A 72089-nucleotide genomic window follows, 5' to 3' on the forward strand; every position below is an offset into this window, starting at 1 on the left:
CTAAAACATTTTGAAACCTAAAATTCAACAATCAAAATCGAAAATAATTGAAATAAAATCTAATAGAATGAAATAAATCAAATTGTAAAACACTTACTTGGCGAATATTGAAATGGAGAAGATTCAAATAAATAAACTTGAAGAAGGTGAAAACATTGCAGAGAAAAAATGGAAGAGAGAAGCTAAAAGCAAATACTCTATCAAGGAGATGTACTCTAACCTATGTGATGCCCAACCTAAAGTGCACTGGCACAAACAGGTGTGAAATAGACTCTCTGTGCCTAAACACAGGTTTATCCTGTGGCTCTCTTTGTTGGACAGATTGAAGACAATGGCTAGACTTTTCACCGTGGGGGTCTGCCTGGATAACTTATGTCCAATTTGTGGTATGCATGAGGAAACTGCAATACACTTGTTCTACAATTGTAGATTCAGCTCTGACAGCAAGGCCTATATCTTGCAGTGGTTAAACATCAGTTATAGGGGAGACTCTCTGGTTGCTCTCCTTAGGTGGATCAAGAGGAACTGTAAGGGGGATTTTAGAAGGAAGGTTAGCTACACTGCAATAGCTGCTCTCACATATCATGTCTGGAAAGCAAGGAATAGTGCAGTATGGGATCACCTTGTCCCTTCTGTTTATCAAACTATGAATCTGATCAAGCAAGAAGTCACATTGAGAATCACTAACATCATTAGTGAGAAAGTCAAGCCTCATGATAGGAACTGGTTCTTTGCTTTGTAAAGTTCATTTTGCTTTGTTTGTTTCAGACTGGTTGTAGTCTGCTTAGTTTGCTTTGGTGTGTTTTGGTTCCTTTCTGCCTTCCTTCACCCTTAGCCAGGTTGTAATCTTATTTTGTGGTTAATATATAAATCCCTCTCTTGCTTGCCAAAAAAACGGAAGAGAGAGAAAACGGAAGGAAAAGAGAGAGAAAATATCTGAAAATTGGGAAAGAAAGGGGAGGTCATTCAAAGCATGTAAAATTACTATTTTACCCTTATTTTTTATTTTTTCGGGTGAAGTGTGGGACGTTGGATTGATTGATCTGAGGACTGAGATTAGTTCTCAGTTCTCATCTTAACAGGTGGTTCTCATCTTAACAGGTGGTTCTCACCATGTCCTATTGGTGTTTTGCATTATCAACATATGTCCCCATAGGCCATGCAAAATAAAAATAAAAATAAACAGGATGCACGTGGCCACAAGCTAAACAGAAACATCCATCACAAGAATCATAATGGTGTCATAAAAACCTTAGCCATGTATATGCAGGTTAGCATAAAACTAGTTCTTATCATCAACTTAATAATAATACTTAGAAAGAGTAACAAATCCATCACTAGAAACAAATGAAACACATATACGGGTTATACACCAGTATCTTGTATAGTTTTATATGTAGAGTAGAGTTTTTGACACAACCCCTATTAGCTATATATTACTGGAAATTACTTGTTTTACATAATGGCACTTACAAACAAACATACTTACTTGATTGGTGCTTCCAATAAAGAGATGTCAGTGCATCTCACATGTCGGTTATCATGAAGTTTGCATGTGCCTAGTAGTCATCCCTTTCATTTGTTTAAGTAGAATGTCGTCATCCATAAGCACGATATATATAGAGTGTTAGAAACAAAAATAAAGATATGTAGTCATTATTTGGGCTCGATAATAATTACAAATAGACCCTTTCATAATAAAGGAAATAAAATAAAATATTCCTAGTTAAATAATTCTGGATCATAATATTGGAAATCATGATAATTAAAGATAGAATTTCGCAACACCACACCCAAGATAATCACAAAATAAAAATTTAAGCTATTGAAAAACCAAATATAAGTTATATATACTTGGAGAAACAAATAAAATGATGGAGAAACAACAGCATAATTATTTTTTTGGTAAGTAAGTGATGTTTTATTACTCAACCCGTCAGACTTCCAGACTTCCCCCCAACATCATATACACTATTCTCAAATCTCCTCTGAAAATCTTAAACAAATTATCTGCGAAACATAAATGATTCAGCTCATATTCCTTTTGATTAGAATGAGTTTCCTATGATCAGACCATGCGTTGGAAACTATATCATATTTCTTTGGATTTATTTTATTAAGAGGCACTTCTCATGTGTTTTTGATCCATATCGATCATGCTACATAATCTGTATCTCTTTAACTAAATTTAACTTGTGCAATTGTATCTATGTTATCAGTAAGTCATAAATTGATTAACGGGTGTTGCTATAATGTCATCTCCTTCATTGGAACTTGTCTTTGACACTTGAGTACATAATCCTTGATTTGGGCCAATGTTCTCCTTTAGTTCTTTTATTTTATTGTTATGCAAATATTTTATAAAGCACATAGGCATCACCGTGTAAAATGTCCCTTGTCCTGAAACTTAGAACCAACACTTATTATATACTTTGATGTGTAAGGGAATTGAGCGAGGGGTGTAAAAAGGAGAGTGTATCGGGAATGGATGGATTTTGCGATGTTAATTTTCTTTCTCCGTTAACCCCGGCAGAAGAGACAGATCGATCTGACTAATTTGGTAATGTTTTTGGGTGCAATGGAGGCAAAAATAAAGATAGAGTACTTTTTCCTCCGTACATTGAAAGGTTAGTTACGTTCACTTCATGAACTTTCTTAATACTTTTTTGTTTGGGTGCAATTTGGTAATGTTTTTGGGTGCAATGGAGGCAAAAATAAAGATCAAGTACTTTTTGCTCCGTACATTGAAAGGTTAGTTACGTTCACTTCATGAACTTTCTTAATACTTTTTTGTTTGTTATTGGTTTCATTATTAAATTTTATATAGACGACATTGGATGTTAGCTGTCATTAGCCCGTGGAAAGGAAGAGTGTTTTGGCTAGTTGATCCAACAGGACAGGAAATTGAAATTCTAGAATTTGATTAGGGGATCGTTTTGGCGTATGTATCTTTCATTATTCCAATTATAAATAATACTTGCTCATATTCTTTGTATCTAATTTGTCAAATTCTTCAGGGGGATGAAAAACTTTTCCTTGTTCATCGAAAGGATATCAAAATGAAAAAAGAATATCTAACAATTGCGTGGATTCAACCACAAGTATGCAATTCATACCTTAAACTTAGTTCTTAATACAATATGATATATTTTCCTTAAAACAGTTAAATATTTTCTAAATTATTGGTTTTAAATTTATTATGAAATAGTGTCATCGTCAAGCTTAAGGAACCAATGATTCTGGATAATATGTACACTACAAGAAAATCATACAAATGTAGACGGATTTGTTTCGATGCTTTTGGAAAGCGTCGCTGTAAATTTGGGGGCAAAATTTTTTATTTTACATATTTGGACGATTTTATCCGTCGAAGCATATATAGACCCACAAAAGTGTCACTATGTTGCAAAATAAACAGGTGCAGTTCACTTGTGCTTCCAATGCCCCGCTAATTAGAAGTTAGATCGAGCATGGTTCAGTTACATCTTAAACCTTTAACAATGTTTCTCTGCCGTGTTGTGTTGCTGCTAACAAGCATGGTAGTGCCACATACACAATAGTGGCGATTTATTTTCTCTTTTCATCCCTCAAGAAAAAATATGGAAAAAAAATACTATTTGAACGCATTTGAATCTACGTATGGTCCTTCCTCTGTGAGGTTCATCGTCATCAAGAAATTTATTTGGCTCAGAAAATGTGGGATTGATGTGTCAGCAAATTTCATGCTTCTGCTCTCTATCCCCTGTCTTAGAACTAATAATCCTTGACAGAATTTACTTCGCATGTACTTGATTAGTTTATATCTTTTAACATATACCTATTCTAATCTTTTTATGTCTTGTATGTAGTACTTTCCTCAAGTTACTGCTACTTATTCTCAAGCGGTGATTGACGAGACACGGGATACTTTGGTTACATATTTTTTAAAGAAAAAACAAGTTATTAATGATATGATTGATGAAGATGAAGAAAATGATCTTTTGGACGTTGATCATGAGTGATCTTTGTATCTAGTGCATATTGAAACTTTCTAACAAATGTTTTGGGAATCTGGTAGCAAGTTAATACATTTGAAGTAATTTTTTGTATTTGGACTTGCAATTGGAGTTTGGATAATGTTATATTACAGTAGTTATATTTAATTTATTTCTTTGGAGAACAAGAAGTTGGTACATTGGTCGATTTGGAGAATTTTTATGCATATATATAGAGTTGATGGATTATTACCATACCATTGAGCCAATTTGGATATTGGATGGAATCTAACAGGTACCATCTAATTTTTAAATATATTAGCTGTTAATAATTTATTGGTTGTAGCAGCCATTTAAAATTTATAAAAAAAAATTAAAAAATCAAAGAAACCAGATATTTAATAAATCTGGTTTCTTAGACTGCACACGTTCAAAAATGAGGAAAATCAAAGAAATCGTAGATGCTTAAAATACAGTTTCTTAAATAAAATCAAAAGAACCGCACTTTTTATAACAAAGTGGTTTCCTAGTACAATCAAAGAAACCGCATATTTCATCAATTCGGTATCTTATTCTTTGTATTTAAATTCACAGAACAGGATCTAAGAAACCAGTTTTCTATCAAAATCGGTTTCTTAGACATATCAAGGACACCACAAAATAAAAACACTGAAATATTATTTAAATTCTATTTTTATTAAGTCAAGCTAGTAACTTATTTTAGTGAAATCAGTAGTTAAATTTATTTTCCTTCATGAAAATAAAAAATAATTTCTTAGCGAATAATTGGGTTATCAAACTTTATTTATTAAAACATGAGTATTATTATGTGAAGAATCTGAACATTAAAATTTAGGCACAACTTACCCAAAGCCCAACGTTTTTAGAATTGGGCCAGCTTTTAATTAATATGGATTGGAAACCAAATTTTAAATTAGAACTTGGTTCCTGGGATGTGAGAACACGAGCAGGGGAAGCAGGGGAAATGCGAAGAGGAAGGAGAGGAGGAAGGGAGATGGCGGCTGAGGCCTTGGCGGAACGGCGGCGCAAAAGAGCGTCGGTAAGCGACGGTGATGGTGGTTGAGGTGCGACAACGAAAGGGGAGGGAGGCCGAGTGAAATGAAAAGGAGAAGCAGGGGTTGCACAGAGGAGAAGGAAGGTAGAGCGCGGGAGAATGGCAATGATGGTGGCTGGGCGCGAAGGAGAGAAAGGGCAGGGGAGGTGAGTGAAACCGAGAAGAAGAGAAGTTTGAGCGAGGGGTGTTCTGGGTCGGTTCTGGGAGGAAAGGGAAACGGTTCGCTGTGGAATATGGAGGCGGAGATGGGTTTAGGAGATGGTAAGGGTGGCTGGGAGTGGTGGCGCGACATCGGTGGTGCAGCAAAGGGGAGAAAGATGGAGCAGCGGAGTGCGAGACTACGAAGAGGAGAGAGACAATAAGGGAGGTTTTGGGTCGAATTTTGTCGGAGATGAAGGCGGAGGTGAGATGGGCGGTGATGGTAGTGGCGTTAAGCATGTTGGGTTATGACAAATATAAAACATATATTTCATGCGGAAAAACCATAAAGTCAGGAATCCAAATTAATTGCCACATAGTCAATTAGCATAATTTAGGATACATACATGTGACACGTGCCTTCCCTAACTGCTCCCGAACCAAACAAGAACAAGTTTAGGACTCCAAGTGTCGCTCCTCAGTAGATAGTCCACAACACGTTCGGATCCGCCTTAGATTCAATTAACTAGAATATTATCTAAGGTTTTATGTTATTCGAAAGCTTAATTATATTTTAGACAAATTATTAAGTTATTCCTTAAACTTAAACTATATGAATACTAATTGATTGTGATGTATAAATTGTTATTATGAATCATCTATTTATAGGGAGGAAATATCGGACTTAAATTTCCACTAGGATTTAATTTACTAATTCAATTAGAATTCTAGTTAAATTAATCTATTAGAATTTAATGCTTAATCAAACATATAATTCTTGTGGATTCAGGAAAACAATTAATCGAACAATCGTAAACGACTAAGGATTCGTAGCATTGCACAAACCACACACACGAAGCCCATAAGGCCACGGTGCGCGGCTCGGCCCAAGCAGGCTGGCAGCACGCGGCCCATCGTGGGCGCTACTACTGGCCTTGCTCGCTTTGCTCGGCTAGGCCTGCCTTGCTTGGTGCTCGGCTGGGCCTGCCTTGCTCGCTTGGGCCTGCTGCGCGGGCTTCATTAGGCGCGGGCCTGGCTTCGTGCTGGGCCTTGCGTCTAGCAAGCTCATCCGATGATTATTTCGTACGTCGCGCTTCTGGTTCGTTTTCCGATTCCGGAATTCATTTCCGATTCGAACAATATTTAATATTTCCGACTCCGGAATTTATTTCCGATTCGAACAAATATTTAATATTTCCGATTCCGACAATATTTCGATTCCGGTAATATTTCCGTTTCCGGCAATATTTCTAATTCCGGCAATATTTCTATTTCCAATAATATTTTCCGATACGTACCATGTTTCCGTTTCTAGCAACATCTACGACTTGGATAATATTTCATATTTCTGTTATGATCCATATATCCGTTTCCGGCAAATATCATCGTTTCCGGAGTATTCATATTTTGCCTTTTGACGATTTCAGCTCCCACTGGAACCAAGATCCGTCGATTCTGAATATTCATAAATAGAGTATTTAATTCACTTAAATACTACTTTTCCTCCTTCTCTCTAGACATGGCAACCTAGGGTGTACGTTAAGGTTTCTGCTAACGTGCGCCACTCACCATGACAAGGAAGAAGAAGACGCAGAGAAATGAGATTAGAGAGGTGAATGAGGAGGCTTCATCTATACTTCTCTCTGAAGTTTTGAGGCCAAAAAATCAAAATCAAATGCGTAATATGATAGCCAGTTCATCGATGGAAAACTCAACAGATCTCATGAGGAGTAAGGCGGTGCCGCCTCACCCAAGCAACGGACCTCCGTCACCGGAATTGATGGAGGTTATCCAGGCCTATCACGACGCAGTTACTCGACCATTGCCTAACCCAGCATTGGAGGATCTCAAAACTCCAACTTTTGAGGAGAAAGCAAAGACACCAAAATTTGTCCAAAATGAGGGCTTGTTAAGCTCTAAGATGACTGAACTTATGCAGAGTGTCAATGGTGTGTTGGAGATGATGAGATCTGGGCGGGGTGTAAAGGAGAATTCCATACCTGGGAATGCAATTGAAACAGAGCAAGTGAACTTGCAAGGAGAGAAGTAGGTGGGGGAGAATGCTACGGCTCGACAACTTAATATGAACCCGGAAACTCCATGGCTGAACCTTTTTCAAGGTAATCAAATGACGGGGAAAGGTACATCTCTCTCATTTATTGCTCCTACAGTATCAGATGGCTGTCCTGTTGCTATGTTAGACATTATTGATGTGAGGAAAATGGTTGCAATATGGGAAGCTGCTTTAATCATGTATGTAGTAGGGGATAAACCAACAATTGGGGTTGTTATTCGATTTATCGCCAATGATTGGAAGCATGTTGCTAAACCCAGTGTCTTTTTACATGATGAAGGCTATTTTGTAATAAAATTTAGCTCAAAAAAAGACAGAGATGATGTTTTGAAAGCTGGACCTTATACTTTCATGGAAGACCAATGATAACAAAGCCATGGTCATCTGGATTTAATTTCCAAGATGAAATCCTTCGTATAGTTCCTGTGTGGGTGAGATTCCCCAATCTCCCTTTATGTTGTTGGGGGAGTGATTCCCTAAGTAGAATTGGTAGCTTGATTGGGGTACCACTGTTTGCTGATGATTGCACCTCAAAGCAATTAAGGATTTTATTTGCTAGACTCTTGATTGAGGTTGATGTAACTAAGGATCTCCCTAAGGAAGTGCTGATTCAGGACCACTCAAGAGTGACCATCAAACAGAAGGTGGAGTATGATTGGCTCCCACCTTTTTGTAAAGCTTGTAACACTGTTGGCCATGACTGTAGTGTTAAGAAGAGTGTTGGTGCACGCTTCCAACCTGCTCCCACTGGTCCAGCACAATAGAAAATCCAGAAAGTATGGAGGCCTAAGAAAGTAGTTGTGAAGGAAGTAGTAGAACCCCCTACAACTGAGGTGGTGCAGGAAATGGAAATCCCATCTATAGCTGAAGAGGTGGTGCCTACTGGAGATGTTTATACTCCAAAAACAGATCACACAACTGCTCTAGATGATGGTTGGAGAGTGGTTTCAAGGAGGAAAAGGGAGGCTAAAACTCAAAATATCTTTCTTGGCCTGGCCCAAGTTCATGCAGCTGTTGCAGATATTTCAGAGGAAGAGGGTGAAGGAGAGGGAGAGGATGAGGAGTTTCCTCCATGAATATTTGCTCTTGAAATATTAGGGGTCTAAATGACCCTTCAAAGGTAGGGGAGGTGAAAAGGTTTGTTGTTGACAACAAGATTGTAGTATTTGCTTTGCTGGAAACAAGAGTGAAGAATAATAATCATCTAAAGATTCAGAGGAAGTTTGGCCCAACTTGGAGATGGGAAATGAACTATTCTGCTTCTCCAAGGGGAAGGATATGGGTGGGATGGAAACACCAGGTGGTGACAGTTCACTTAACAAAATGCACTGAGCAACTGATACATGGTGATGTTTTAGCCAAATCTGGGAATTTTCAAACTGCATTTACTGCAGTGTATGGTTTGCACTCAGTAGAAACTAGGAGACCTTTGTGGACTGATTTGATTCACCTGAGTACAGTTATTGTTAGTCCTTGGCTAATAATGGGAGATTTCAATGCAGTACTTTACTCATGGGATAGAATCCTGTCCATGATGCTGAAACCAAAGATTTTGAGGGGTGTATTGATATTGCTGATCTAGCTGAAATCAAGAGCTGTGGGAACTTCTTTTGTTGGAGCAATAAGGGGCAAGGGAATGCTAGAATTTCTTCTAGAATTGACAGAGCTCTAGGGAATATTGACTGGCATAATAAATATGTTGATGCAGTGGTTGATTTTATGAACCCTGGGTTGTCAGATCACTCACCATTGTTGTTGAATTGCAGAGTGGAGTGGGCAGCTGGAGAAAGGCCTTTCAAATTTTTCAACTATATGGCCACTCATGTGGATTTTCTGAAAATTGTCCAAGATGGTTGGGCTCAGAGATGCACTGGATCACTCATGTTTTCTTTGTGGCAGAAATTGAAAGTGGTCAAAGGTGGATTGAAGACCCTACACCAGAAGGAGTTTGCTAGACTAGATGAAAAAATTGATTTGCTCAGGCAAGAACTTGATGAGGTGCAAAGTGAATTGGCCAATGATAGCACAGACACTGAATTACAGCACAAAGAATCGGCTTGTAATGGGTTACTGAAGAAATTTTTGAAAATTTAGGAGAGTGCCTACTGGCAAAAGTCTAGAATTCAGTGGATCAAAGAGGGGGATGCAAACACTAAATTCTTTTTTAGTGCCATGAAAGAGAGAATTTCAAGGAACAGCATTGATGTACTATACAATGATGCTGGAGATAAACTGGTTACCACAGATGATATCAAAGCAGAAATTAAGGGGTTTTATGTGAAGCTTATTGGTACTGCAGCTCCTCATCTCACTGGTATTGATATTGAGCTTGTTAGAGAGGGCAAGCAACTTTCTCCTCTAGTTGCAGAAAATTTGATTCAGCCTGTTACCAACAAAGACATTGATGAAGCTCTTAAAGGCATTGATGTGAACAAAGCCCCAGGCATTGATGGTCTAAATGGTCTTTTTTTCAGGAAAGCTTGGGATATAGTGAAGGAGGAAGTGTATGCAGCTGTTAAAAATTTCTTTCAGACAGGGCATATGCTGAGGCAAGTGAATAATATTGTGGTTACCTTGGTACCAAAGATTCAGAATGCAACTCAGGTTAAAGATTACAGGCCCATTTCCTGTTGTACTATGATCTACAAGCTGATATAAAAAATGATGACAAATAGAATGCAACCAGTCATTGGAGAAATAGTGGGTTCAGCACAATCTGGGTTTATTCCAGGGAGAGTCATTTCCGATAACATCCTAATGGCTACTGAGTTGGTAAAATGCTATTCCAGGAAACATGTGTCCCCTAGATGTATGATAAAAGTAGACCTTAAAAAGGCCTATGATTCCTGGAATGGCCTTTCTTGAAGAGTATGTTGCAAGACCTGGGCTTTCCTGATAAGTTTGTAAAGTGGATTATGGCTTGCCTATGCTCAGTGTCTTATTCTATTCTGGTGAATGGGTTTCCTTCCAAGCCAATTCCTGCTCAGAAGGGGTTGAGACAGGGTGATCCAATGTCACCATTCCTGTTTGCAATAGGAATGGAATACCTGTCTAGATGCTTGTCCCCCCTCAACAATTCAAAAGGATTCAGATTTCACCCAAGATGTAAAAGAATAGAGCTGACTCACTTGATGTTTGCAGATGACTTACTAATGTTTGCTAGGGGAGATGATGCTTCTGTTTCTCTCCTTTTTGAGGCTTTCTCTAAATTTTCTGCTGCTTCCGGTTTGGAAGCTAATATGATGAAGAGTGAACTGTATTTGGCTGGTGTGCCTGATTCTGTAGCTCAAAGTATCCTAGCTAAGATTGGCATCCCTAGAGGTTCTTTCCCCTTTAAGTACCTTGGTGTCCCCCTCTCAACTAGGAAATTGAGCTTTACAGACTGTAAGCCTCTGATTGAGAAGACTGTAGCAAGGGTCAGAAGTTGGTCTGCAAAACTACTCAGTTATGCTGGAAGGTTGCAACTGGTTAGATCAGTTTTATTTGGCATCCAGTTGTACTGGTGTCAGATATTCATTATGCCTAAGAAGGTGTTGAAAGAGATTCAAAGAATTTGTAGGTGTTTCTTATGGACTGGAGCTGAAGGGAACTCAAGGAAAGCACTAGTTGCTTGGGATCAGTTGTGCTTGCCTAAAGTTTGTGGGGGTTGGAACCTTAAAGACTTACCTATGTGGAACGAGTCAGCTGTTGCAAAACACTGCTGGGCTTTGTCCTTGAAAGATGATAAGTTGTGGGTGAAATGGATCCACACATACTATGTGAAGCATAATGATTTCTGGACCATGCCAATTCCCAATGGCCTTTCTTGGTCATTAAAGAAGATTTGGCAACAAAGGGAGACTCTGAGTAGTTCTAATGATATGCAGAAGTTTGTAATTTCAGGGAAATTTAAGATTCAGAGGCTGTATAATCATTTGAGGCAACAAGGGGAATCTGTGAGATGGAAGAGAATTGTTTGTAACAGCCATGCTAGCCCTAAAAGTGCGTTTATTGTGTGGTTGGCCCTGCAGGATAGACTTGCAACTAAAGATAGGCTGAGACGATGGAATATTATTGCAGATAGTGTTTGTAGCCTATGTCACAACACTGATGAAAGTAGAGATCACCTTTTCTTTGAGTGTAGTTATTCTGCTGACATATGGAGCCAGGTTCTGTAGAGAAGTGGAATACATAGAGCTTCTGTAACTTGGAATGAAGAGGTGCAGTGGGTTCAGAAAGCAAGCAGGAGTACTAGAAGCAAAGCTAGATTGTGTAATAGTCTGTTCTTTGAAACTGTGTACTCTATCTGGTTAGCTAGGAATTCTAAAATTTTCTCTAACCAGTTTGAAAGTAGCTTATGTATTGTAAACAGAATTTTGTTTAGGGTAGCTTGTAATAGCTAGTTGTTGCTTTGCCTGTTGTGGCTGTGGCTTGGTTGTTCTGGAGTTAGGGTCTTTTTGCCCTCTTGGTAATTAATAAAATCTTATTACTTGCCAAAAAAAAAAAATTACTTAAATACTTGTTCCGTTCACGTACTATTTGTGTGACCCTACGGGTTCAGTCAAGAGTAAGTTGTGGATTAATATTATTAATTCCACTCGAACTGAAGCGACCTACTAGGCATTCGGCTCACTTGATCTCACTGAATTATTAACATGCATAATTAAATAATACTGAACCGCATTTATTAGACTTAGCATTGAATGCATACTTGGACCAAGGGCATTATTTCCTTCAGTCTCCCACTTGTCCTTAGGGACAAGTGTGCATTGCCTAATTCCTTTGTCGCTTGACGCTTGCTCATGAACATAAGGTAAGAGTAGTCATTCTTATTATGTCCAGAGGTATTTCTCGGTTTAAGAGTTCAACTGATCAAATAAACCGATAATCATAGCCTATGATTCATCTGAGCACGGCCATGCACTTTTTCACTTTCTAGCTCTCCGAGTGACCTTGTACAACTTTCAGCATCTCATCCCGATTTATGGGAGGACAATCCCAATCTTGTGATCTTGAGGTTAGACTTCGTTTGATAGGTGATTACCAGAGTGTTGCCGTTATAGCCTCCTTTTACGGTGCGACGGTTCAAAACGTCAAAGTAACCAGTTCTCAAACAAGTAATCTCAAATCACTCAGGTATTGAGGATCAGTGTCTGATAAGGTAATGAAATTTACGTATGACAGATTTTCATCTCTTACAGTAAAGTTTCATAGGACTGTCCGATACTAGTCTTCTCAAAGTAAGTATCTATGCAAATGATTGGGACATTGCCATGTCCACATAGTTCAAGAAACAGAACTACTAGTCATCTTGCATTCTAGTCTTCTAGCGATTTCTATGCGTCCACCTTTATAGAGAACTTCCGACCAGGGATCATTTTCAACTTTGGACATTCAAGTTCACTTGATAGACATTTCTTAGTCACAAGACTGGTCCTAACAGTCTATCTTGAATATATCTTCAAATTGAAAGGACTCATCATTTAATACTAAACCAAGATTAAATGGAATATAAAAAAAAATTTCATATATGATAAATGTTCAACCCCAATGTTTTACAACCACAGGCCTCAAACCCATCTTTAAAACAGTTCATGGAATTCAAAGCTATGCTTGATTTCCAGTGCTACAATGTGAGTGTTTCTTCTCACTTGTCGCATAGGTTTAGTTATCATGCTTTGCCAATCTTAATATCCTTTTCATCGAATGTTCTTCGAGATAGGATGATAAGATCTTTTGAGTATGTTTATTTTGTGATCTAGTCTTTCTTGCTACAATAGTGGTTCTACACATTTCGCAATGAAGAACCATCAAGTCAGCAGACATGTGATTCACCCAAGTTCAATGAAGAACTCTTAACGTAAACAACCCTGTTTTATTGCTTCTTAGACAATAAATACTTTTACTTCAACTGTATAGGTTGCTAGTGATGCTTTGTTTGGATTTACTTATCCAAGCAGTTCACAGAAATGTGGAAGACTTTCCATCTGTATCTCAGAACATAGAAATTAATGTTTAATTTCCCACGCAAGAACTCATGGTCTCCAATCCATGTTGTCATTTCAAAACACGATGCTCTATAGCTCGTCCTTGCTAATGGTTAACTCGAAAGGGATCTTGCTTGATCCTTTGCCAGTGTTTATGCGTGTAGCATCAATATTTAGCATATCTTCATTTCCTTGAATCAAGAACTGTTCCTATGTGTCTTTTCAAGTACCATAAGTTTTTCTTGATCTCAATCTAGTTGATCTTTACTTAGACCAATAGAGATTGGTATATGTTCGTCATGCCTAAAGTCAAACGATACATTCTTGGCGATCCTCATATTATATCGTACATGATAAATTATTTTGCAGAATAATTCCCAATTGAATTCTATTCATGTAACTTTAGCTCATTCAGTTTTAGTAGATATTGAATCCAGCTAAATTCTTTGACATATAATATAGGTGAAGAATCTCATTTAGATCCTTTGATGTTTAACTTAGTAAATGCTTATACATAGTTCAAACATTCATCACTTAGATTTATTCATATGGGTCGAATATCTCCAATGGAGTCTTTCGTGTTTGATTTAGTAAATGCCATTACTTAATCTAAAACGATATCATAAGATCTTTGTAAATAGATCTTAATACCCAGTATGTACTTTGTTTCGCCTTGGTCCATCATTGATGATTAATTTCAAATCTAAGTCATTAGCATTTGAATGTTGTTTCACAATAGAGAGATATGTGTGTGATACACATAGGACCAATTAAGTTTTACGTACTCCCACTAAACTTCTTATATATCTATAAGAATTATGTACATTTTATGGTGTAGCGCACGATAAGGTACTCTGCTATCGTACACCCACCATTGAAAATGGCGAGGAAGAAGAAGAATCAGAAACAAGAAGTTCGTGAGATCAATGAGGAGGCCTCGGCGCTTCTTCATACTGCCTCTTTGCGCCCAATGAACCAGCATCAGTTGAGAAACACCATACCCAGCAATGGAGATGAAGTTCGAATGCCGCCGATAATCAGAACGTCATTCCCGTCGCATCCTTCTGCTGGACCACCTTCACCACACACTCAGGAAGCTATTGCGGCGTACCATGCTGCCATCAACTACTCTCCTTCGTACCAATCGGAAACCAGGGGTTTTCACTCCGAGATTGTGGGAGGTATGGAAGAAGGACAGGGGGGTGGGAGATTGGGTGGCTCTGCTCTGGAAAGGGTGAAGGAGATGGTGAGAAACGTTAATGTTGTACTGGGTTTGACAAATGGTACGGAAACCCTCGCAAGCAAAGGGGATCTTGAACCCTCTGAAACAAAGCATGGTGGTAACTCTGGAGACCTTGGAGAAGAAGGAACTAGACCTCCATTAGAACAACATCACACCAGTGTTCACCCGAAATCACCTTGGGTGAACTTATTTCGAGGACCTCAACTCACTGGCAAAGGTAACTACCTCTCCTTTATTGCTCCCACAATTTTGGAAGGTACTCCTGTTGCTATGCTTGACAAGGTTGATATGAGTAAAATGGCTGCTATTTGGGATTGTGCTTTGATCATGTATGTTGTTGGTGATAAACCCTCCATTGGGGCAGTAATTAGGTATATTGATAAGGAATGGGGTCATGTTGGTAAGCCTAATGTGTTTCTACATGACGAGGGCTATTTTGTGGTTAAATTCTGCTCAAAAAGGGATAGAGATGAGGTACTGGTTGCTGGACCTCACACATTCTTTGGTAGACCTATGATCACTAAACCATGGTCATCAGATTTTAATTTCCAAGAGGAAATTCTCAGGGTAATTCCAGTTTGGGTGAAGTTCCCTAACTTGCCTCTGTGTTGTTGGGGCATGGATTCTCTCAGTAGGATTGGGAGCCTTGTTGGGGTTCCTTTATTTGCTGATGAGTGTACCTCTAAGTAGTTGAGGATTTCTTTTGCTAGACTCTTAATTGAAGTTGATGTTACTAAAAGTGTCACCAAGGTTGTTCAAATACAAGACTCTTGTGGTAGAACTTTTAGTCAGAAAGTGGAGTATGAATGGCTTCCCCCTTTTTGTAAGGAATGTAAAATAATTGGGCATGATTGTTCAGTTAAAAAGGGTCAAACAAGATATCAACCTATTACTCATGTTCAACCAGTGCAGAAAAAGGTGACTAAGGTCTGGAAACCAAAGAAGGTGGTGAATGCTGCTGTTTCTGTACCTGAACCTGTTGTTTCTGAAGAGATCAATCCAAGTTTGATTGCTAATACCCCTTTGCACCAGGCACAGGTGAGTGAGGTTCAAGATGATGGATGGAGAGTAGTATCCAGGAGAAGGAGAGAGTCTAAACACTATGATCATCCTTTGGGATTGGCTCAGGTTCCAAAAGTAGTTGATGTAGTGGAGGGATTTTCTATAGAGGAGGAGGGTGAGGATGCAGAGGTTGAGGAAGGAGATAGGTATCCACCATGATTGTTTGCACTTGGAATGTTAGGGGTCTAAATGATCCTAATAAAGTGGTGGAGGTTAGGAGATCGCTGGAAACCAATAAGATCAGTGTTATTGCTCTGTTAGAAACTAGAGTGAGGTAAAATAAAGCTAGCAAGATTCAGAATAAGCTAGGTAGTTGCTGGAAGTGGGAAATGAACTATTCCTATTTTCCTAAGGGTAGAATCTGGACTGGGTGGAGGCATAGTGAGGTTACCTTTACTATGGGCTTAAAAACTGACCAAGTTATTCATGGTGATTTAGCTGCAAAGGATGGGAATTTTACTGCTCAGTTCACTGCTGTGTATGGCTTGCATACAATTGATCATAACAGACCACTTTAGACCACCTTGACTCAAATTGGACCAAGTGTGATATACCCTTGGTTTGTCATGGGTGATTTCAATTCAGTGCTGCATGCAGGTGATAGAATCCATGGTAGCCAAGTTTCTGATGCAGAAACAAGAGATTTTGATGCTTGTATTGATGCAACAGGGCTGATAGAGCGCAAGAGTTGTGGAAATTTCTTCTCCTGGAACAATAAAGGGCAAGGTGATTTGAGAATACATTCCAGAATTGATTGGGCCTTTGGGTGTGGTAACTGGCATACTAGTTATCCAGATGTATGTGTGGACTATCTGAACCCAGGTTTATCAGACCACTCCCCTCTTCTGCTGGATTGTAAAGTGGTGAGACAGAGGGGAAGTAGACCATTTAAGTTCTTCAATTACATGGCTGAGCACCCTAAGTCCCATCAGATTGTGCAAGAAGGATGGGGATCTGTTGTAAATGGAACTGCTATGTTTCAAGTGTGGCACAAACTGAAAGTCATCAAGCAGGGTCTGAAAACTTTGCATAGAGAAGAATTTGCTAGGCTGGAGGAGAGAATTGATGGTATTAGGAGGGAGCTGGATGACACTCAATCTCAGTTAGCTGCTTCCCCTAGTGATATTGACCTTCAACTGACTGAAAAAGAGTGCACTGGTAAGCTTAAAAAGTTTCTGAGTATTCATGAAAGAGCTCTCAAACAGAAATCAAGAATCCAGTGGTTGAAAACTGGTGATTCAAATACAAAGTTCTTCTTCATAGCAGTAAAGGAGATATATGCTAGGAACAGTATTGATGTTCTTTATGATGCTAATAGGAGGAAGCTTACCACTGCTGCAGAGATTAAAGATGAGATCAAAGCTTTCTATCATGGTCTTATTGGTTCTGCTGCAGACACTTTGGAGGGTATTGATGTTACAGTTGTGAGACAAGGTAAACAACTTTCTGCAGCTTCAGCTCAATCTTTAGTTCTTCCTGTCTCAACTGCTGAGATTGATATGGCACTGAAAGGGATTGGCAACAATATAGCTCCTGGTTTAGATGGGTTTAACAGTTTCTTTTTCAAAGAAGCTTGGAGCATCATTAAAGATGACATTTATGTGGCTGTTCAGGATTTCTTCTCCACAGGGAAACTTCTGAAATAAACAAACAGCACTGTTGTTACTCTAATCCCAAAAATTCACAATGCTACCAGTATCAAAGACTTCAGGCATATAGCATGTTGCTCCATTGTTTACAAGTTGATTTCAAAAATCTTAACTCACAGAATGCAGTCAATAATTGGTGAAGTGGTGAATGATTCACAGGCTGGCTTCATTCCTGGTAGGAATATTGCTGATAATATCCTACTGGTTTCTGAGCTGGTGAAATGTTATTCAAGGAACGATTAGCATACTACAAGACATAGTGAATTTTCCTAAACTCATGAGGTGTTGAAAATCACTACCTGCCTGGATTAACCAACAACAAACCTTCTATTAATGTGTAATGTAAACTGGAAATTTAAAACTATCATGCATTATCAGTGGATGAACGGGATTTGTTCAGCCTATGCATTATCAGTAGATACAAAGGATTTGATCGTTGTTGTTTATTTTGGTGGGATTTCTAGCTGATTTAGCAATTTTATTGTACCTTTTTTTAGAGAAAATGTTGCAGGCCTTCTGTTTCCAGGAAGTGATTTTTAGGAGATGATTAAAAGGTATTATTACAGGGCATATAAATGTAAATGAGTTGCAGGGAGTTGAAGGGGTTCATGCAAGGTGAAAACTCTTTGGTTGATCAAGGCCTATTGGTTTCCTAGAAACTAGAGCCTTAGGGGAGAATCTTAAACTTTCCACTTTGATACCCTGAGGTTTTGCACTCTTTCACTTTGGTGCCCGACTGCCTGTATTTTCACTATTTTTCATTTGGTGCCCTGGCGTTTACATTTTTTAACTTGAGTGCCGCATAGTTAACTCAGTTAAGAGCTCTCTTTAAGTAATCCCCTTTCCTAAAGATTCTTGTTAATTTTTGTTTGGAACATAGAAAAAATCATGTCCTCTACTTTATTTTAATGTCAATCAAATTCTTTACATATTTGGTTTACCCTGCTATAAACCTACAGGTTAAGAAAATCAAAAAGATTGTTTAGTTTATTTAATATTGTAGTGTATTATACCCAACAAATGCTTACTCAAAGGTTTTGCAAGACTACTAAGACAAGAAATGATATTAGTAATGTATTTTGTGCTTGGATCAATTATTTTACATTAATAAGTACGATGGAGAATTTTGAAATCAAGATAAGGGCTAAAGTTGTGTCTAGTCAGTAATCATTTTTCATAGCACTTCATTATCAAGCACCAGCGGAAGGTCCTCGTCATCATTAAGTTTAAAATTCTGCCAAAGGTACAAAATTTTAAGGTTTGAGGAAAGAATAGAAGAAAATGTCGTGGCTGAAACTCTTTCTATGAGAATGGGTTTAAAAATGGAAAAAGATAGGGGTGGAATCGGGTGAAATCAGGTTTCCCATTCACCAACTCAGGTCATTACATGTATGCAAGAAGAAAGGGGAAGGGTAGAATGAAAATATGGGCATCAAAGGGGGAAACGCAAAGGAAGTCAGATAGAGAGTACCTAAAAACACCAACAGGAGGATACATAATGGAGATAGCTTAACTATGTAGCCAAGGCAAAGCTGAAACAGCAGCAAGGCAATGTTACAAGCAACCATATTTCAAAAAAGTATAATAACAGAGTTGTAAGCAATCATATTACAAAAATAAAATAATATAAAATAGATGAAGCAAACTCGGGAAATGAACCTCCTTTTTCCTCTTCTAAGCCTTAGTCTCAAAATAATTGGGGTTGGCTAACATGAACATCGATTCATGTCCATAAGATGTGACTATATATAAACCTGAAAAACGGGGTAGTTACACATTCCATATAATGAGCATTCAGAGTTTTCAGCAGTGGTATAAAGTTACTATTGTTATTAAATGTTAATAGACAACTTCAAAATGCAGTCTTATGTGTTAATTATATGGCTGAAGCATCCACTGAAAGAAATTGTAACAGAACTTTCACATTAAATAGGAAACAGCAAAATGCAGTCTTATAGTATTCCTTCTGCCTCATTTCTTTTGTCAATAAATCTATCTTCTCCACCCACTTAAATCAGCAGAATAAAACTTTATAGATTACTTTATATACTAAGAATATGGGATGCAGAAAGTACTACAATGCCTCTCGATCATCATAATTCCCAAGCAAGTAGGCAATACACATTGTCAAGTATGCAGATTTTAAGTGCAAAAACAAGTCATCATATGCAAGATATGAATGCATTGTTAGTGACAAATGAAAAAAAACGAGTCACTGAAAGTTTTCATTACGAAATAGATACCTGTAACGTTGCTGCAACCTCAGTGTCCAAGGAAAGTTTCCTTTGTGGCTCCTGTACAGTGAATAGTTTGTTTATTTTTTTTTACAAAGATGGCTTTCTCAACAAAATTCATTTCAGGTGGGAAAACCACCATCAACATGAATTGACAAAAAAATTAAAAGACTTTAGAACTTCCAAGCAAATAACAAATCAAAATAGTAGGCATCAACTATTTACCAATATCAAAATAGTGGCGGTGCAAAGATACTCACGGTCTTCTAAATAGTAGATGCATCAACTTTCTGAACACAAATTTACCAATATCAATTATTTTGTCATAAACATTCTATCAATTCTACCCATAGTGTTGTGGGATCTTTTTCAGTGCTGACGTGTCACGCGTTCCTCGGAGGTATCAAGTATGACCTGGCACGAATTTCTGGCAACCTGCAAAACAAGAATATTCCCGTAGGAATATTCCATCCGATGCTTAAGTAAGTATAACCTAGAGAGAGAAGTAATTTATAGAGAGAAGGCAGAGCAATGATAGTTTTTGGTTGGTGGGAATGAATTGATTGCCCCTTACCTTGGGATCTGAGCCTTTTATAAGGCTAGGGTTTCTCGGGAAGTGATCCCTCAACCCTATCTGCGGGATGCGTGCCCCCCTGGGGATTTGGGACACATGTCCCTTAGCCGTCAATCATGGGCCTTTTATAAACTGGGCCAGAGATCATGGGCTTCCCCACTTAGGGTCGTGCCTTTATGTTTGTTTGAACACCTAAGGTCCAAGCCTACTTCCTGGGCTTGAGCCATGGGTCAGTTAAGCTGGCCTGATAGGATATTATGGTTTCTTTGGGCCTCGTGGTGGAGGCAATTATTAAGCCCACATCATTTGCCCCTCATGAGGAGTGAAAACAGACGTTAGTTTTTACTGCTCTTGGAGTGTTCAATGGGATGACGACGCGTGGCAGGGGTAATCATTTCTTACCCCTCTATAAATAAGTGGCCATTTTGAGTGACTTTCCCCGTCATTTCTAGTGATTATTTGAGAGCTATAAGAGAAGGCGGTTTCCGACGTCCTACATCCACCGAAATCCACTGTAGCGCCGCCACAATCTTCAAAGCCCTGTTCTTGCAGTTCTTCATCAAGTTTCTTCAAAAATTTTCTTTGATCTATCATGTAATGCTTTATTTTGGGAAAATTTGTTTGTTGATTTTGATCCTTCCCAATTCTCTTTTCTTAACTATGTAAGGGTTACGTCAAACTGAGGGCGTCAACCTGTCCTTTTGACGCCTTCTCTTTTCAAGTAATGCCCCTCGTCTTGAGCCAAGTCTTCAGCCTGTGCAGGATTTAATGACGCGAATAGAAGACGAAGAACAATTCGAAGGGGAATCTTCTTCTCCCATGGAGGAGGACGTCCCCTTAAACGAGCGCGCCGATGTCGCGCCGGCGAGCACGTCAGGTGGGGAGGAAGGTCACCTTCACCCAAGCGCAATCTTCCCACTTCAGCCGTGGCTGACTTTCCTCACCATTCAGGGGAGGGATTATGGAAAGTCTCTGAATCTAGGTTCGGAGTATAAGTTTCGTATGCCGGCTGGTATGGACTGCACCAGCTTTGGACTAGTGGAAGGGGAATTCGCCGTGTATAGCTCCTTTCTGAAGCTTGGCATGAGATTCCCTCCTCACCCCTTTGTGGTGGAATTGCTGGACGCCTTCAACATTGGCCTGAACCAGATGTCCCCCAACTCTTGGGCTACTGTGTTCGGCTATATCTCCTGTTGTGAGCTAGAAGGTATTACTCCCTCCTTCCCGGCGTTCCTGAGGATCGCCTCCATGTCCCAAGTTTCCAAAGCTGCCGCGGGTTGGCTAATTCTTACGTACAAGGGAGCTTATCGGACGGTGATGGGCAAGGCGTCCAAATGGCATCACTGGAGAAAAAAGTGGGTGGTTATCAAAACCACCAATTTGGAAATGTGCGAGCGGATGAGACGTTGGACTGTTAAGCCCAACTTGGTTGGAAAGGGCAGCTCTTTCCCACCGGTCTCCGCCGCTCTCTGGGAACGGATCTCGTCTTTGTTCAAGGCCAAGCCGCTCATAGTTAAGGACAAGACGGCCTACATACCCGAGGGGTGATTGCCTCATCTGGATCAACTGGCCGATCCCGTTTTCCTCTCGGCTGTGGGCTTGTGTCCGTATATGCCGAGAGGTAATGTATCTATACCTCAAATCTTTCACTGTTTCATGAAAACTACTTTACTAATGTCTTTATTTGTTTTTTCAGACGAGGCCATGGATAAGCTAGACGATGCCTCCAAAGGCCAAGTGGATATGTCGTCCTGGCTGGCAAAGGTACTGGACGCCAGCACCTTTAAGGCTTGGCAGCGTCAGCAGGCGGCCGAGTAAGCCGTCCCAGAGCAAATGGCTCCCCCTCCTGTTGCGGAGGAGAAGGTATTGTTCAAGCCTTCCTATGTAATTCCCATTATAGTTTGCAACTTATATATTTTCGTTTCTTTAGAATGCGAGGAAAGCGGTCACGGACGCGGCACCCTCTTCCAAGCGCAGGGATGGCGGCACAGGGAAACCCGTCTTCAAGTCAACGACTTCGAAGGCTCCTAAGGTGTTTGCCGTCCCTAAGACTGCATCCGCTTCTCCTAGCTTTCGGAAAGCTGGAGCGACGGTCGACCCTCTTGCGGGGATTGTTGAAGTCGTCCGCCGGAATATTCCTCTGAAGGCGGCGGAAAGAGCTAGGAATTCTGGGGGTAAGTTTTACTCCAATATCGTAACCACCTGCCGTTCCTCGTCTAGCAGTTCTATAGTCTCTCCTAGGGATTCTAAGGCCGTTGTTTTTCCCATAGAAATACTCGACCCTCAGAAAGACATTGATGCTGAATTGGATCAGATCCCTTCTTCAGGCGGGTTCAACTCTCATGACCGAAGGAGGATAATGACGTTGATGCGCAATGCCATTCCTCCCAAGTATGTTGAGACCCTTCCTAAGGCGGCCGAGAATATGCTTGCCGCTATGCAGTCCTCGACACTGGATGTGAGTTTCATTATGCCTTTATTATTTACATATTCTTGTTTCTCTTGTGTTTTACTCTTGCTGTTTTTGTGCAGATGTTCATTCTGCTGGACTCGCTAAAGAAGTGGCGCACTGCTTTGGTGCACGAAGAGGCTCGACACCGTCTTCTGGCTAGTCAGTGTGGCGATCAGCATTTTGCTGAGCTGGAGAAACTTCGTTTTGACAGGCGGGAGGAGATTGACGCTGTGACCAACTCCTTGGCCTCCCAACGTGCTGAGAACGCGGGTCGTCTCCTGCAAATTGATCAGAACTTTTCTCAAATGGAGGACCTTTCTGAGAAAATTATGGACAAGGAAGCTGAGTTTTCTCATCTTGAGACTCAGTTTAAGGAGTTGGAGGTCCAGCTGGAGGCGGCTCGCAAGGAGGTTGCTTCGCAAAGAGTGTTCTCGACAAGTCGGCCATGCTAGGTGAAAAATCAACCCGAAGGGGCATGGAACTTGCATGGAATGCCGAATTTTCCAGTGAACGTCCCTTCAGCTGGTTCGAGAAGTTCCTCACCTATCAGATTGAGGTGGAGAAGGCTTAGAAGGAAGGACGCACGCCTCCCGAGTTTGTTCCCAGCGAGGATGATGAATGAGAGCTTCTAGGCGTCTTGTATTTATTTTGAGCTTGTTTTCGTGACTCCTTGCTTAGTGGCACTATGTGCATAATTTTTGTAATTATGACTAATTTTTGGAATGACATGGCATCTTTTGAACGTTTTTATTGCTCTTTAGCTTTTGTCATCTGTTTATTTGTGATTGATTCTACGATTATATCTGACTCCTCTAAATTGAGACGTCAGATGCCTGCCTTGGTCTTTTTGCCGAGGTCTTTAGCTACTTTATATAGCTATTTTTAGAAATATGTGACCCCTGTGTTCTAGGTGATCAGCCTAGTGAGGGTGCTAATCTGGGCCACTTCTTAGGCCTTTAGACGACTAGTCTTTATTTCTTGGGAGAATGTTAGTTTGCATTTCTCCAAGGAATTTGGTAACATATTTGTCATAAAGATTTCCCAGCAATGCCGGCTTGGGGGGAATTTTTCATTTAATGTTTAAAGCATGCTACATGGTGCGTCTAAGTTTTGGACGTCTTTACAAAACATATAATCAAGATAACATAAGTGTTAATCTTGAAAAAGTACTTCTTGAGGTTATCCGCATTCCATGTACGCAAAATCGGACGTCCCTGCATGTCTTGGATCCGGTATGTTCCGTATCGAACCTCCTCGTAAATCTCATATGGGCCTTCCCAAGTAGGAGTGAGTTTCCCTTGTTCGTTGGCGTGTTCGACGGCTTTCATTTTTCTAAGCACAAAATCTCCGACTTTTAGTATTCTTCTAGAAACCCTTTTGTTGTACTCCCTCGTCATTCGGAGTTTGTATAGCTGCTGTCGTAGAGCCGTCCTTCCTTACATGGTTCTCCTACAGCTATTCCCCCTAATATTACCATAACTCTTTCGTCTGAATACTTCTTAAAGGTGAGGCTCATTTCTTTGTCTGCGTCCGTTAAATGGATGTACTGGCGGAGGTGTCCTTCAGCCGCGTGATCACTTAATATCTTCCTCAACATCCGACAATTTTGGGTGTCATGTCCTTCATCGTTGTGGAAAGCACAGAAAGGGGCCTGTTGGCTGGAGGTGGTCAGTCGTCGGGGGGACGGTTCTATTCCCAGACTCGGTCCCTCAGCCAGGAGGATGTTTTCAAGAGCCGTGTTGAATATAAAGAAGCCCCTAGAGGACGACCTCCTTCGCCTTCTTTTCTCCTCAGTGCCGCGGGCATTCTTTCTCAAGATGACGCTCTCATGCTGTCTTCTAGGAGTCTTGAGAGAGTGATGACCCTGGGCCTCATCATTCTTCTGTGAAGTTCGTCTCGTCCATCTTCCTGGACGTTCCTCTTTTACATGCCGACTCTCCTTCTCCAGGGTGCGTCCTTTCATAAGTGAGTCGGGATCTTCTAATAAAGATTCTATCATCCTGCCATTATCGTGCTTAGGATTGACTTCGTAAGCGCCATTCAACAAGTGCTGCACAGAACTCGCGGCAGCAGGCCGGCTAGCTTCCGCGTCACAATGATTGTTGGACCTATCTTTAGACACCCCTCCCCTGACTGGGGGTCCCGTTTTGTCCTGGGGTTTTCCGCACTCAGATTGAAGTTCAGCCATGACACTGTACCTCCCCACAGACGGCGCCAAATGTTGTGGGATCTTTTAAGGTGCTGACGTGTCACGCGTTCCTCGAAGGTATCAAGTATGACCTGGCACGAACTTCTGGCAACCTGCAAAACAAGAATAATCCCGTAGGAATATTCCCTCCGGTGCTTAAGTAAGTATAAGCTAGAGAGAGAAGTAATTTATAGAGAGAAGGCAGAGCAATGATAGTTTTTGGTTGGTGGGAATGAATTGATTGCCCCTTACCTTGGGATCTTAGCCTTTTATAGGGCTAGGGTTTCTCGGGAAGTGATCCCTCAACCCTATCTATGGGATGCGTGCCCCCCTGGGGATTTGGGACACGTGTCCCTTAGCCGTCAATCATGGGCCTTTTATAAATGGGCCAGAGATCATGGGCTTCCCCACTTAGAGTCGTACCTTTATGTTTGTTTGAACACCTAAGGTCCAAGCCTACTTCCTAGGCTTGAGCCATGGGTCAGTTAAGCTGGCTTGATAGGATATTATGGCTTCTTTGGGCCTCGTGGTGGAGGCAATTATTAATCCCACATCACATAGTTTTTGGCTTTTTAGAGAAAGCATGTTCAAAAATTCTACCTACCAACAAGTTCATAAATTAGAAAAAGGGAGATTCAAGAACATATAGAAATTTCCATGGAAGTAATCATCCAGAATAATCACTTCTTACACTTGACTGACATTGTAGACTCAAAAAAAAAATCCCCAATTAAATCATACGAAAGTACAAGAAAACAGTCACAAAAGTATATATCTAGGGTGAGCATGAATACAATCGTATAGGGTAACGAAAATAGAATCAAATAGCATACATAGAAAAGTTAAAATTAATTCAGGAATCAGAAAAAAATCGAATGCATAATAGTTATATGGAATATGAATCGCTAGAACAAGGTTAAAACAAGGATGTTCATAAAATTAAATCATACGAATTCACTAATGAAGAAACCCTAATTTAAGCCTCAAAACCACACAAAAATGACTAAAAATTCAAAATACAACTTAAGTTGTGAATTTTAAGACCAAGTTCGAATCGAAATATGTAAACTAACCTTGTTCTTCTCACAATTCAGAACGCCAATTGCTCATTTTTCTAAACTCCAATTTAGATACCAATCGCCAGTGTAAAGATCAAATCACCTGTGTAAATACCTAATCCCCAATTCGGATGCTTGAAAAATCGAAGAGGATGGACCAAGGAGAACGAAGAGGATGAAAGGTTTTAGGAGAAAACTGTACACTGAACGTGGAAGGGAGGAAGAAAAAAAATTAGCCTAATTTTATTAACACATTTTAATGGTTGACAAAAAAAATTTAGCAATATTTCCTTAAAAGACTAGAAAGATAAACTGTTGCAATAAAAAATTTATAATTAACAACTATTGCTATAACTTTTCTACGGTAACGCTTTTCTAAAGTTAATGTCTAATCAAATGAATGATTATTTAACCGTTGCAATAACTATACTATAGCAACAACGGTAAAACTGTTACATAAAAGGGTGTTGCTATAACCCTTATTTCTTGTAGTGTTAGCTTCTGATAACAAGGAAAGCATCAATATGATCAATCATCCTCAAAGCAATGTAGATGAGTTAACTAACATAATTATGGATTGCAGGGAACTGAAAATACTTTGTTCAGAGATGAGGCTCAGTACCAGGGTAGGAAAACAAACCAACTAGCTGTCGTGCTGACAAAGGATGCAAAGGAGGGAAATCAGGAAATGTTCACGACTATTATTATGCAAATCCCGAGCTTCTATTGTAATTAAGAATTCATATGAAGCTGAACTTCATAGATGTTTACCTAATGGGTCTGTAACTTAATGCCTTACAACTATTTGCACCATATATGGAGGAACTTTGTAACCTGGTTATTGCTGTTATAAAATACTTTATAGCCCCTTTTTCTACCAGAAAAATACATTACACGCACACATTCGTATGAATATTCAAGCAGCAAGCAATTTACGCTAGTAAAAAAAATTCATCAAGTTATTAATTGTTAAGTGATTAAAATAAAAAAGAGGAGACAAAGGGATAAGGAATTATATATACTCACTTAATTCAAGTGCGGACACCAATAAAACGATTTTTTTGATAGAATCAAAATATTAATTATATGTTATTAGAGCATAATCACTTATATAGTGAATTTTGTCTTTTAATGTTTAATGTTAAATTCAAAATATGTTTACAATCTTCATGAAATAAAGCAACAATTGCCATAGAAGTGATAAATTATACTATACCATGATAAGATAAATTCAGACAAGATAGCCTTATTTCAAGCAACTCGATTTTGAGATAAAATAAGTAGGAAAAACTATACCTTATTGATTAACTAACCTTAAGTAATGGAAATCCTATGTCTTTTCGTGATTAGGTAAATATTGATAGTGGTTTCGAGCTTTAAATATGGAGACTCCATTACCTATATCCATAAGTTTCAGTTCTAAGGTCCATGTTGTTCAAGAAGGTTTCAAGTGTTCATTTTCAACTCCCAGCAACAACATTATTAGCAGGAATAATACTAGCCTTTTTTCATCTAAAGACCATATTTCGAGTACATTGAGGACAAAGGTGAATAGAAGATTGAGTTTTTCAAAAGAAAAAGATCATGGAAAGTGGTATAATCAGTGTTTACAAACTAGTAGAACAGAAATTTCATGTCCTACATTTTATGCTTCAGAGTCTGATTTCACAGAAAGTCATAAAAGTTCATTAGCAATATACTTGGAAAAACATCATAATCAAGGGAAACAAGTTTCACAGGATTATGTCAGTGATGCCTCTGATTTGGGTTATCAAACTAATCAACTGTTTGCAAGAACAGAGTTGGGATTACTCGAGAAATATCTTGACTCACTCAAAGAAGGTAATCAACTAGAATAAAAGGCTTATTCGACTTTTAAGTCTTAATATGAGTTTAGTAAAGGCTTGTTTCATGAAATCTTACTCTCTTATCTTGTTGCAGATGCGAAGTCTGGAGAATGTTTACCCTATTTTTCTGACAGAAATACATCAGGAAACTTTGAAGATTCTGTTAGCATCAAAGGCATGGCAATACAAGAATTCGAGAGAAGGACTGCTTATGATAAGAATGCTGCATCACCTCCTATGTATGACGAGCTAGCAACAAAAGGCTACTGAAATTGAATAGAACAAAAAAAACGTAAGGTTAAATTTCTAATATTAACATATGGCCAACATATAAAAACCTGAATTATTTAACACTAAAGGTTATGAGCATGGGAACACTCATTTTAACTAGCTTCTGCTAGACCTGATAGACATATGCAGCGATGATGTGTAGAAAAATGGCGAAGAATTAGAGAAGATGATGAAGCTAACAAAATGATGCATGCACACTGATGCAACAAGAAGGCTTATAATATCTACCGTGGTGAATATTTTAGAGAGTGCACTGAGTTAATGAGTTGTTGTTGTTCTGACTAACAACGTACATTGGAATAGATATTTGGGTGGTGGTTGCTTAAAGAATTTCTCTTTCATAAGATTCTTGTCATGTTTAGGGTGATCGCTTTTAACATGACTTTTTTCTGTAACCCCTTAGTCTTGTGTTTTAGTTCGTAAATCCCTTCATTATCTTTTGTTTGTCAGTTCTGTTGCTGGAAAAGAATTTTAATATATGAGTGGGGTTTCATTTTATTGGAAATTATCTAGGATGGAGATTGAATGGTTCCTCCCATTTGTACTTTCTATTTTATGGAAGCTGATTAGTTTATAATCTGCAGATTCTTAAGCATGACTTGCCTGCTAGGTGGCAAAGCTTTCAACAGCCACCTAATCACCTAGCTAAGGTCAACAGCCAACAAGAGCATACTGACTGAAACCAACACAACTAAGTCAACCTTATGATCTATTTATTTTCAGTTCAGCTTTCAGTTACCCTCATTCCTTTGTCATCTTATCAGCCACTGCAAATTCAATTGGTCAGTTGTTCCCACTAAATTTTTCCTGCTAAATCAACTACCATTGCTCTCATACAAACATTTTCTCTTGCAGAGATTTCAGAAACTATGAGTTTAGAGCTTAAGACTATGTCACAGACTCACAGTGCACATCAGAAAATTCAAAACCACCTGAAATCATACCATATACCCCGCTTAGGGCGGGATGCTAATTGCTAAGGTAGTTTGGTGTAGATACAAAAAGGTTGTTGTTTGACAGAAAAATGTTCTTATTTATTTTGGGTTTGTTTATAAATTACGGGAGATATGAAGAAGTTCCCACCTTTCTAGGTAACCAAGAAACCAGCCAACCACACACACAAGAAACAAGACAATTCGTTTTTGATTGATTATGAAGTATGGACCAAGGTTTCCAGATGTAATTTTATACTTCGTATTTAAATTATTTACTCAATAATTCAATTAATTGCAACCAAATATTGTACTACCACCATTCGATTAGTTGCAAATAACAATATGACCCCAGATGAAATTTCAACCAAATTATCACTCAAACACAAATTATTCATTGAATAATTTTGTCTATCTTACAGGAAAAATTGCTAAACTGATAAAAAAAGGTTCCCTATGACAATTATAAACTAAGTTATAATTTATACTGTTGGGGGAGAAAACTGTAAAAATATAATAAGGGGAAAAGGGTGAGAAGAGGTGAAGAACAATTACCTAAAATCACAGGAGCTGAAGAACTGGCGGCAGAAACGGTGGTTGTACGTGGTGGGGGAGACGGTGGTTTTACGTGGTGGTGAAGACGGTGGTTGAGTTAGCGACGGAAGTTCCAATCAACTACAAAAGTAGAAGAAATTAGAGATGGAGAAGAAATTGGCGATGTAGAAGATATTAGCGATGGAGAACCGGTGCTTGAGCTCTGTGAATTAAAGTTAGGTTTTATGAGTTCTTGGTGAGTTGGGTTTCTTTGAGAGATCGTGGGAGGTTTTCTGGGAGCTGGGTTTTTTGAGAGATCTTGCGTTTAGGAAAAGGTTTTTTTGTTCCCTTAAAATTAAATGATTGAAAGCGTCAAAGCGGGAATCCAAAAGGCAAAAAAAATTCACAACCCATTTTTTTTAGAAAAAAAAAATAGAAAATGACAATTCTATATAATGTGTAGTATGTGAGTAAGAAACTGGTCTAGAAAGATCTCCGGTTCCTTTGATTCTTTCTTAAATATAATATTATCTAAGAAACCACATATTTTAGATATGAGGTTTCTTATATTTTTCCTAAGAAACCGCACTTCTAGGATAATTGGTTCCTTTATCTAAGAAACCTAATAAGTGACTTATGCGGTGCCCTAGCAATGGTTCTTTATCCCATTTTTGTTGTAGTGCATATTGGTACATATGGCAATTTGATGACAAAACATCTTCCTCAATCAAATGTTGGAAGAAACTATGTACATGGCATGTCATAGGATTTGTGGATCCAAATAAATACTTGTAAAGGAAAGCTAGCTTATAAAATCTAACTACAGGTTTAAGCAAGCAATTGAGAATTGGAACTGTATTTCAGTGAAGCTAATAAGTATTTTAGTTTCATAAAATGTACATAATTCTTATAGATGTATAAGAAGTTTAGTGGGAGTACGTAAAAACTTAATTGGTCCTATGTGTATCACACACATATCTCTCTGTTGTGAAATAACATTCAAATGCTAATGACTTAGATTTGAAATTATTCATCAATGATGGACCAAGGAGAAACTTAGTACATACTGGGTACTAAGATCTATTTACAAAGATCTTAGAATATTGTTTTGGAATAAGTAATGGTATTTACTAAATCAAACACGAAAGACTCCATTGGAGATATTCGACCCATATGAATTAATCTAAGTAAAGAGTGTTTGAACTATGTATAATCATTTACTAAGTTAAACATCAAAGAGTCAAAATGAGATTCTTAAACCTATATTATATGTCAAAGAATTTAGCTGGATTTAGTATCTACTGAAACTAGATAAGCTAAAGTTACATGAATAGAATTCAATTGGGAATTAGTCTGCGAAGGAATTTATCATGTATGATATAATATAAGGATCGCCGAAAATGTGTGGCTTTAGGCATGATGAACATATACCAATCTCTATTGATCTAAGTAAAGATCAACTAGACTGAGATCAAGGAAAACTTATGGTACTTGAAAAGGTACATAAGATTAGTTCTTGATTCAAGGAAATGAAGATATGCTAAATAATTGATGTTACACGCATAAACACTAGCAAATGATCAAGCAAGATCCCGTTGGAGTTAACCATTCGCAAGGACGAGCTATAGAGCATCGTGTTTTGAAATGGCAACATGGAACAAAGACCATGAGTTGTTGCGTGGGAAATTAAATATTTTCTATGTTCTAAGATACAGCTGGAAAGTCTTCCACATATCTGTGAACTGCTTGGATAAGTAAAATCCAAACAAAGAATCACTAGCAACTTATACAGTTGAAGTAAAAACACTTATTGCCTAAGAAGCAATGAAATAGAGATGTTTATGTTAAAGAGTTCTTTGGTGAACTTGGGTGGATCACATGTCTGCTGACTTGATGGTTCTTCATTGCAGAATGCGTAGAGCCACTATTGTAGCAAGAAAGACTAAATCACAAAATAAACATACTCAAAATATCTTATCATCATATCTCGAGGAACATTCGATGAAAGGGATATTAAGATTGGTAAAGCATGATAACTAAACCTATGCAACAAGTGAGAAGCACTGGAAATCAAGCATAGCTTTGAATTCCATGAACTGTTTTAAAGATGGGTTAGAGGCCCATTGTTGCAAAACATTGGGGTTGAACATTTATCATATATGAAATGTATTTTCATATTCCATTTAATATTGGTTTAGTATTAAATGATGAGCCCTTTCAAAATTGACGATATATTCAAGATAGGCTGTCAGGACCAGTCCTGTGACTAAGAAATGTCTATTAAGTGAACTTGAATGTCAAAAGTTGAAAATGGTCCCTGGTCGAAAGTTTTCTATAAAGGTGGACGCATAGAAAACAGTAGACGACTAGAATGCAAGATGACTAGTAGTTCTGTTTCTTGAACTATGTGGACATGGCAATGTCGCAATCATTTGCATAAATTAGTATCGGACAGACCTATGAAACTTTACTGTAAGAGATGAAAATCTGTCATAAGTAAATTTCATTAAAATTATTAGACACTAATCCTCAATACCTGAGTAATTTGAGATTACTTGTTTGAGAACTGGTTACTTTGACGTTGTCAACCGTCGCACCGTAAAAGGAGGCTAAAACGGCAACGCTCGTGTAATCACCTATCAAACGAAGTCTAATCTCAAGATCACAAGATTGGAATTGTCCTCCCATAAATCGGGATGAGATGCTGAAAGTTGTACAAGGCCACCTGGAGAGCTAGAAACTGTAAAATGCATGGCCGTGCTCAGATGAATCATAGGCTATGATTATTTTTTTATTTGATTAGTTGAACTTTGAAACAGAGAAATACCTCTGGACATAATAAGGATGACAACTCTTACCTTATGTTCATGAGCAAGCATCAAGCGACAAAGGAATGAGGCAATGCCATTGGTCCAAGTATGCATTCAATGCTATGTCTAATAAATGCGGTTCAATATTAATTAATTAAGCAAGTTAATAATTCAGTGAGATCAAGTGAACTGTATGCCTAGCTAGAGGCCGCTTCAGTTCAAGTGGAATTAATAATATTAATCCACAGCTTACTCTTGACTGAACCCGTAGGGTCACACAAATGGTACGTAAACGGATCAAGTATTTAAGTGAATTAAATACTCCATTTATGGATATTTGAAATCGACGGATCTCGGTTCCAGTGGGAGCTGAAATCGTCAAAAGGAAAATTATGAATACTTCGGAAACGATGATATTGCCAGAAACGGAAATATGGATTGTATCGGAAATGTAAATATTATCCAAGTCGTAGATGTTGCCGGAAACGGAAACATGGTACGTATAGGAAAATATTATCGGAAATGGAAATATTGCCGGAAACGGAAATATTGCCGGAATTGGAAATATTATCGCCGGAAATAAATTCTGAAATCGCAAATATTAAATATTTGTTCGAAACGAAAATTAATTCCGGAATCGGAAATATTAAATATTGTTCAAATCGGAAATGAATTCCGAAATCGGAAAATAAATCGGAAGCGCGACGTACGAAATAAACATCGGACGAGCTTGCTAGACGCAAGGCCCAACACGAAGCTAGGCCCGCGCCTAGCGAAGCCCGCGCGAAGGCAACACAGCAGCAGCAGCCTGCCTAGCAAGGCAGACCCACCCAAGCGCAAGGCAAGGCAAGGCCAGCAGTAGCAGCGCCCACGCTGTGGGCCGCGTGGCTGCTTGCTGGGCCGAGCTTCGCGCACGCACAGCAGTGCCTCTCGTGGCCTGCTCGTGTGTGGTTCGTGCAAGCCTTGAATCCTTGGTTGGTTAGGATTTTTTCGGTTAGATTATTTTCCTAAAACTACTAGAGTTAGTTGTTAAGTTAAACACTAAAATCAAAAGATTTAATTTAAGTCCAATTCTAATTGAATTAGATAAATTGAATCATAATAGGTTTCTAGTTCCGATAATCCTACCCTATAAATAGGTGATCGAAATCACAATTTATATACATCATATTCTCAAGTATTCATATAGTTTTAAGGTTAAACTAAGCTTAATAATTTGCCAAATAATTAAGTACGAATAACATAATACCTTAGGCTAAATTCTAGTTAATTGAATCTAAGGCGGATCTGAACGTGATGTGGACTATCTACGGAAGGACTACACTTGGAGTCCTAAACTTATTCTTGTTCGCTTCGCGAGCAGCTAGGGAAGGCACGTGTCACATGTATGTATCCTAGATTATACTAATTGACTATGTGGCAATTAATTTGGATTCTTGGCTTTATGGTTTTTCCGCATGAAATTTATGTTTTATGTTTGTCATAACCTAACAACTTGTTGGGTTGTATTGTTGTTAGCCTTCAACCCCTTAATAATCAATGAGAAGGTATGCACTCCGTGTACTCCCTAAAATCTTCACCACAGTAGACGTTATAAGCCTTCTTGTTGTATCAGTGTGCGTGCATCATTTTGTTAGCTTCATCATCTTCTCTAATTCTTCGTCATTTCGTTGCACATCATCTCTGCATATGTCTAGAAGGTTTGTCAACTGTTCTGCATATTTCTTACAGGTGTTCTAGCATTTAATCTTATGATCTATTTTATGTTATCTTTGCTAACAGCATAGCACAACAAGGGTGTAAGTGAAAGCTGCAAGCACTGTAGTGGAATATTATTAATTCCACTTGAACTGAAGCGGCCTCTAGCCAGACACTCAGATCACTTGATCTCACTGAATTAATAACTTGTTAATAAATAGGAAATTTTGGTATTTAGTACCTTAAAAAATACACCACTTTTGTATATACTACCTTATTAAATATTTGTTTTAAATCACTACCTTAAACTTTCAATTTTTTTTTATTTACTATCACTTTACGGTTTTCTTATTTTAAATTTAAGATATCTCTTTCGATTCTTAATCGTTTAATGTTATTCAAAGTTCATTATTCTCCTTGCTCTATAGGGATTTCATTGAGAACGACATTTTCAAAACAATTCGTTTGATAATTCATATATATTTTAAATTTTTACAAATAATATTTAATTCGTTTTACCTTTTGCAGAATTTTAAAAGCAAGATCCATATGGAATCCTTACACATAAATGAGAAAAATTGGATTTGAATCACTTAAAATGATTAAAAAACGAAAGAGATATCTCAATTTTAAAATGCGAAAATTGAAAAGTGGTAGTAAATAAATTGGAACTTTAAGGTAGTAATTTAAAATAAAATTTTCATAAGGTAGTAAATACAAAAGTGATGTATTTTCAAAGTAGTAAATACCAAAAGATCCTAATAAATACAGAACCTCATTTATTAGACTTAGCATTAAATGCAAACTTGGACCAAGGGCATTATTTCCTTCAGTCTCGCACTTGTCCTTAGGGACAAGTGTGTCTCTTGATGCCTGCTCATGAACATAAGGTAAGAGTAGTCATCCTTATTATGTCCAGAGGTATTTCTAGGGTTTAGATTTCAACTGATCAGATAAGCAGATAATCATAGCCTATGATTCATCTGACGGCCATGCATTTTACAATTTCTAGCTCTCCGAGTGGCCTTATAAAACTTTCGGCATCTCATCCAAATTTATGGGAGGACAATCCCAATCTTGTGATCTTGAGGTTAGACTTCGTTTGGTAGGTGATTACCTGAGCGTTGTCGTTATAGTCTCCTTTTACGGTATGACGCTTGACAACGTCAAAGTAACCAGTTCTCAAACAAGTAATCTCAAATCACTCAGGTATCGAGGATTAGTGTCTAATAACGATGTCTAGGGGGACTTATTGGCCTGTATTGTTGTTGGCCTTCAAGCCCTTAATAATCAATGAGAAGGTATTCACTCTGTGTACTCCCTAAAATCTTCACCACCGTAGACGTTATAAGCCTTCTTGTTGTATCAGTGTGCGTGCATCACTTTGTTAGCTTCATCATCTTCTCTAATTCTTCGTCCTTTTGCTGCACATCATCGCTGCATATGTCTAGAAAGTTTGTCAACTGTTCTGCATATGTCTAGCAGGTGTTCTAGAATTTAATCTTATGATCTATTTTATTTTATCTTTGCTAACAGCATAGCACAAAAAGGGTGTAACTGAAAGTTACAAGCACTGCAGTGGAACACGTATCCCTCAGCAGACTTTTCACACAAATCATACTTTAACCTCAACATTCCTATATATATATATATACAGGTTCTGGTGAGAACCTCTCTTAAGATGAGAACCTCTCCTATAATGAGAACCTTTAGCAACCGTAAGATTTAGATAGAATGGACGGATGAGATTTAATCTCATAAAATCTGATATTTTTGCTCAAAATACGCTTGCTTTCACCTTCCCAAAATATCTCACAGTTTCTCTCTCTTCCACCCTGAAAAATGACGCGCGATTTACTTTTAAAATCCTTCGTTCTTCAAATTCCAGAAATTCGTCCCAAAATTAGGTATAATTTGTCAATCTAAATTTGCAATCACACTTTAATTATTCTTGATATCAAAATTCTTGATGTTTTATAGTGATTTTCAACTTCGATTTTGAAGTTCATCATGCGAAAATTCTTAATATTAATTGTTTGATTTGATTAATTTATTCTAATTTCTTCTGTAGCAGTATTTCAATTAATTCAATTAACTAGAATCGACCTCAAAATTGAAGGTAAATGTTTCCAATTAAGTTCAATCGGATTTCTAGGTTATCAAATTTCGTTAAGATGTTGTGTTTACTTTTGATGATATTGTGTTTACTTTTACTCAATACTATGTTTACTTTTGTTGATAATATCTTTACTTTTACTTGATATTGCGTTTGATTTTATTCGATGCTGTGTTACTTTTCATCATAGCTTACATAATTTGTTTTTGTTAAAATTAAAGGTAGATAAAGAATTCATAAAAGTAAATAAAACTGATTAAAAAGTAAAATGATTTGAATCATTTTAGACATGGTCAAGAGAATATATGTTCCTGAACTGCTTGTCTGGTGGCTTCTTTTTTGAAGTCAAGAAGTCAGTTGGGTGGTTTTGAAGGGCTAGTGATGCAGACTTGTCCTACGTTAACAGGTGGTTAGCTGAACTGTTCTACATGGTGGCTCTTAAGGTGTCAGCGGTGTTGTGTGTACGTTGTTGCTGCGGGGGATGAGGGTGCTAATGCAAGCATATACTCTGTCACCAACACTGAAAGCACCAAGGGTCTTACTAGCAGCATTGAAGAACAACACAAGTTTGAGATAGATCAAGCTGATTAAATCGAGTTGTCTGAGGTTAACAACTAAATCAAACTATAGAGACCAGAAATGATGCCAAACCTAGAATGGAAGGACCATGGAAGATTGGCATAATACACTACATACCTTGGGTTTAGGTTTCCCTGGACAATTTTCTACCCATAATTGGCCATCTGTACCCATGATTGACGATAGCAGCTAAGGCCTAATGGATCACAAATCATCACTTCTCACACTCCACCTAAAACAACACAGGACATAAAACTCAACAAGGAATCTCGTAATGCACTGATATGTGATTCTGAATAACAAAGTTCAACACCGCAATTATATCCTTGTTCAAGAGAGCGAGGGAATCTGATAGTCCCCTTCTTTTTTCTCAGTTAGTATCCGCACAAAGTTCTGAATATATTCAAACTCAACTAGTTAATGAAGTTAAATCTTTCACTCTTTCTTACTTAACTTTACCAAACCTAGATAAACGCTAGCAAGTATGAGTACACATAGAAATATAAAAAAGAGTTCAAGGAAATCAAAGCCGAGTAAACAAGCACATCCTCGTCAAAGCAAATTAAATCAAATGCACAAAATTCAATTGTAATCTAGATAAAGAAAATCAAAATTGCAAAACAACAACAACTCAGAATATGAAAGCCCTAATATTAACAATCAAAGCCGCAAAAACAACAATAAAATCGCAAATTTAAAAGCCCTAATTTTATCCACCGAAATTGTAAAACACTAAAACATTTTGAAACCTAAAATTCAACAATCAAAATCGAAAATAATTGAAATAAAATCGAATAGAATGAAATAAATCAAATTGTAAAACACTTACTTGGCGAATATTGAAATGGAGAAGATTCAAATAAATAAACTTGAAGAAGGTGAAAACATTGCAGAGAAAAAACGGAAGAGATAAGCTAAAAGCAAATACTCTATCAAGGAGATGTACTCTAACCTCTGTGATGCCCAACCTAAAGTGCACTAGCACAAACAGGTGTGAAATAGACTCTCTGTGCCTAAACACAGGTTTATCCTGTGGCTCTCTTTGTTGGACAGATTGAAGACAATGGCTAGACTTTTCATCGTGGGGGTCTGCCTGGATAACTTATGTCCAATTTGTGGTATGCATGAGGAAACTGCAATACACTTGTTCTACAATTGTAGATTCAGCTCTGACAGCAAGGCCTATCTCTTGCAGTGGTTAAACATCAGTTATAGGGGAGACTCTCTGGTTGCTCTCCTTAGGTGGATCAAGAGGAACTGTAAGGGGGATTTTAGAAGGAAGGTTAGCTACACTGCAATAGCTGCTCTGACATATCATGTCTGGAAAGCAAGGAATAGTGCAGTATGGGATCACCTTGTCCCTTCTGTTGATCAAACTATGAATCTGATCAAGCAAGAAGTCAGATTGAGAATCACTAACATCATTAGTGAGAAAGTCAAGCCTCATGATAGGAACTGGTTCTTTGCTTTGTAAAGTTCATTTTGCTTTGTTTGTTTCAGACTAGTTGTAGTCTGCTTAGTTTGCTTTGGTGTGTTTTGGTTGCTTTCTGCCTTCCTTCACCCTTAGCCAGGTTGTAATCTTGTTTTGTGGTTAATATATAAATCCCTCTCTTGCTTGCCAAAAAAAACGAAAGAGAGAGAAAACGGAAGGAAAAGAGAGAGAAAATATCTGAAAATTGGGAAAGAAAGGGGAGGTCATTCAAAGCATGTAAAATTACTATTTTACCCTTATTTTTTATTTTTTCGGGCGAAGTGTGGGACGTTGGATTGATTGATCTGAGGACTGAGATTAGTTCTCAGTTCTCATCTTAACAGGTGGTTCTCATCTTAACAGGTGGTTCTCACCATGTCCTATTGGTGTTTTGCATTATCAACATATGTCCCCATAGGCCATGCAAAATAAAAATAAAAATAAACACGATGCACGTGGCCACAAGCTAAACAGAAACATCCATCACAAGAATCATAATGGTGTCATAAAAACCTTAGCCATGTATATGCAGGTTAGCACAAAACTAGTTCTTATCATCAACTTAATAATAATACTTAGAAAGAGTAACAAATCCATCACTAGAAACAAATGAAACACATATACGGGTTATACACCAGTATCTTGTATAGTTTTATATGTAGAGTAGAGTATTTGACACAACCCCTATTAGCTATATATTACTGGAAATTACTTGTTTTACATAATGGCACTTACAAACAAACATACTTACTTGATTGGTGCTTCCAATAAAGAGATGTCGGTGCATCTCACATGTCGATTTTCATGAAGTTTGCATGTGCCTAGTAGTCATCCCTTTCATTTGTTTAAGTAGAATGTCGTCATCCATAAGCACGATATATATAGAGTGTTAGAAACAAAAATAAAGATATGTAGTCATTATTTGGGCTCGATAATAATTACAAATAGACCCTTTCATAATAAAGGAAATAAAATAAAATATTCCTAGTTAAATAATTCTGGATCATAATATTGGAAATCATGATAATTAAAGATAGAATTTCGCAACACCACACCCAAGATAATCACAAAATAAAAATTTAAGCTATTGAAAAACCAAATATAAGTTATATATACTTGGAGAAACAAATAAAATGATGGAGAAACAACAGCATAATTATTTTTTGGTAAGTAAGTGATGTTTTATTACTCAACCCGTCAGACTTCCAGACTTCCCCCCAACATCATATACACTATTCTCAAATCTCCTCTGAAAATCTTAAACAAATTATCTGCGAAACATAAATGATTCAGCTCATATTCCTTTTGATTAGAATGAGTTTCCTATGATCAGACCATGCGTTGGAAACTATATCATATTTCTTTGGATTTATTTTATTAAGAGGCACTTCTCATGTGTTTTTGATCCATATCTATCATGCTACATAATCTGTATCTCTTTAACTAAATTTAACTTGTGCAATTGTATCTATGTTATCAGTAAGTCATAAATTGATTAACGGGTGTTGCTATAATATCATCTCCTTCATTGGAACTTGTCTTTGACACTTGAGTACATAATCCTTGATTTGGGCCAATGTTCTCCTTTAGTTCTTTTATTTTATTGTTATGCAAATATTTTATAAAGCACATAGGCATCACCGTGTAAAATGTCCCTTGTCCTGAAACATAGAACCAACACTTATTATATACTTTGATGTGTAAGGTAATTGAGCGAGGGGTGTAAAAAGGAGAGTGTATCGGGAATGGATGGATTTTGCGATGTTAATTTTCTTTCTCCGTTAACCCCGGCAGAAGAGACAGATCGATCTGACTAATTTGGTAATGTTTTTGGGTGCAATGGAGGCAAAAATAAAGATAGAGTACTTTTTCCTCCGTACATTGAAAGGTTAGTTACGTTCACTTAATGAACTTTCTTAATACTTTTTTGTTTGGGTGCAATTTGGTAATGTTTTTGGGTGCAATGGAGGCAAAAATAAAGATCATGTACTTTTTGCTCCGTACATTGAAAGGTTAGTTACGTTCACTTCATGAACTTTCTTAATACTTTTTTGTTTGTTATTGGTTTCATTATTAAATTTTATATAGACGACATTGGATGTTAGCTGTTATTAGCCCGTGGAAAGGAAGAGTGTTTTGGCTAGTTGATCCAACAGGACAGGAAATTGAAATTCTAGAATTTGATTAGGGGATCGTTTTGGCGTATGTATCTTTCATTATTCCAATTATAAATAATACTTGCTCATATTCTTTGTATCTAATTTGTCAAATTCTTCAGGGGGATGAAAAACTTTTCCTTGTTCATCGAAAGGATATCAAAATGAAAAAAGAATATCCAACAATTGCGTGGATTCAACCACAAGTATGCAATTCATACCTTAAACTTAGTTCTTAATACAATATGATATATTTTCCTTAAAACAGTTAAATATTTTCTGAATTATTGGTTTTAAATTTATTATGAAATAGTGTCATCGTCAAGCTTAAGGAACCAATGATTCTGGATAATATGTACACTACAAGAAAATCATACAAATTTAGACGGATTTGTTTCGATGCTTTTGGAAAGCGTCGCTGTAAATTTGGGGGCAAAATTTTTTATTTTACATATTTGGACGATTTTATCCGTCGAAGCATATATAGACCCACAAAAGTGTCACTATGTTGCAAAATAAACAGGTGCAGTTCACTTGTGCTTCCAATGCCCCGCTAATTAGAAGTTAGATCGAGCATGGTTCAGTTACATCTTAAACCTTTAACAATGTTTCTCTGCTGTGTTGTGTTGCTGCTAACAAGCATGGTAGTGCCACATACACAATAGTGGCGATTTATTTTCTCTTTTCATCCCTCAAGAAAAAATATGGAAAAAAATACTAATTGAACGCATTTGAATCTACGTATGGTCCTTCCTCTGTGAGGTTCATCGTCATCAAGAAATTTATTTGGCTCAGAAAATGTGGGATTGATGTGTCAGCAAATTTCATGCTTCTGCTCTCTATCCCCTGTCTTAGAACTAATCATCCTTGACAGAATTTACTTCGCATGTACTTGATTAGTTTATATCTTTTAACATATACCTATTCTAATCTTTTTATGTCTTGTATGTAGTACTTTCCTCAAGTTACTGCCACTTATTCTCAAGCGCTGATTGACGAGACACGGGATACTTTGGTTACATATTTTTTAAAGAAAAAACAAGTTATTAATGATATGATTGATGAAGATGAAGAAAATGATCTTTTGGACGTTGATCATGAGTGATCTTTGTATCTAGTGCATATTGAAACTTTCTAACAAATGTTTTGGGAATCTGGTAGCAAGTTAATACATTTGAAGTAATTTTTTGTATTTGGACTTGCAATTGGAGTTTGGATAATGTTATATTACAGTAGTTATATTTAATTTATTTCTTTGGAGAACAAGAAGTTGGTACATTGGTCGATTTGGAGAATTTTTATGCATATATGTAGAGTTGATGGATTATTACCATACCATTGAGCCAATTTGGATATTGGATGGAATCTAACAGGTACCATCTAATTTTTAAATATATTAGCTGTTAATAATTTATTGGTTGTAGCAGCCATTTAAAATTTATAAAAAAAAATTAAAAAATCAAAGAAACCAGATATTTAATAAATCTGGTTTCTTAGACTGCACACGTTCATAACAGAGGAAAATCAAAGAAATCGTAGATGCTTAAAATACAGTTTCTTAAATAAAATCAAAAGAACCGCACTTTTTATAACAAAGTGGTTTCCTAGTACAATCAAAGAAACCGCATATTTCATCAATTCGGTATCTTATTCTTTGTATTTAAATTCAAAGAACAGGATCTAAGAACCAGTTTTCTATCAAAATCGGTTTCTTAGACATATCAAGGACACCAGAAAAAAAAAAACACTGGTCTCTTATGCTAAGAGACCTACTACCTAGGCATTGTATAAAGTGAGGTTACTTTAGCTTGTTTTGCCCGGTTTCTTAGGCTATTTTTGTAGTAGTGTAGATATTAGGAAAAATGACTTCTTGCACCCTCGGTCTTGACATTTTAAGGGCCCTATGAGAAATAAGGGATCAGGGCCCGTTACAAAATGATACGTTTTTAACTGAAATAATATAGTAAATTTTTTTTTTGTTAAATTTATTATATTTTTGAATTCAAATCAATAAAAAAAAATTATTATATCTCCTTTGCATGATCCTAGAATTTTAAAATCCTGCTCTAGTCGATCTCTTGAAATATTTCAATAAAATAAATATTTACTTAATTACAAGATAATTAATATGTATACATATATTATTATTATTTTTTAAATAAAGATTCATTTTGAGCATATAAACCTATCAGTTAATTTTGTCATCATAAAAATTTGATATCTATTTTAAAACTTATAGACGCATAGTCCATCAAATAAGCATTTTTGTCACCCACATATTGTTACATCAATTAGAATTGAGTACTAAACGTCAATCCCGCACTTCATAAAACACGTCATAAAACGTCAATCATAACATCATTCTTACATAATTTCTAAGGGATTGCGGGTACTAGAAATAGTTGTTACCTCAATACCGCGATTTGCTAAGTCTTTTCCTACCTTGGTTCGTTCCTCTTGAGCTCCGAGTCCAATTACTTTGAAAATATTAAATTATTTAATTAGTATTAAAACGATAAATACTTTAAAATCAATAATCTCAAAATATATATATAATCTCAAAATCTCAAGTTCTAATTTATACTTTATAATTTCATAAATCAATTTACATGAAATATTATTTATATTCTATTTTTATTAAGTCAAGCTAGTAACTTATTTTAGTGAAATCAGTAGTTAAATTTATTTTCCTTCATGAAAATAAAAAATAATTTCTTAGCGAATAATTGGTTTATCAAACTTTATTTATTAAAACATGAGTATTATTATGTGAAGAATCTGAACATTAAAATTTAGGTACAACTTACCCAAAGCCCAACGTTTTTAGAATTGGGCCAGCTTTTAATTAATATGGATTGGAAACCAAATTTTAAATTAGAACTTGGTTCCTGGGATGTGAGAACACGAGCAGGGGAAGCAGGGGAAATGCGAAGAGGAAGGAGAGGAGGAAGGGAGATGGCGGCTGAGGCCTTGGCGGAACGGCGGCGCAAAAGAGCGTCGGTAAGCGACGGTGATGGTGGTTGAGGTGCGACAACGAAAGGGGAGGGAGGCCGAGTGAAATGAAAAGGAGAAGCAGGGGTTGCACAGAGGAGAAGGAAGGTAGAGCGCGGGAGAATGGCAATGATGGTGGCTGGGCGCGAAGGAGAGAAAGGGCAGGGGAGGTGAGTGAAACCGAGAAGAAGGGAAGTTTGAGCGAGGGGTGTTCTGGGTCGGTTCTGGGAGGAAAGGGAAACGGTTCGCCGTGGAATATGGAGGCGGAGATGGGTTTAGGAGATGGTAAGGGTGGCTGGGAGTGGTGGCGCGACATCGGTGGTGCAGCAAAGGGGAGAAAGATGGAGCAGCGGAGTGCGAGACTACGAAGAGGAGAGAGACAATAAGGGAGGTTTTGGGTCGAATTTTGTCGGAGATGAAGGCGGAGGTAAGATGGGCGGTGATGGTAGTGGCGTTAAGCATCTTGGGGTATGACAAATATAAAACATATATTTCATGCGGAAAAACCATAAAGTCAGGAATCCAAATTAATTGCCACATAGTCAATTAGCATAATTTAGGATACATACATGTGACACGTGCCTTCCCTAGCTGCTCCCGAACCAAACAAGAAAAAGTTTAGGACTCCATGTGTCGCCCCTCAGTAGATAGTCCACAACACGTTCGGATCCGCCTTAGATTCAATTAACTAGAATATTATCTAAGGTTTTATGTTATTCGAAAGCTTAATTATATTTTAGACAAATTCTTAAGTTATTCCTTAAACTTAAACTATATGAATAATAATTGATTGTGATGTATAAATTGTTATTATGGATCATCTATTTATAGGGAGGAAATATCGGACTTAGATTTCCACTAGGATTTAATTTACTAATTCATTTAGAATTCTAGTTAAATTAATCTATTAGAATTTAATGCTTAATCAAACATATAATTCTTGTGGATTCAGGAAAACAATTAATCGAACAATCGTAAACGACTAAGGATTCGTAGCATTGCACAAACCACACACACGCAGCCCATAAGGCCACGGTGCGCGGCTCGGCCCAAGCAGGCTGGCAGCACGCGGCCCATCGTGGGCGCTACTGCTGGCCTTGCTCGCTTTGCTCGGCTAGGCCTGCCTTGCTTGGTGCTTGGATGGGCCTGCCTTGCTCGCTTGGGCCTGCTGCGCGGGCTTCATTAGGCGCGGGCCTGGCTTCGTGCTGGGCCTTGCGTCTAGCAAGCTCATCCGATGATTATTTCGTACGTCGCGCTTCTGGTTCGTTTTCCGATTCCGAAATTCATTTCCGATTCGAACAATATTTAATATTTCCGACTCCGGAATTTATTTCCGATTCGAACAAATATTTAATATTTCCGATTCCGACAATATTTCAATTCCGGTAATATTTCCGTTTCCGGCAATATTTCTAATTCCGGCAATATTTCTATTTCCAATAATATTTTCCGATACGTACCATGTTTCCGTTTCTAGCAACATCTACGACTTGGATAATATTTCATATTTCTGTTATGATCCATATATCCGTTTCCGGCAAATATCATCGTTTCCGGAGTATTCATATTTTGCCTTTTGACGATTTCAGCTCCCACTGGAACCAAGATCCATCGATTATGAATATTCATAAATAGAGTATTTAATTCACTTAAATACTACTTTTCCTCCTTCTCTCTAGACATGGCAACCTAGGGTGTACGTTAAGGATTTTGCTAACGTGCGCCACTCACCATGACAAGGAAGAAGAAAACGCAGAGAAATGAGATTAGAGAGGTGAATGAGGATGCTTCATCTATAATTCTCTCTGAAGTTTTGAGGCCAAAAAATCAAAATCAAATGCGTAATATGATACCCAGTTCATCGATGGAAAACTCAACAGATCTCATGAGGAGTAAGGCGGTGCCGCCTCACCCAAGCAACGGACCTCCGTCACCGGAATTGATGGAGGTTATCCAGGCCTATCACGATGCAGTTACTCGACCATTGCCTAACCCAGCATTGGAGGATCTCAAAACTCTAACTTTTGAGGAGAAAGCAAACACACCGGAATTTGTCCAAAATGAGGGCTTGTTAAGCTCTAAGATGACTGAACTTATGCAGAGTGTCAATGGTGTGTTGGAGATGATGAGATCTGGGCGGGGTGTAAAGGAGAATTCCATACCTGGGAATGCAATTGAAACAGAGCAAGTGAACTTGCAAGGAGAGAAGTAGGTGGGGGAGAATGCTACGGCTCGACAACTTAATATGAACCCGGAAATTCCATGGCTGAACCTTTTTCAAGGTAATCAAATGACGGGGAAAGGTACATCTCTCTCATTTATTGCTCCTACAGTATCAGATGGCTGTCCTGTTGCTATGTTAGACATTGTTGATGTGAGGAAAATGGTTGCAATATGGGAAGCTGCTTTAATCATGTATGTAGTAGGGGATAAACCAACAATTGGGGCTGTTATTCGATTTATCGCCAATGATTGGAAGCATGTTGCTAAACTCAGTGTCTTTTTACATCATGAAGGCTATTTTGTAATAAATTTAGCTCAAAAAAAGACAGAGATGATGTTTTGAAAGCTGGACCTTATACTTTCTATGGAAGACCAATGATAACAAAGCCATGGTCATTTGGATTTAATTTCCAAGATGAAATCCTTCGTGTAGTTCCTGTGTGGGTGAGATTCCCCAATCTCCCTTTATGTTGTTGGGGGAGTGATTCCCTAAGTAGAATTGGTAGCTTGATTGGGGTGCCACTGTTTGCTGATGATTGCACCTCAAAGCAATTAAGGATTTCATTTGCTAGACTCTTGATTGAGGTTGATGTAACTAAGGATCTCCCTAAGGAAGTGCTGATTCAGGACCACTCACTAGTGGAAAAACAATCATTTGCATCACCACATTTGCCTCGCACATTTAAACATGTGACGCAATTGACAGTTCTAAGCTTTAAAATTAGTCATTTGCGTCGCAGAATTATTAATCTGCGACGCAAATGACTCTAAAATGTTCTCAGAGTTTGTACAGCAGATAAGTATTGTGGTTTGCGTGGGTTTATTTTCTTCAGTTTTTCCATCGCCTTGATGAATTTTGCAGGCACAAACAATTTTTTGAGCTTGCTGAAACTCTTGGACATTTGTTTTCATGAACTCTTATGTTCATCTGGTTCTTTTTGTAGGATCTTTTACCTGTTTGCTGTTGCTTTTCTGCTGATCTACCAGTCACTTTTCCATCTATTTCACCACCTTAGCTGCAATTTTCTTCGATGGAGGTTGTAGGAGTTGAAATTCTCTCTCTGACAGAACTATTAGCCATTTCTTGGACTGGATTTGGCTGTTGATGAAATGACTCTGCATCATATTGTAGGATTGCATTAAGTGCTTCTTGTACTAACTTTATGGCTGCAGTCTGTTGCAGTCCAAGTTTCTCTGTCTTTGCAACTTGGTCATCAACTTCCTAGAGATTGTTGTTGTTTTTACTCAGCTCCATATTCAAGTTACTCATCTCATGGCTATTGTTTCCATCTCCACTTTCTTTTTCATCTGCTTGAATGATATCTTGGGCCTCATTCGTTTATGGTTCACTTAAACTTTTATGTTAAAAGTGTAGTTAGGTTATCAACATGTTGGGTGATCTATGGTGAATTTGCCTTTTATTGGGTTGTAACTAAAATATTAAAAAACGATTTTTTTTTTTTAAAAAAAAAAAGTCATTTGCAACGCACATTTAGCTAATGTGCGTGGCAAATGACGTTTTTTTTTTCGCCTAAAAGTCATTTGCGTCGCACATTTAGCTAATGTGCGTTGCAAATGACTTTTCAGGCATGGTGCTGAAAAGTCATTTGCGTCGCACATTTAGCTAATGTGCGTTGCAAATGACTTTTCAGGCATGGTGCTGAAAAGTCATATGCAACGCACATTTGCTAAATGTGCGACGCAAATAAGGTTCATTTGCGTCGCACAAATGTGCGACGCAAATGACTTTTAGTCATTTGCGTCGAGAGCTTTTGCCACGCACGATGTGCGAGGCAAATGTGCTTAAAAGTGCGATGCAAATGACCCTTTTTCCACTAGTGACTCAAGAGTGACCATCAAACAGAAGGTGGAGTATGATTGGCTACCACCTTTTTGTAAAGCTTGTAACACTGTTGGCCATGACTGTAGTGTTAAGAAGAGTGTTGGTGCACGCTTCCAACCTGCTCCCACTGGTCCAGCACAATAGAAAATCCAGAAAGTATGGAGGCCTAAGAAAGTAGTTGTGAAGGAAGTAGTAGAACCCCCTACAACTGAGGTGGTGCAGGAAATGGAAATCCCATCTATAGCTGAAGAGGTGGTGCCTACTGGAGATGTTTATACTCCAAAAACAGATCACACAACTGCTCTAGATGATGGTTGGAGAGTGGTTTCAAGGAGGAAAAGGGAGGCTAGAACTCAAAATATCTTTCTTGGCCTGGCCCAAGTTCATGCAGCTGTTGCAGATATTTCAGAGGAAGAGGGTGAAGGAGAGGGAGAGGATGAGGAGTTTCCTCCATGAATATTTGCTCTTGAAATATTAGGGGTCTAAATGACCCTTCAAAGGTGGGGGAGGTGAAAAGGTTTGCTGTTGACAACAAGATTGTAGTATTTGCTTTGCTGGAAACAAGAGTGAAGAATAATAATCATCTAAAGATTCAGAGGAAGTTTGGCCCAACTTGGAGATGGAAAATGAACTATTCTGCTTCTCCAAGGGGAAGGATATGGGTGGGATGGAAACACCAGGTGGTGACAGTTCACTTAACAAAATACACTGAGCAACTGATACATGGTGATGTTTTAGCCAAATCTGGGAATTTTCAAACTGCATTTACTGCAGTGTATGGTTTGCACTCAGTAGAAACTAGGAGACCTTTGTGGACTGATTTGATTCAGCTATTGTTGGTCCTTGGCTAATAATGGGAGATTTCAATGCAGTACTTTACTCAGGGGATAGAATCCTGTCCATGATGCTGAAACCAGAGATTTTGAGGGGTGTATTGATATTGCTGATCTAGCTGAAATCAAGAGTTGTGGGAACTTCTTTTGTTGGAGCAATAAGGGGCAAGGGAATGCTAGAATTTCTTCTAGAATTGACAGAGCTCTAGCTAGGGAATATTGACTGGCATAATAAATATGTTGATGTAGTGGTTGATTTTATGAACCCTGGGTTGTCAGATCACTCACCATTGTTGTTGAATTGCAGAGTGGAGTGGGCAGCTGGAGGAAGGCCTTTCAAATTTTTCAACTATATGGCCACTCATGTGGATTTTCTGAAAATTGTCCAAGATGGTTGGGCTCAGAGATGCACTGGATCACTCATGTTTTCTTTGTGGCAGAAATTGAAAGTGGTCAAAGGTGGATTGAAGACCCTACACCAGAAGGAGTTTGCTAGACTAGATGAAAAAATTGATTTTCTCAGGCAAGAACTTGATGAGGTGCAAAGTGAATTGGCCAATGATAGCACAGACACTGAATTACAGCACAAAGAATCGGCTTGTAATGGGTTACTGAAGAAATTTTTGAAAATTTAGGAGAGTGCCTACTGGCAAAAGTCTAGAATTCAGTGGATCAAAGAGGGGGATGCAAACACTAAATTCTTTTTTAGTGCCATGAAAGAGAGAATTTCAAGGAACAGCATTGATGTACTATACAATGATGCTGGAGATAAACTGGTTACCACAGATGATATCAAAGCAGAAATTAAGGGGTTTTATGTGAAGCTTATTGGTACTGCAGCTCCTCATCTCACTGGTATTGATATTGAGCTTGTTAGAGAGGGCAAGCAACTTTCTCCTCTAGCTGCAGAAAATCTGATTCAGCCTGTTACCAACAAAGACATTGATGAAGCTCTTAAAGGCATTGATGTGAACAAAGCCCCAGGCATTGATGGTCTAAATGGTCTTTTTTTCAGGAAAGCTTGGGATATAGTGAAGGAGGAAGTGTATGCAGCTGTTAAAAATTTCTTTCAGACAGGGCATATGCTGAGGCAAGTGAATAATATTGTGGTTACCTTGGTACCAAAGATTTAGAATGCAACTCAGGTTAAAGATTACAGGCCCATTTCCTGTTGTACTATGATCTACAAGCTGATATAAAAAATGATGACAAATAGAATGCAACCAGTCATTGGAGAAATAGTGGGTTCAGCACAATCTGGGTTTATTCCAGGGAGAGTCATTTCCGATAACATCCTAATGGCTACTGAGTTGGTAAAATGCTATTCCTGGAAACATGTGTCCCCTAGATGTATGATAAAAGTAGACCTTAAAAAGGCCTATGATTCCCTGGAATGGCCTTTCTTGAAGAGTATGTTGCAAGACCTGGGCTTTCCTGATAAGTTTGTAAAGTGGATTATGGCTTGCCTATGCTCAGTGTCTTATTCTATTCTGGTGAATGGGTTTCCTTCCAAGCCAATTCCTGCTCAGAAGGGGTTGAGACAGGGTGATCCAATGTCACCATTCCTGTTTGCAATAGGAATGGAATATCTGTCTAGATGCTTGTCCTCCCTCAACAATTCAAAAGGATTCAGATTTCACCCAAGATGTAAAAGAATAGAGCTAACTCACTTGATGTTTGCAGATGACTTACTAATGTTTGCTAGGGGAGATGATGCTTCTGTTTCTCTCCTTTTTGAGGCTTTCTCTAAATTTTCTGCTGCTTCCGGTTTAGAAGCTAATATGATGAAGAGTGAACTGTATTTGGCTGGTGTGCCTGATTCTGTAGCTCAAAGTATCCTAGCTAAGATTGGCATCCCTAGAGGTTCTTTCCCCTTTAAGTACCTTGGTGTCCCCCTCTCAACTAGGAAATTGAGCTTTACAGACTGTAAGCCTCTAATTGAGAAGACTGTAGCAAGGGTCAGAAGTTGGTCTGCAAAACTACTCAGTTATGCTGGAAGGTTGCAACTGGTTACATCAGTTTTATTTGGCATCCAGTTGTACTGGTGTCAGATATTCATTATGCCTAAGAAGGTGTTGAAAGAGATTCAAAGAATTTGTAGGTGTTTCTTATGGACTGGAGCTGAAGGGAACTCAAGGAAAGCACTAGTTGCTTGGGATCAGTTGTGCTTGCCTAAAGTTTGTGGGGGTTGGAACCTTAAAGACTTACCTCTGTGGAACAAGTCAGTTGTTGCAAAACACTGCTGGGCTTTGTCCTTGAAAGATGATAAGTTGTGGGTGAAATGGATCCACACATACTATGTGAAGCATAATGATTTCTGGACCATGCCAATTCCCAATGGCCTTTCTTGGTCATTAAAGAAGATTTGGTAACAAAGGGAGACTCTGAGTAGTTCTAATGATATGTAGAAGTTTGTAATTTCAGGGAAATTTAAGATTCAGAGGCTATATAATCATTTGAGGCAACAAGGGGAATCTGTGAGATGGAAGAGAATTGTTTGTAACAGCCATGCTAGCCCTAAAAGTGCGTTTATTGTGTGGTTGGCCCTGCAGGATAGACTTGCAACTAAAGATAGGCTGAGACGATGGAATATTATTGCAGATAGTGTTTGTAGCCTATGTCACAACACTGATGAAAGTAGAGATCACCTTTTCTTTGAGTGTAGTTATTCTGCTGACATATGGAGCAAGGTTCTGCAGAGAAGTGGAATACATAGAGCTTCTGTAACTTGGATTGAAGAGGTGCAGTGGGTTCAGAAAGCAAGCAGGAGTACTAGAAGCAAAGCTAGATTGTGTAATAGTCTGTTCTGTGAAACTATGTACTCTATCTGGTTAGCTAGGAATTCTAAAATTTTCTCTAACCAGTTTGAAAGTAGCTTATGTATTGTAAACAGAATTTTGTTTAGGGTAGCTTGTAATAGCTAGTTGTTGCTTTGCCTGTTGTGGCTGTGGCTTGGTTGTTCTGGAGTTAGGGTCTTTTTGCCCTCTTGGTAATTAATAAAATCTTATTACTTGCCAAAAAAAAAAAATTCACTTAAATACTTGTTCCGTTCACGTACTATTTGTGTGACCCTACGGGTTCAGTCAAGAGTAAGCTGTGGATTAATATTATTAATTCCACTCGAACTGAAGCGACCTACTAGGCATTCGGCTCACTTGATCTCACTGAATTATTAACATGCATAATTAAATAATACTGAACCGCATTTATTAGACTTAGCATTGAATGCATACTTGGACCAAGGGCATTATTTCCTTCAGTCTCCCACTTGTCCTTAGGGACAAGTGTGCATTGCCTAATTCCTTTGTCGCTTGACGCTTGCTCATGAACATAAGGTAAGAGTAGTCATTCTTATTATGTCCAGAGGTATTTCTCGGTTTAAGAGTTCAACTGATCAAATAAACAGATAATCATAGCCTATGATTCATCTGAGCACGGCCATGCACTTTTTCACTTTCTAGCTCTCCGAGTGACCTTGTACAACTTTCAGCATCTCATCCCGATTTATGGGAGGACAATCCCAATCTTGTGATCTTGAGGTTAGACTTCGTTTGATAGGTGATTACCAGAGTGTTGCCGTTATAGCCTCCTTTTACGGTGCGACGGTTCACAACGTCAAAGTAACCAGTTCTCAAACAAGTAATCTCAAATCACTCAGGTATTGAGGATTAGTGTCTAATAAGGTAATGAAATTTACGTATGACAGATTTTCATCTCTTACAGTAAAGTTTCATAGGTCTTTCCGATACTAGTCTTCTCAAAGTAAGTATCTATGCAAATGATTGGGACATTGCCATGTCCACATAGTTCAAGAAACAGAACTACTAGTCATCTTGCATTCTAGTCTTCTAGCGATTTCTATGCGTCCACCTTTATAGAGAACTTCCGACAAGGGACCATTTTCAACTTTGGACATTCAAGTTCACTTGATAGACATTTCTTAGTCACAGGACTGGTCCTGACAGTCTATCTTGAATATATCTTCAAATTGGAAGGACTCATCATTTAATACTAAACCAATATTAAATAGAATATGAAAAAACATTTCATATATGATAAATGTTCAACCCCAATGTTTTACAACCACAGGCCTCAAACCCATCTTTAAAACAGTTCATGGAATTCAAACACTCCGAGATTGTGGGAGGTATGGAAGAAGGACAGGGGGGTGGGAGATTGGGTGGCTCTGCTCTGGAAAGGGTGAAGGAGATGGTGAGAAACGTTAATGTTGTACTGGGTTTGACAAATGGTACGGAAACCCTCGCAAGCAAAGGGGATCTTGAACCCTCTGAAACAGAGCATGGTGGTAACTCTTGAGACCTTGGAGAAGAAGGAACTAGACCTCCATTAGAACAACAGCACACCCGTGTTGACCCAAAATCACCTTGGGTGAACTTATTTCGAGGACCTCAACTCACTGGCAAAGGTAACTCCCTCTCCTTTATTGCTCCCACAATTTTGGAAGGTACTCCTGTTGCTATGCTTGACAAGGTTGATATGAGTAAAATGGCTGCTATTTGGGATTGTGCTTTGATCATGTATGTTGTTGGTGATAAACCCTCCATTGGGGCAGTAATTAGGTATATTGATAAGGAATGGGGTCATGTTGGTAAGCCTAATGTGTTTCTACATGATGAGGGCTATTTTGTGGTTAAATTCTGCTCAAAAAGGGATAGAGATGAGGTACTGGTTGCTGGACCTCACACATTCTTTGGTAGACCTATGATCACTAAACCATGGTCATCAGATTTTAATTTCCAAGAGGAAATTCTCAGGGTAATTCCAGTTTGGGTGAAGTTCCCTAACTTGCCTCTGTGTTGTTGGGGCATGGATTCTCTCAGTAGGATTGGGAGCCTTGTTGGGGTTCCTTTATTTGCTGATGAGTGTACCTCTAAGCAGTTGAGGATTTCTTTTGCTAGACTCTTAATTGAAGTTGATGTTACTAAAAGTGTCACCAAGGTTGTTTAAATACAAGACTCTTGTGGTAGAACTTTTAGTCAGAAAGTGGAGTATGAATGGCTTCCCCCTTTTTGTAAGGAATGTAAAATAATTGGGCATGATTGTTCAGTTAAAAAGGGTCAAACAAGATATCAACCTGTTACTCATGTTCAACCAGTGCAGAAAAAGGTGACTAAGGTCTGGAAACCAAAGAAGGTGGTGAATGCTGCTGTTTCTGTACCTGAACCTGTTGTTTCTGAAGAGATCAATCCAAGTTTGATTGCTACTACCCCTTTGCACCAGGCACAGGTGAGTGAGGTTCAAGATGATGGATGGAGAGTAGTATCCAGGAGAAGGAGAGAGTATAACCACTATGATCATCCTTTGGGATTGGCTCAGGTTCCAAAAGTAGTTGATGTAGTGGAGGGATTTTCTATAGAGGAGGAGGGTGAGGATGCAGAGGTTGAGGAAGGAGATAGGTATCCACCATGATTGTTTGCACTTGGAATGTTAGGGGTCTAAATGATCCTAATAAAGTGGTGGAGGTTAGGAGATCGCTGGAAACCAATAAGATCAGTGTTATTGCTCTGTTAGAAACTAGAGTGAGGGAAAATAAAGCTAGCAAGATTCAGAATAAGCTAGGTAGTTGCTGGAAGTGGGAAATGAACTATTCCTATTTTCCTAAGGGTAGAATCTGGATTGGGTGGAGGCATAGTGAGGTTACCTTTACTATGGGCTTAAAAACTGACCAAGTTATTCATGGTGATTTAGCTGCAAAGGATGGGAATTTTACTGCTCAGTTCATTGCTGTGTATGGATTGCATACAATTGATCATAAGAGACCACTTTAGACCACCTTGACTCAAATTGGACCAAGTGTGATATACCCTTGGTTTGTCATGGGTGATTTCAATTCAGTGCTGCATGCAGGTGATAGAATCCATGGTAGCCAAGTTTCTGATGCAGAAATAAGAGATTTTGATGCTTGCATTGATGCAACAGGGCTGATAGAGAACAAGAGTTATGGAAATTTCTTCTCCTGGAACAATAAAGGGCAAGGTGATTTGAGAATACATTCCAGAATTGATTGGGCCTTTGGGTGTGGTAACTGGCATACTAGTTATCCAGATGTATGTGTGGACTATCTGAACCCAGGTTTATCAGACCACTCCCCTCTTCTGCTGGATTGTAAAGTGGTGAGACAAAGGGGAAGTAGACCATTTAAGTTCTTCAATTACATGGCTGAGCACCCTAAGTTCCATCAGATTGTGCAAGAAGGATGGGGATCTATTGTAAATGGAACTGCTATGTTTCAAGTGTGGCACAAACTGAAAGTCATCAAGCAGGGTCTGAAAACTTTGCATAGAGAAGAATTTGCTAGGCTGGAGGAGAGAATTGATGGTATTAGGAGGGAGCTGGATGACACTCAATCTCAGTTAGCTGCTTCCCCTAGTGATATTGACCTTCAACTGACTGAAAAATAATGCACTGGTAAGCTTAAAAAGTTTCTGAGTATTCATGAAAGAGCTCTCAAACAGAAATCAAGAATCCAGTGGTTGAAAACTGGTGATTCAAATACAAAGTTCTTCTTCACAGCAGTAAAGGAGAGATATGCTAGGAACAGTATTGATGTTCTTTATGATGCTAATGGGAGGAAGCTTACCACTGCTGCAGAGATTAAAGATGAGATCAAAACTTTCTATCATGGTCTTATTGGTTCTGCTGCAGACACTTTGGAGGGTATTGATGTTACAGTTGTGAGACAAGGTAAACAACTTTCTGCAGCTTCAGCTCAATCTTTAGTTCTTCCTGTCTCAACTGCTGAGATTGATATGGCACTGAAAGGGATTGGCAACAATAAAGCTCCTGGTTTAGATGGGTTTAACAGTTTCTTTTTCAAAGAAGCTTGGAGCATCATTAAAGATGACATTTATGTGGCTGTTCAGGATTTCTTCTCCACAGGGAAACTTCTGAAATAAACAAACAGCACTACTGTTACTCTAATCCCAAAAATTCACAATGCTACCAGTATCAAAGACTTCAGGCATATAGCATGTTGCTCCATTGTTTACAAGTTGATTTCAAAAATCTTAACTCACAGAATGCAGTCAATAATTGGTGAAGTGGTGAATGATTCACAGGCTGGCTTCATTCCTGGTAGGAATATTGCTGATAATATCCTACTGGCTTCTGAGCTGGTGAAATTTTATTCAAGGAAATACATCTCCCCTAGGTGTATGATAAAAGTTGACCTCAAGAAGGCTTATGACTCTTTGGAATGGCCCTTCTTGAAGTCAATGATGCATGAATTAGGATTCCCTGACATTTTTATTAGGTGGGTTATGGAATGTTTAGGAACTGTCTCCTACTCTATTCTTGTCAATGGATTTCCTACCCTTTCTATTCCTGCAAAAAAGGGATTGAGGCAAGGGGATCCAATGTCACCCTATCTCTTTGCACTGGGTATGGAGTATTTGTCAAGATGTTTGGCTGCCATGAGTTCACAAAAGGAGTTTAACTATCATCCAAGATGTAAGAAATTGAAGATTACTCACATGATGTTTGCAGATGATCTACTCATGTTTGCCAGGGCAGATTTGCCTTCTATCACTTCTCTTTTTGGAGCTTTTACCAAGTTTTCAAAGGCTTCTGGTCTCAGTGCTAATCTCCATAAGAGTGAAGTCTATACAGCTGGTGTTTCTGATGTTGTTTCTAACCAGATTGCTACCACAATTGGCATTCAGAAAGGTGTTTTCCCCTTTAAATATTTAGGGGTACCCTTGACAACTAGAAAGTTGAGCTTCTCTGATCGTAAACCTCTTATTGAGAGAACAACTGCTAGAATTAAGAGTTGTTCTGCAAGATTCTTGTCCTATGCAGGCAGATTACAGCTGGTCAAGTCAATTCTTTTTGGAATGCAGCTCTACTGGTGTCAAATATTTGTAATGCCCAAGAAAGTTATGAAGACAATCCAAAGCATTTGCAGGTGCTTTCTGTGGACAGGGTCAGATATTGGCTCAAAAAAGGCTCCAGTTTCTTGGGATCACTTGTGCCTCCCCAAGAGTTGTGGTGGGTGGAATCTAAAGGACTTAACAATATGGAATAAAGCTGTTGTTCTCAAACACTGTTGGGCTTTATCTATGAAACAAGACAGACTGTGGGTGAAATGGATCCACACTTACTATGTGAAGCAGATGGATTTTTGGACCATGCCCATCCCATCTGGGCTAACTTGGTCATTAAGGAAGATCTGGCAGTATAGAGATGCTCTAATGCAAGCAGGAGGAGTGACTCAGTTTGTCCATAATGATAAGTTCAAAATCAGTAAAATGTATAAGCATCTTCAGAGTGGTGTCAGTCATGTGCATTGGAAAATAATCACTTGTAACAGCAAGGCTAGTCCTAAAGGGACCTTCATTACTTGGTTGGCCTTACAAAACAGGCTACCTACCAAAGACAGATTGATCAGTTGGGATATAGACATTAGTGGTGAATGTGAATTTTGAATGGTACATGAAGAGAAAATGACACACTTGTTCTTTGAGTGTCAATATTCAAAGGAGATTTGGAGTAGAGTTCTTACTCACATGGGGATACAGAGAACAATTCAGACCTGGGATGATGAGGTTAGATGGGCAGCTGTTCAGAGCAGGAGCACCAAAGAAAGAGCCAAACTGTGTAGTATTGCCTTCATTGAGACACTCTATGCTGTGTGGATTCAGAGGAATTCTAGTGTGTTTAGTGATCACTATGATCCTATAGAGACAGTTGTAAGTAGAATTCTATTTTGTGCGGCTAGTAGAGTTTAGCTTGTGCCTGTTGGCTTTGTGTTTAGTCGTTGTGTTCCCAGGTTGTTGGGAACTTAGTGTTGGTCTTTGTGACTAGGTGTTATCCTTACTTTGGTAATATAATCAACTTTATTTGCCAAAAAAAAAAAATTATGTACATTTTATGAAACAAAAATACCTTATTAGTTTCACTAAAATACAATTCTAATTCCCAATTGCTTGCTTAAATCTGTACTTAGATTTCACAAGCTAGCTTTCCTTTCAAGCATTATTTGGATCCACAAATCCTATCATATTTCATGTACATAGTTTATTCCAACATTTGATCGAGGAATATGTTTTGTCATCCAATTGCTATATGTACCAATATGCAATCATTGCTTGATTTATAGACTTGAGCATTACGATTTTGCATGAGGCTTCAACACAATCCATGCCGTGAATTTGCTTGTAACCTTTAGCAACTAATCTAGCTTTGTGTGTGAACACAATTCCATGTTTTGATGGTTTTTATCATTTAAACCAATAACCAATAGGTGTTAATCTATTCTTGCAAATCAACAAAATTTCAATTTTGTCATCAAAACATTAAGTATGTTTTATGGCCTCTAACCATTTAAAACATTTGATTCTATATATGGCCTCTAACCATTTTCGGGAATCTGGGTTTCAGCTTTCTTACAAGTGACAAACTCATTAATCTACATGATAATAGTTTGACTGCAAGTTGTAGGTTTCTTCACTATCTAATAGAAGAATCTCGTAGTTTCATTGACCTGAACTCTATGTTTCTTCCCTATCCAATAGAACAATCTCATAGTTTTAGTGACTTGAACTCTATGCCTACTTGGGTATAGAACATCAAACAATAGAATATCAATAGACACTTTGGAAGTTCTTTGAATATTCTATTCTCCTTGAAGCACTTGCAAAGTCTTCTAAGAGATTTCTATGCTTTAACCACTTCTAAAGTCCTTAAAGAATAAGTGTTCGGATTTTCTGAAGAACTTTTAAAAGCCTCTGGAATGTCCATTTATGTTTGTTGTTCGCCTCGAAGACTTTTGAGGTCTATTTTTTCCCACTTGTCATTTTGGTAACGAATCTCAGAAAGGAAATTATTTCGAGCAAATAAACATTATGTTCTCAAAATATTCGTGGTAGAAATAATACCCTTGTGTCTCATTTGAATAAAACACAATGAAACATATATCTATGCTTGGGCCTTAGTTTGTCGAATAACAAACACTAAGCTCCCACTGAGTTTAGGAACTCTTTAGATATATATACTATTGAAAAGATATTCCTAAATTACTTTTCAATAGCTTTGACGAATTTGGTTTAGTTTGGCGGTAGTTGAGCATTTTGTTTAGAAATTGTAGGAAAAATCTTTATGATTCATCATTGATTGAATCAAGTACTAATTGACTTCGATCATTCCAACTTAGATATGTCATATCTTATGGAGCTAGATCGTAAAATTACAACACACAATCATTGATGATCATTTTTGGTCTTAAAGTAATCATCGTCATGATCTAACCTAGATCTTTATGATTTCTTGCCATGTGGATTTTATACTTCTGAATCTTTGAACAAGCCTAACAGATTCGAACTTATATCATTTTGAGTAAATAAACCTTTATTCACTCAAATCTAGGTGAAATAATAAAGTAATAAAATCTTTCTTTAGCTTTGAACTCTATTGTCTAGGTGTTCTAACAATAGTTCATATCTTTTGTTACTTTCAACAAGTAAGACTTGCTTTGTCTTGAATAATCTAGAAATCAATCAACTTTCAAAATTCCATCAAAATAGAGCTTTTGAATGTTAACTTGTTGACATGGTCTAAGCAACAATGCTAAAGGTTTGTGGAACTCAAATCAAGAGATTGATTTGAACCTAGTAAAGTTCTTATTGTTAAAGAGTTGTTTGTTTTAATTAAGCATATTGACACAACCCGTAAATGACCATTTCATTCAAATAACAAACAAACATTGTTTTTGTCTTTCTTGAATGTGAATCTTTCTGTGTTTGGAAACAGAAATTTAGGTATGTTGATTATGGAACATCATAGCCATTAAGTTCCAGCTTTAAAAGGACTTAAAACAAACTAGATGACCCTACAACTAATGTAGCATTGCCATGCTTCATTTCCCACTTGTAGGTCATTAGTGTAGCCTAGCTTCCATTGTTTGAGTTATTACTGAAGTAAGAACCTCAAGCGATATATGATACCAATGAAGTTTTATTGCTAGGTCACTTATCTTTAAACATATACTTATAGGTAGAAACGGAATCGTAAATTCCTTTCATTTGTTCCTTGTTTTCCTATTTCTTGTACCCTTTCTTATAGTCTTAAGAATAGAATTCTTTAGTGTTGAATTCTAACTTTGTTAGACATGTCCAATGTCACTCCAAAAAAGTTCTTACCATTTTATTTATGTTGAATATTTTGTTTCAACTAGATGATCTTACTAGAAGCTTCTAAAGTTCTCTAAGCATCGATCTATTCGAATGTCTAGGGACTAGACTCATTCGAGAATTAAATGGATAAAACATATTAGGTTGTTAACCATTGGTAAAGCTGAGCGTTTAAACTCAACGCTTTATTATCTCAAAACTACATTGTATTTTGAATTCACAAGCACCAATCAGTTTGCCATTCGACTTTGATACTCGAAAACAACCATAAAGGTCGCTAAAAGAAACGTACATTTTCAATTGCTCACTTTCTCTCATTTCCCTGAATCGATCTTAGATTCACTACCAATCGAGGAAATATATTGTTACCCTTCTAAAAGGATTTACTGTAGTGCAAGATATTTAATTATAAACAATAATTAACATACATTGAAGCATGCAAAGTCTAAACATTTATCATGAGTAATAACTTGAAAATTAAAGCAATCATGCAATTTAAACAAGTCATTGGCATTTTATTCGAATTTATTGTTCCGGCAGGTGTGAAAAAAATGAATCCAAGAACCTTAAATCATTGAAGAATTAAGCACATTATGTATTTAGACTCAATTCTAAAATATTTTAGGTAAGCAAATCCTTTGCTAATAGTCTAGAAACTACTCTTGGTTGATAGGTACGTCTAAGAACTTATTAGGTAAACCTATCCCGTTTTCCACAACATAAAAGGACTCCTTACTTATATCGTTGAGTTTCACCAAAATAACATGTATACAATTATTTAGGATCCACAAGTAACACCTTTAGGATCCACAAGTAACACCTCGCTATGGCGGAAAACTATTACTTAGATTGATGTAAAGGTTATCTAAGTAAGTGTTATTTTGGCATGGCACCTTTTAACTCAATTTTTAAAGTTTGGAACTTAAGGCTCTTACTATGTTGGTTAGATTTTAAGTGAACTAAAATCCTTAATCATGCAACATAATCAAGCCATAATTTCATGCATAATTAAGACATATTTAAAGCAATAAATAACTTAAAGCATGCATAAGATATAAATGTTATCTAGTATGGCCCGACTTCATCTTGAAGCTTCAACTTCAAACTCCGTCTTGAAAATGGATTGGAAACTCCGTCTTGAATTTCACCATGGGAGGCGCCATTTTCTTCAAATAGGATAAGCTATAATTGAAACTAATTACAACTATTTGATGGTACGCAGACCTTATTTAAAATAAAAAACTTTGGTGCATTAGACCAATTAATTTTACATTCAAATTAATGGTACGCAGGCCATATTTTTTATCCTATTTGGGCCATACTAGTCACTTTCCATAACCTGCAAAATAGTACATTTACAATATACCATTCACCCATTAATTTATCAATGAATGACCCACATAGCAAGTTAGTAGAACATATTATGCATCACATAAATATTTGCAATAATTAATCAAGGGTTCCAATAATCTATAAATTATTCAATCCTTATTAACTCTAACCGAGTTGTTTTAACCTTAAAGGAATGTAGACCTAATCAAGAGTATAATGACTAAAATGTTCCCACTAAAACCAAGAAATTTACATGGTTTACGAATTTTAAACATAAATTGTATTTCCTAGTCCAACCGGAAACTTACAAATTTAATTAAAATTTAAAGCTCATATAAAATATTATTTAAATCCTTTATTTTTATTTTCGGTTGATCAAAATTAATTAATTTAAATTTTATCAAGGTTTTAACTTTAGTAAAATAATTAGTATAAATAAATTTATAATAAATAAATTATTCAAAATTAAATTCCGAGAAAAAATGAAATTACGCATTTAAATTTAATTAAAATTGTTTTCAACCGAAAAATTAAAACGAACCAACGGGCCAAGACAAAGCCATAGGCTTGCGCCCATGCCTCGTCGAGGCCTTGTAGTAGCAGCGCCCATTAGCCGCATGCACGAATGTAGTGCCCATGGTCTGCCACTTGCATTGGCCGTAGCATGAGCATCGAGCAGGCCACGCGTAGCATGCAGCAAGCCGAGCAAGCCACGCCTACGCGCAGCAAGCATCGCTCGCTGGGACGAGCCAGCGCGCACTGGGCGGACCAGTGCTTGCTAGAGCGTGCCAGCGCTCGTCGCTTGCGCCCACGGCCTGTGTGCTCGTTGCCTTCGTCTCGCCACCCACTCACTTGCACACCGCACACACCGCACAGCAGGGCAGCCCCCGGCGCGCGTGTGCCCGTGCCTTGCTCGCTCCCTCGTACCGCATGGGCGACGAGCTCCCTTGCTCGTCGTCGCATGCCCGCACTATGCAACACCCCTTAAGGGTAACACTTAGCTTCCATTGCTTCGTGCGTACAAGATTCATGAACGATTTTCGTAAAAATTAAATCTTTTATAATTAATTACAATTACAAATTAAGTTGTATAATTAACAATATTATGCTTTAAAATTGTTAAACATATACAGTAGGTCAATCATAGATTCAAGATTTACATACAAGATACGCAAATATTTAATTTAACATCATAAAAATTATAAATTTTGCGTTCGAAAAACTAAAACCTCCGAAAAGTCTTAGGTAGGCTTCGAATTTGGGAATTGTGGGTTCGGCGTCAAATCTTTGATTTTAGTCAAAATTTTAAAACGTCGTTTACATGAGAAAATCACTATAAAATTATACGATTCCGATCATTATTGACTAAACTGCTAAAAATCCTGCGAAAATATAATTAAATAATCGCACGAATTCGCAATTAATTGCAAATTTATAAAATTTAACCATGTTAACTATAATTGATTATGGAATTAAGTAGAGACCCGTGATACCGCTGTTGGGTTATGAAAAATATAAACATATATTTCATGCGGAAAAACCATAAAGCCATGAATCCAAAGTAATTGCCACATAGTCAATTAGCATAAATTTAGGATACATACATGTGATGCGTGCCTTCCCTAGCTGCTCCCGAACTGAACAAGAACAAGTTTAGGACTCCAAGTGTCGCCCCTCCGTAGATAGTCCACAGCACGTTCGGATCCGCCTTAGATTCAATTAACTAGAATATTATCTAAGGTTTTATGTTATTCGAAAGCTTAATTATATTTTAGACAAATTATTAAGTTATTCCTTAAACTTAAACTATATGAATACTTATTTAGTGATGTATAAATTGTGATTATGAATCACCTATTTATAGGGAGGAAATATCGGACTTAGATTTCCACCAGGATTCAATTTACTAATTCAATTAGAATTCTAGTTAAATTAATCTATTAGAATATAATGCTTAATTAAACATATAATTCTTGTGGATTTAGGAAAACAATTAATCGAACAATCCTAAACGACTAAGGATTCGTAGCATTGCACAAACCACACACACGCAGCGCATAAGGCCACGGTGCGCGGCTCGGTCCAAGAAGGCTGGTAGCACGCGGCCCATCGTGGGCGCTGCTGCTGGCCTTCCTCGCTTTGTTCGGTCGGGCCTGCTTTGCTTGGTGCTCGGCTGGGCCTGCCTTAATTGCTCGGCTGGGCCTGCTGCCCTTGCTGCTCGCTGCGCGGGATTCTCTAGGCGCGGGCCTGGCTTCGTGCTGGGCCTTGCGTCTAGCAAGCTCGTCCGACGATTATTTCGTACGTCGCGCTTCCAATTCGTTTTCCGATTCGGGAATTCGTTTCCGATTCGAACAATATTTAATATTTCCGATTTGAAAAATATTTAATATTTCCGATTCCAGAATTTATTTCCGATTCCGACAATATTTCCGATTCCGATAATTTTTCCGTTTCCAACAATATTTCCGATTCCTGCAATATTTCTATTTCCAATAATATTTCTGATACGTACCATGTTTTCGTTTCCGGCAACATCTACGACTTGGGTAATATTTTATATTTCTGTTACGATCCATATTTCCGTTTCCAGCAATATCATCGTTTCCGGAGTATTCATATTTTGCCTTTTGACGATTTCAGCTCCCACTGGAACCGAGATTCGTCGATTCCGAATATTCATAAATAGAGTATTTAATTCACTTTAATACTTGATCCATTCACGTACTATTTGTGTGACCCTACGGGTTCAGTCAAGAGTAAGTTGTGGATTAATATTATTAATTCCACTCGAACTGAAGCAACCTCTAGCTAGGCATTCAGCTCACTTGATCTCACTGAATTATTAACTTAGCATTGAATGCATACTTGGACCAAGGGCATTATTTCCTTCAAAGTAGTGGTAGAGGTGGTTGGAATGGGTTGTTTGAGTTTATAGAGGGCGGCATGGTGGTGGTTTTCAGTTTTGATAACTGATTTTGTTTGAGAAATTGAGACATATTATGGTGCTATTCATAGTGTCATGAGAACTCCATTGTCATCATCAATGAAGTCACTATGGAAGTAGAGTGAAGAAGAAGGAGATGACCTTGGAGTCCAAGAAAATGTATGTGGACTGAATAAGGAGAAAGAGAAGTCAAGGATATACGTCGAGCGGAAGGAGGAAAAAATGACAATTTTTGCTCTTGGGGGGATTTTGGTCATTTTACAAAGCTAGGCAAATTTCTGAATTTTTTGATGCTATTTTGGTCATTGAACGAGAAAATAATATGCGTTTTAAGGAAGATAATTTTCCAAAATTAACTTTTTTTAAAGTGCTAATAAACTTAGTTTTTACATAAAAAAATCGTTAATAAAGACTTTTAAAATCTTTTATAAGTTACGAAATAAAATTTAAAATGTAACTAAACTCGTAAATATTTAAACTTGTAAAAATAATAAATTGTGTAAAGAAAATGTTAATATTTTAAGTTGAATATGAAGGAAATATGTCCTTCACCCAAGTTGTATTAAGTCTAATACCATGGTTCAGATTAATTGCGAACAATTAATTCAATAAGAGTAAGTGATCGGAACAGCTAGCTAGAGCAATGCTTCCGATCAGTGAGTTCTAATCTATATTAGACTCACAACTTACTCTTGACTGAACCTATAAGGTCACACCAATGACATGTAACAGATCACCGGAATAAATAGATCGGAAATTCATATAATAGGTTTTCGGGAATTAGTTTGGAAAACGTATTATACGATACGACCTTGCGTCGGGATCGTATATCGTATCGCGAATATTCGGAAGCTAGGCGAAACGAATAATCGTATCTTACGACGGTGATTCGTCGTATACGATACGATAAATAATAGACGTAAGGCGTTATTCGCGAATACAAGCGCGCATGCACGCAAGGCCCAACGAGCCAGCGAGCTCGCAACGCAGCAAGCAAGCCAGCCCGCGGGGCGTGGCAGCGCGCACAAAGGTGCAGCAGCACAACAGCGAGCAAGCAAGGCCCACGGTGTTAGGTTATGATACATATGACAAAACATAAATTATGCGGAAAGCCTTAATGCCAGGAAGCATATTATTTACACATAATCATTTAGCATAATTTAGGTGCATACACTTTGTAGCGTGCCTTCCCTAGCTGCGCCCGAACCGAATAAGAACAAGTCTTTAGGACTCCAAATGTCGTCCCTCCGTAGATAGTCCACAGCACGTCCGGATCCGCCTTAAGATTGACCAACTAGAATCGCCCTTAAGGTACTATAATTTTCGGCTAATTATGGGCAAGAATGTGACTGATTTTTCTGCTCAAAAATCACTGTTTTATTGTATGAATACTTGTTGAAAAACTCGTATATAAATTTATGACCCTAGGCATATATTTATAGAACCTTGGAAAGGATTTCGAATCCTGTTAGAATACTAATTAATTAATTAGAATCCTTTTAGAACTCTAAATAATTAATTTAATCTTTTAGGATTAGGACTTAATCTATGCACGAATTCCGATAGCTTTAGGATTCATATAGCACACACACACGTAGCGCACGAGCACCGCACGCCCATGCGCAAGCCTCGCGGCCCACGCTGAGCGCACAGCGCTGAGGCCCACTGCTCGCAGCCCATCGCTGAGCGCGCGCGCAAATCCTTGGTTGGGCCTGGCCTTGCGCTGGGCCTGGTCGTGGCCTTGGCGTGTTGTTGGATGCGTGTGGCTTGCTAGGCGACGGCCTTGCTTCGTGCTGCGCCTTCGTCTAGCAAGCCTCGTCCAATGCTAATTCGTACGATATGCTTTCCGATTAAATCCCTGATTCTGGAATTCATTTCCGACACGAACAATATTTAACATTTCCGATTCCGGAATTAATTTCCGTTTCGAACAAATATTTAATATTTCCGTTTCCGGAATTATTTTCTGATTCCGATAATATTTCTGATTCTGACAATATTTCCATTTCCGGCAATATTTCCGATTCCGGTAATATTTCCATTTCCGGTAATAATTTCCGATACGTACCATGTTTCTATTTCCGGCAACATCTACGACTTGGATAATATTTATATTTCCGATACGATCCATATTTCTGTTTCCGGCAATATCATCGTTTCTGGAGTATTCATTTATTGCCTTTGACGATCTCAGCTGTCACTGTAACCAAGATCCGTCGATTCCGAATATCCATAGATGGAGTATTTAATGCCATTATACTTGATCCGTTTACGTACTATTTGTGTGACCCTACGGGTTCAGTCAAGAGTAAGCTATGGATTAATATCATTAATTCCACTTGAACTGAAGCGGCCTCTAGCTAGGCATTCAGCTCACTTGATCTCACTGAATTATTAACTTGTTAATTAATACTGAACCGCATTTATTAGACTTAACATTAAATGCATACTTGGACCAAGGGCATTATTTCCTTCAGTCTCCCACTTGTCCTTAGGGACAAGTGTGCATTTCCTAATTCCTTTGTCGCTCGATGCTTGCTCTTGAACATAAGGTAAGAGTTGTCATCCTTATTATGTCCAGTGGTGTTTCTCGGTTTCAGAGTTCAACTGATCAAATAAACAGATAATCATAGCCTATGATTCATCTGAGCACGGCCATGCATTTTACAGTTTCTAGCTCTCTCAGTGGCCTTGTACAACTTTCAGCTCTCGTCCCGATTTATGGGAGGACAATCCCAATCTTGGGATCTTGAGATTAGACTTCGTTTGATAGTTGATTACCTGAGCGTTGCCTTTATAGCCTTCTTTTACGGTGCGACGGTTGACAACGTCAAAGTAAGAAGTTCTCAAACAAGTAATCTCAAATCACTCAGGTATTGAGGATTAGTGTCTAATAATTTTAATGAAATTTACTTATGACGTATTTTCATCTCTTATAGTAAAGTTTCATAGGTCTGTCCGATACTAGTCTTCCCAAAGTAAGTATCTATGCAAATGATTATGTCATTGCCATGTCCACATAGCTTAAGAAACAGAACTACTAGTCATCTTGCATTTTAGTCGTCTAACGTTTTCTATGCGTCCATCTTTATAGAAAACTCCGACCAGGGACCATTTTCAACTTTTGACATTCAAGTTCACTTGATAGACATTTCTTAGTCATAGGACTGGTCCTGACTTGAATATTTCGTCAAATTGAAGGGACTCATCATTTAATAAACCACAAATTAAATGGAAAAATGAATTATATTTATTTATTGTGAATGATTAACCAATAATGTTTTACAAAGTATTAAACTCTAAAACTTTAAAACATTAAACAAGGACATCAAAGCCATTCTCCAATATGCTTGATTCCCATGGCTGCAGTGTGCGAGTTGCGCTTCGCCTGCGGCAGAGGTTTAGTCAATGGATCTGAGATGTTGTCATCAGTTCCAATCTTGCTTATCTCGATTTCTTTTCTTTCAACGAACTCTCGTAGAAGGTGAAATCTACGAAGTACATGCTTGACTCTTTGGTGGTGTCTAGGCTCCTTTGCCTGTGCAATAGCTCCGTTATTATCACAATATAGGGCTATTGGTCCTTTAATGGAGGGGACTACACCAAGTTCACCTATGAACTTCCTTAGCCATATAGCTTCCTTTGCTGCATCATGTGCAGCAATGTACTCCGCTTCAGTTGTAGAATCCGCAATGGTGCTTTGCTTAGCACTTTTCCAGCTTACTGTACCTCCGTTGAGGCAGAAGACAAACCCAGACTGTGATCTGAAATCATCCTTGTCGGTTTGGAAACTGGCGTCCGTATAGCCTTTAATAATTAACTCATCATCTCCACCATAGACCAGGAAGTCATCTTTGTGCCTTTTCAGGTACTTCAGAATATTCTTGGCAGCAGTCCAATGTGCCTCTCCTGGGTCTGACTGGTATCTGCTCGTAGCACTGAGTGCGTACGCAACATCCGGGCGTGTACATATCATAGCATACATTATTGAACCAATCAATGATGCATATGGAATCCCACTCATTCATCTACGCTCATCAAGTGTTTTTGGGCACTGAGTCTTGCTTAGAGTCATTCCATGAGACATGGGTAGGTAGCCTCGCTTGGATTCTGCCATCTTGAACCTTTCAAGCACCATATTGACATAAGTGCTTTGACTAAGTCCAATCATCTTTTTAGATCTATCTCTGTAAATCTTGATGCCCAGTATGTACTGTGCTTCTCCTAGATCCTTCATCGAAAAACATTTCCCAAGACAAATCTTGTCAGAGTTCAACATAGGAATGTCATTTCCGATAAGTAATATGTCGTCGACATATAATACTAGAAAAGCAATTTTTCTCCCACTGACCTTCTTGTATACACAAGATTCGTCTACGTTCTTGATGAAACCAAAGCCACTGACTGCTTCATCAAAACATATATTCCAGTTCCTTGATGCATGCTTCAATCCGTAGATTGATTTCTTTAGCTTGCATACCTTTTTAGCATTCTTTGGATCCTCAAAACCCTCAGGCTGTGTCATAAACACAGTTTCTGTTAAAACGCCGTTTAAGAAAGCGGTTTTGACATCCATCTGCCATATTTCGTAATCGTAATATGCAGCGATTGCTAACAATATCCGAATAGACTTTAGCATTGCAACTGGTGAAATGGTTTCATCGTAATCCACACCGTGGACTTGCCTGTAACCTTTTGCAACCAATCTAGCTTTGAAAACTTCAAGTTTCCCATCCTTGTCCTTTTTCAGTTTGAAAACCCATTTGCTTCCTATGGCTTGGTAGCCATCTGGCAAATCGACAAAATCTTAAACTTGGTTTTCTGACATGGAGTCTAATACAGATTGCATGGCTTCTTGCCATTGCTTGGAGCTAGGGCTCGTCATAGCTTGTTTGTAAGTTGCAGGTTCATCACTTTCAAGTAATAGAACGTCATAGCTCTCGTTCGTCAAAATACCCAAGTACCTTTCCGGTTGAGATCTATATCTTTGCGATCTACGCGGGGTTACATCTCTAGATGGTCCATGATTCTCACCAGATACTTCTAAAGATCTCTCAGTTTCATCTTGAATGTCATCTTGAGCATTCTCTAGTGTTTGTTGTTCGACTCGAATTTCTTCGAGGTCTACTGTTCTCCCACTTGTCATTTTGGAAATGTGATTCTTTTCCAAAAAGATACCATCCCAAGCAACAAACACCTTGTTCTCAGATGTATTGTAGAAGTAATACCCCTTTGTTTCCTTTGGATAGCCCACAAGGATACATTTGTCAGATTTTGGATGAAGTTTGTCTGAAATTAATCGTTTGACGTATACTTCACATCCCCAAATCTTAAGAAAAGACACATTTGGAGGCTTTCCAAACCATAACTCATATGGAGTCTTTTCAACAGCTTTAGACGGAGCTCTATTTATAGTGAGTGCAGCTGTATTTAGTACATGTCCCCAAAATTCTATTGGAAGTTCGGCCTGACGCATCATTGATCTAACCATGTCTAGCAAGGTTCTGTTACTCCGTTCCGACACACCGTTCCATTGTGGTGTTCCAGGACGAGTCAATTCTGATAGAATTCCACATTCTTTCAGATGTTCATCAAATTCATAGCTCAGATATTCACCGCCTCTATCAGATCGCAGTGCCTTAATCTTCTTGCCTAATTGATCCTCTACTTCACTCTAAAATTCCTTGAATTTGTCAAAGGATTCAGACTTATGCTTCATTAGGTAGACATAACCATATCTACTGAAGTCATCAGTGAAAGTGATAAAGTAGCAGAAACCACCTCTAGCATTTGTACTCATTGGTCCACATACATCTGTATGGATTAAACCCAATAGTTCAGTTGCTCTTTCTCCAACTTTAGAGAAAGGTTGCTTTGTCATTTTGCCAAGTAAACATGATTCGCACTTACCATAACCCTCTAAGTCAAATGGTTCTAGAATTCCTTCCTTTTGAAGTCTTTCCATGCGTTTCAAGTTAATATGGCCTAATCGACAATGCCACAGATAGGTGAGATCTGAATCATCCTTTTTTGCCTTTTTGGTATTTATGTTATAAACTTTTTTGTCGTGATCTAATAAATAAAGTCCATTGACTAATCTAGAAGATCCATAAAACATCTCTTTAAAATAAAACGAACAACTATTGTCTTTTATTAAAAAGGAAAATCCCTTAGCATCTAAGCAAGAAACAGAAATGATGTTTTTAGTAAGACTTGGAAGATGGAAACACTCTTCCAGTTCCAAAACTAGCCCAGAGGGCAACGACAAATAATAAGTTCCTACAGCTAATGCAGCAATCCGTCCTCCATTTCCCACTCGTAGGTCGACTTCACCCTTGCTTAACCTTCTACTTCTTCTTAGTCCCTGTGGATTGGAACATAAGTGTGAGCCACAACCTGTATCTAATACCCAAGAAGTTGAATTAGCAAGTATACAGTCTATAACGAAAATACCTGAAGATGGAACGACTGTTCCGTTCTTCTGATCTTCCTTTAGCTTCAAGCAATCTCTCTTCCAATGCCCCTTCTTCTTGCAATAGAAGCATTCAGATTCAGAAGTGGGTTGGCTCACCTTCTTCTTTCCAGATTTGGTGCCGCCTGGCTGCTTAGTCTGGCTGGCCTTGTTGCCACCTTTCTTAGCATTCCTCTTCTTTCCAGATTTCTTGAACTTTCCCCCACGCACCATAAGCACATCTTGCTTATCACTTTTGAGCGTCTTTTTAGCGGTCCTCAGCATACCGTGAAGCTCAGTGAGCGTTTTTTCCAGACTATTCATACTGTAGTTCAGCTTGAACTGATCATACCCGCTATGAAGAGAATGGAGGATGGTGTCTACAGCCATTTCCTGAGAGAACTGCTGGTCCAGCCGACTCATATTCTCAATGAGTCCAATCATTTTGAGAACATGTGGACTTACGGGCTCGCCTTTCTTAAGCTTGGTCTCAAGAATTTGCCTATGAGTCTCGAATCTTTCGATCCGAGCCAGATCTTGGAACATGTTCTTTAACTCACTGATGATCGTGAAAGCATCTGAGTTGATGAACGTTTTCTGTAGATCTGCACTCATGGTTGCAAGCATTAGACATTTCACATCCTTGTTGGCATCAATCCAACGATTGAGGGCTGCCTGAGTGACCCCGTCGCCCGCAGCTTCGGGCATCGCCTCTTCCAGGACATACTCCTTTTCTTCCTGCATAAGAACTATTTGAAAGTTCCTTTGCCAGTCAAGGAAGTTTTTTCCGTTCAACTTCTCTTTTTCGAGAATTGATCGAATGTTGAATGAATTGTTGTTTGTCATAGTTAAAACTACAATTGAAAAAGATTAACAAATAAATAATCATTCACAGTTTCTCTTAATAAACTTAAATTCTAGCACACATGCATAATTTAATGTTCATTAAGCATTTTATTCAAGTTATGTGTTCCGGCAGGTGTGAATAAAATGATTCCAAGATCCTAAAAACCATTGAAGAATTAAGCACATTATGTATTTAGACTCAATTCTAAAATCTTTTAGGTAAGAAAAAGCCTTTTGCTAATAGTCTAGAAACTACTCTTAGTTGATAGGTACTTCTAAGAACTTATTAGGTCAACCTATCGATTTTGCCACGACATAAAAGGACTCCTTACTTATATCGTTGAGTTTCACCAAAACTAACATGTACTCACAATTATTTGTGTACCTTACCCCTTTAGGATCAATAAGTAACACCTCGCTGAGCGTAAAACTATTACTAGATTAATGTAAAGGTTATTCAAGTAAGTGTTATTTTGGCATGGCACCTTTTAACTCAATTTTTTTTTAAACTTTGGAACTTAAGCCTCTTACTATGTTGGTTAGATTTTAAGTGAACTAAAATCCTTAATCATGCAACATAATAAAGCCACAATCTCATGCATAATTAAGACATATTTAACAGCAATAAATAACTTAAAGCATGCATAACATAAATGTAATCTAGTATGGCCCGACTTCATCTTGAAGCTTCAACTTCAAAGTCCGTCTTTGAAAATGGATTGGAAACTCCGTCTTGAATTTCACCGTGGGAGGCGCCATTTTCTTCAAATAGGATCAGCTATGATTAAACTAATTACAACTATTTGATGGTACGCAGACCATATTTGAATTGAAAAACAAACTTTGGTGCATTAGACCAATTACATTCAAATTAATGGTACGCAGACCATATTTTCTATCCTATTTGGGTCATACTAGTCACTTCATAACCTGCAAAACAGTACATATACAATATAAACCATTCACCCATTCATTATCATGAATGGCCCACATAGATGGTTAGTAAAACACATTGTATGCATCACATAAATATTTGCAGCAATTAATCAAGGGCACCAATAATCTACCAATTATTCAGTCCTTATTAATTCTAATCAAGTTTTTTTAACCTTAAAGGATTTGTAGACCTATTCAAGAGTTTATGACTAAAATTTCTCCCACTTAAACCAATAAATTCATATGCTTTACTAATTTTAAACATAAAAATGTATTTCTAGTCTAACCGGAAACATACAAGTTTAATTAAAATTTAAACACTACAATAATTTGTATCTTTAACGACAACCTAATTACGACGGGTCAAAAATCCCGTCGCAAAAGCCTTTTGCGACGGGGCTAACAACCAAATAATGACGGGA

General features: G+C 38.0%; 5 protein-coding genes and 1 long non-coding RNA gene across 6 annotated transcripts; 5 read left to right on the forward strand and 1 right to left on the reverse strand.

Moving 5' to 3' along the window:
- The first annotated feature begins 7623 nt into the window (after positions 1 to 7623).
- On the forward strand, positions 7624 to 8025 carry LOC110779225 (uncharacterized). The gene has a single exon (XM_021983759.2). The coding sequence runs from the start codon at positions 7624 to 7626 to the stop codon at positions 8023 to 8025; it is 402 nt and encodes a 133-aa protein (XP_021839451.2).
- An 8073-nt stretch (positions 8026 to 16098) lies between these two features.
- On the forward strand, positions 16099 to 17178 carry LOC110779054 (uncharacterized). Its single transcript, XM_021983583.2, has one exon. The coding sequence runs from the start codon at positions 16099 to 16101 to the stop codon at positions 17176 to 17178; it is 1080 nt and encodes a 359-aa protein (XP_021839275.2).
- A 1411-nt stretch (positions 17179 to 18589) lies between these two features.
- LOC110779055 (uncharacterized) lies at positions 18590 to 20288 on the reverse strand. Its single transcript, XR_008921249.1, has 3 exons — positions 19641 to 20288; positions 19425 to 19475; positions 18590 to 18713 (listed from the first exon to the last, which is right to left on the reverse strand). It is a non-coding gene; the product is annotated as an uncharacterized lncRNA (long non-coding RNA).
- A 2223-nt stretch (positions 20289 to 22511) lies between these two features.
- On the forward strand, positions 22512 to 22893 carry LOC130460983 (uncharacterized). The gene is made up of 2 exons (XM_056828831.1): positions 22512 to 22641; positions 22696 to 22893. The coding sequence occupies exons 1-2, from the start codon at positions 22522 to 22524 to the stop codon at positions 22891 to 22893; spliced, it is 318 nt and encodes a 105-aa protein (XP_056684809.1). The 5' UTR covers positions 22512 to 22521.
- A 25831-nt stretch (positions 22894 to 48724) lies between these two features.
- On the forward strand, positions 48725 to 49144 carry LOC110784555 (uncharacterized). The gene has a single exon (XM_021989018.1). It carries the CDS (start codon positions 48725 to 48727, stop codon positions 49142 to 49144), a length of 420 nt encoding a protein of 139 aa, XP_021844710.1.
- Positions 49145 to 53848: 4704 nt separating this feature from the next.
- Positions 53849 to 54928, forward strand: LOC130461740 (uncharacterized). The gene is made up of 2 exons (XM_056829924.1): positions 53849 to 54384; positions 54475 to 54928. Exons 1-2 carry the CDS (start codon positions 53849 to 53851, stop codon positions 54926 to 54928), a joined length of 990 nt encoding a protein of 329 aa, XP_056685902.1.
- Positions 54929 to 72089: the final 17161 nt, after the last annotated feature.

Source organism: Spinacia oleracea, chromosome 5, assembly GCF_020520425.1.
Source record: "Spinacia oleracea cultivar Varoflay chromosome 5, BTI_SOV_V1, whole genome shotgun sequence".
Taxonomy (NCBI): domain Eukaryota; kingdom Viridiplantae; phylum Streptophyta; class Magnoliopsida; order Caryophyllales; family Amaranthaceae; genus Spinacia; species Spinacia oleracea.

Coding starts and splice junctions, on each gene's coding strand:
- LOC110779225 (XM_021983759.2), top strand. CDS start 7,624: ATGATAACAAAGCCATGGTCATCTGGATTTAATTTCCAAGATGAAATC.
- LOC110779054 (XM_021983583.2), top strand. CDS start 16,099: ATGGGTGATTTCAATTCAGTGCTGCATGCAGGTGATAGAATCCATGGT.
- LOC130460983 (XM_056828831.1), top strand. CDS start 22,522: ATGTTCATTCTGCTGGACTCGCTAAAGAAGTGGCGCACTGCTTTGGTG. Junction 22,642..22,695: donor TTGCTGAGCTGGAGAAACTT/CGTTTTGACAGG, acceptor TTGGCCTCCCAA/CGTGCTGAGAACGCGGGTCG.
- LOC110784555 (XM_021989018.1), top strand. CDS start 48,725: ATGAAAGAGAGAATTTCAAGGAACAGCATTGATGTACTATACAATGAT.
- LOC130461740 (XM_056829924.1), top strand. CDS start 53,849: ATGGGTGATTTCAATTCAGTGCTGCATGCAGGTGATAGAATCCATGGT. Junction 54,385..54,474: donor CTGGATGACACTCAATCTCA/GTTAGCTGCTTC, acceptor TATTCATGAAAG/AGCTCTCAAACAGAAATCAA.